The sequence below is a fragment of the Aotus nancymaae genome, unplaced genomic scaffold (genome assembly GCF_030222135.1).
Source record: "Aotus nancymaae isolate 86718 unplaced genomic scaffold, 86718_ANA_hifiasm-v0.15.2.pri h1tg000040l, whole genome shotgun sequence".
NCBI lineage: Eukaryota > Metazoa > Chordata > Mammalia > Primates > Aotidae > Aotus > Aotus nancymaae.
Window position 1 is genome coordinate 28,035,111 of NW_026988454.1, and position 72,089 is coordinate 28,107,199.

Here is a 72,089-nt window from a genome sequence, read left to right on the forward strand (position 1 = left end):
CTTCAGAGGCAACTTATTTCCATTTGTGAAACAGGAATGGGAAACAGCTGTAAACAGATCTGTCCATAAAGCTCAGAAATTACTTCAAATGAAGGAGTCACACAATCAGAAAGCCCCCCTAGTGGGGTTGTTTTTATTAGATGACCCCAGAGAAGCAGTTTTTATGACTACAATTCAATCTCTTGTTAGACACTGGGAGATAGTGTCAACACGAACGAGTATTGAACTCCACTCTGGGCAGGTCTATCTCATTTGTTGCCAGGTTATCAGAGCATTTCTCAGGGAAGTGCCCTGACTCTTTCAAGGGAAGTAATATATTGAATGGGAACTTAGTAACCCATGTGAGAAAGTACACTCTTTCAGGCACCTCAGCAAATAAGAAAAACACTGGGCCACTAAAGGGCAACTTGTGTCTGATCCTGTTTTCTTGCCTTTGACATCAAGCTACCTGCTGTGGTTCCTGAGCAGGCTTTTCACCAAAACTCTTCTGGCTTCTTCTCCGAGAATAGCTCAAAATGCTTAAATGTGTGAAGGCCGTTTATCTACCCCAGCCCCTCCTTCTGGAGTTTATTTTCCCCTACACTGAAAGTTGACAATCAAACTATCCAATTTGTAGATAAAATGGGTTTTCTTATTTGACAAATAAAGCTCATTCTGACTCATACATCCAATACATTATTGTGTTATTAGTATGTATGGATTTGCCACAGGTTAACAAATACTGATTGAGCATCTACCACATGCTAAGCATTTACCATCATAGAGTAAGGTTGTCTCCCTATGATGCCTCCATATAACACTTTATATCTTTCCAGTAGAATTTCTATTTTTCTGCCTTATCCATTGAGTGTTGTGGTAAACAGAATTCTAATATGACCCAGAGACCCTCACTGTCATATGATCTTTTCCCCTTGAGCGTGGAAAGAACCTATAAATACTATGGGATGTCACTCCCATGATGAGGTCACATTTTTTGGCATAGTAAACCTAACCTGACATAATCAGTGAGATCTTAAAAAGAACAGGGTTCTTCCTAGTAAAAGGATTCAAAGTTTCAGAGGGATTTGCCATTGCTGGTTTTGAACATGGAAGAAGAACATGGCAAAGACCTGAGTGGCTTCTAGGAGCTGAGAACAGCCCCAGTCGCCAGCAAGAAAATAGGGACTATAGTCCTACATTGCATAGAACTGAGTGAGCTTGGAAAACGACCCAAAACCCCCAGCTAAGAACCCAGCTCAGGCCAAGCACAGTGGCTCACACCCTGATATGGTTTAGCTGTGTCCCCACTCAAATCCCATTTTAAACTGTAGCTCCGATAATTCCCATGTGTCATGGGAGAGTCCAGGTGGGAGATAATTGAATCATGGGAACAGGTCTTTCCTATGCTGTTGTCATGATCGTAAATAAGCCTCACGAGTTCCCTTACACAGGATCTCTTGCCTGCCACCATGAAAAACATCCCTTTGTACACAAAAAAAACACCTTCATAAGAATCTAAAATCAAGTGAGCACTCAAAATAGCTTGATTTAACTTCATATAGCTGGAATAAACACTGGAAGAGTGTAGGAAAGACAGTCTTGAATTACCAGTGCTACCCCTTCCCCATTCCACAGTAGTGACTACATGGCACAAAGAAGGAATCTGTGCACTTAAAAAAGGGAGAGTGTAGCAACTGTGAAAAACTGCACTGAATTAAGTGCCACCCTGATACAGCAGAAAGCAAATCTTAGCTCAACTCAACTGATGCTTGCCCATCTAGGGTATCTATAAATCAGCCCTAGCCACAGTGGAATTGTTCATCCTAGAAGTCAGAACTTGAGTTCTGGCAAGTATTGCCACCACAGGCTAAAGTGTTCTGGGCTCTAAATAAACTTGAAGTCGAGGCCACAAGGACTACAACTCCTAAGCAAGTCCTAGTGCTAAAGTGAGCTCACAGACAGTGGGTTTGGGGGACACATGACCCACTGAGACATCAGCTGGGCTGCCTAAGGAAGTGCTTGAGCCATCTCTCTCCCAACCACAGGCAGTGCAGCTCACAGCAATGAAAGGGACTCCTTCCTTCTGCTTAAACAGAGGAGAGTGATGAGTAAGAAGACCTTTGTCTTGCATCTTGGATATCACCTTAGCCACATAATATAAAGCACCGTTCAGAACCATGAGGCCCTCTTTCCAGGCCCTCGCTCCAAGATGACATTTCTAGATGCACTCTGAGCCAGAAGGAAATCCACTACCTTGAAGGGAAGGACCCAGTCCTGGTAGGACACATCACCTACTGACTAAAAAGTCCTTGGGCCCTGAATAACCAGCAGTGACACCCAGGTAGTATGCTGTGGGCCTTGGGTGAGACTCTGAAGCTTGCTGGCTTCAGGTGACACTCAGCACATTCCCAGCTGTGATAGCTACAGGAAGAGTCTCCTTCTGCTTAAGAAAAGTGGAGGGGAAAGTAAGGGGAGTTTGTCTTGCACCTTAGGTACCAACTCAGCAACAGAGGGTTCAAGCAACTTGCAGGCTCTTGGAGCCCCCATTTCCAGGCCTTGGCTCTTGGACAGCATTTCTGGACCTGCCCTGGGCCAGAGAGGAGCCCACTGCCCAAAAGGGTGATTCCCAGACCAGGCAACATTCACCACAAGCTGATTGGAGAATCCTGGGGCCTGAAGGGAATATTGGCAATAGTCTGGCAGTACTTCCTGTGGGCCTGCGGCGGTTGTGACCACAGGGTGAGCCTCCTCTACCTGTGGAAAGGGGAGAAAAAGTGAGGACTGCATCTTGTGGTCTGAGTGCCAGTTCAGTTGCAGTACAAAAGAACACCAGGTAGACTTCTGTGGACTCCAGTCCCTCGCTCCAACCAGCACCTCTGGAACCACCTGGGCTCTGGAAGAACTTGCCTCCCTGAAGGGAAGGAAACAGGCCTGACTGGATTTGCCACCTGCTGACTGTAGGGCCTCAGGGCCTTGAGTGAACATGGGCAGTAGGCACGTAGTGGTTACAGCAGACCTGGAGCAAGACCCAGTCCTATGCTGGCTTCAGATCTGACCCAGTACAGTCCCAGTGCTGGTGGCCACAGGGTTGCTTGTGTCACCCCACCCCTAGCTCCATATAGATCAGAAGAGAATGAGAGAGAGATTCCATTTGTTTAGGGGAAGTAAGGGAAGAGAACAAGAGTCATTGTCTGGTAATACAGAGGTTTCTTCCAGATCTTATTCAAGATCATCAAAATGGTACCTCTGCAAATCTGCCAGAACCACAACATTGCTGGGTTTGAAGTGTCCCCTAATGCAGATATGGCTTAGATCACAACACCCAAGTCCTTTCGAATACCTGAAAAGTCTTCCAAGGAAGGATAGGTACAAATAAGCCTAGACTGCAAAGACTACAATAAATACCCCACTCTTCAATGCCCAGACACAGATGAACATCTACAAGTACCAAGATGATCCACGATAAAATGGTCTCACCAAATAAACTAAATAAGGCACCAGGGCCCAATCCTGGAAAAAAGAGAGATATGTGACCTTTCAAACAGAGAACTCAAAGTAGTTCTTTTGATGAAACTCAAAGAAATTCAAGATAACACAGAGAAGGAGTTCAGAATTCTAGGAGATAATTTTTTTTTTTTTTTTTTGAGACAGAGTCTTGCTCTGTCACCAGGCTGGAGTGCAGTGATGCAATCTTGGCTCACTGCAATCTCCACCTCCCGTGTTCAAGCAATTCCCCTGCCTCAGCCTCCTGAGTAGCTTGAATTACAGGCGCTCACCACCACATCCAACTAATTTTTTGTATTTTTAGTAGAGACAGGGTTTCACGATGTTGGCCAGGATGGTCTCGATCTCTTGACCTCGTGATCTGCCCACCTCAGCTTCCCAAAGTGCTGGGGTTACAGGCATGAGCCACCACGCCCAGCCTGTAGGAGATAAACAAATAAAACACTTAAAAAGAATCAAGCAAAAACTCTGAAGTTGAAAAATGCAACTTACATATGAAGAATGCAGCAAAGTCTTTTAACAGCATAGTTGATCAAGCAGAATAAAGAATTAGTGAGCTTGAAGACAAGATATTTAAAAATACACAGAGGAGACAAAAGAAAAATAATAAACAAACAATGAAGTATGCCTACAAGATATAGAAAATATCCTCAACAGGGCAAGTTTAAGAGTTGTTTGCCTTAGCAGGGTGTAGTGGCTCATGCCTGTAATTCCAGCTACTTGGGGGCTGAGGCAGGAGAATCGCTTGAACTCAGGAGGTGGAGGCTGCAATGAGTCAAGATTGTGCCACTGCACTCCAGCCTGGGTGACAGAGAGACTCTTTCTAATTAAAAAAAAAAGTTATTGGCCTTAAAAGAGATGGAGTAAAATGTTATTCACAGAGAAAATAACAAAGAATGTCCCAAACTTAGAGAAAGATATCAATATCCAAGCATGAGAAGGTTACAGAACACCAGCCAGATTTAACCGAAAGAAGACTACCTTAGGCATTTAATAATCAAAGTCCCAAAGATGAAGGATAAAGAAATGATCCTAAAAGGAGCAAGAGAAAACCAACAAATAAGCTCATAAAAAGGAGCTCCATTACATCTGATAGCAGACTTCTCAGTGGAAACCTTACAGGCTAGGAGTGAGTGGCATGACATATCTAAACATGCCTGAAGGAAAAAACTTTTTTTTTTTTTTTTTTTTTTTTTTTTTTTTTTTTTTGAGACGGAGTTTTGCTCTTGATACCCAGGCTGGAGCGCAATGGCGCGATCTCGGCTCACCGCAATCTCCGCCTCCTGGGTTCAGGCAATTCTCCTGCCTCAGCCTCCTGAGTAGCTGGGATTACAGGCACGCGCCACCGTGCCCAGCTAATTTTTTGTATTAGTAGAGACGGGGTTTCACCATGTTGACCAGGATGGTCTCGATCTCTTGACCTCGTGATCCACCCGCCTCGGCCTCCCAAAGTGCTGGGATTACAGGCTTGAGCCACCGCGCCCGGCCAGGAAAAAACTTTTACCCTAGAATAGTATATCCAGAAAAAATATCCTTCAAACATGAAGGAGAAATAAAAACTTTCCCAGACAAACAAAAGGTGAAGGATTTGATAAACACCAGACCTGTCCTAGAAGAAATACTAAAGAGAGTTCTTGAATTTGAAAGAAAAGACATTAATGATCAGTAACAAATCATCGGAAAGTGCAACACCCACTGGTAATAGTAAGTGCGCAAACAGAGTATTATAACACTGTAACTATGGTGTGTAAACTACTCATCTTGAATAGAAAGATTAAACAATGAGTCAATCAAAAATAACTTCTAAAGACATAGACAGTACTATAAAATATAAAAGAAACAAAAAGGTAAAAAGGGAGGGTGAAGTCAAGGTGTAGAGTTTTGTGTATTAGTTTTCTTCTGCCTGTTTATGCAAACAGTATTAAGTTGCCATCAGCTTAAAATAATGAGCTATAAAATATTATTCACAAGCCTCATGATAACCTCAAATCAAAAAGCATACTATCGATACACAGAAAATAAAAAGCAAGAAATTAAATCATATCACCAGAGAAAACCATCATCACTGAAAGAAAGACAGGAAGGAAGGAAGGAAGGAAAGGAGAGAAGATCAAAAAACACCCAGAAAACAAATTTAAACTGGGAGGAATAAGTCCTTATTTATCAATAATAACACTGAATGTAAATGAACTAAACTCTCCAATCAAAAGAAATGGAGTAACTGAAAGAATTAAAAAAAAAAAAAAAAGGCTGGGCGCGGTGGCTCAAGCCTGTAATCCCAGCACTTTGGGAGGCCGAGGCGGGTGGATCACGAGGTCAGGAGATCGAGACCATCCTGGTCAACATGGTGAAACCCCGTCTCTACTAATACAAAAAATTAGCTGGGCATGGTGGCGCGTGCCTGTAATCCCAGCTACTCGGGAGGCTGAGGCAGGAGAATTGCCTGAACCCAGGAGGCGGAGGTTGCAGTGAGCCGAGATCACGCCATTGCACTCCAGCCTGGGTATCAAGAGCGAAACTCCGTCTCAAAAAAAAAAAAAAGTACACTGAAAATAAAGGCATGAAAAAAGATATCCCATGGCAATGGAAACCAAAAAAGAGCAGGCATAGCTATACTTATATTTGACAAAATAGACTGCAAGACAAAAATTATAAGAAGTGATGAAGCTCCTTATATAATGATAAAGGAGTCAATTTAGCAAAAGGATACAACAAAAATTTTAAACATATATGCAACCCAAAACTGGAGCTCCCAGTTTGCTATAGCTCTAATAGCAAATACTGTTAGAGCTAAAGAGACAGAGAGGCCCCAATACAATGATGACTAACAACTTCAGCACTCCACTATAATCCAGACAGAAAATTAACAAATAAACATTGGACTTAATCTGCACTATAGACCAAATGGACCTCAGAGATATTTACAGAACATTTCATCCAGTGGTTGCAGCATATACATTCTTTTTCTCAGCACATGATCTTTCTCCAGGACAGACCACATGTTAGGTCACAAACAAGTCTTCAAATGCTCAATAAAACTGAAATGGTATCAAGCACTGACCAAAATGTAACAAAATTAAAAATAAATGAGAAGAGAAATTTTGGAAACTGTATAAACACACAGAAACTAAATAATACACTCCTGAATGACCAGTGGGTCGATTAAGATTGAAAGTGAAAAATTTCTTGAAATAAATGATAATAGAAATGCAACACACCAAAACCTATGTGATACAGCAAATGCAGTACAAAGAGGGAGCTTTATAGCTATAAGTGCATACATCAAAAAAAGAAGAAAAACTACTGAACCACCTAGTGATGCATCTTAAAGAACTAGAAAAGCCAGAGCAAACCAAACCAAAATTAATCAAACAGAAATAATAAAGATTAGAGCAGAAATAAAGTTGAAATGAACAAAAAAAGATCAATGAAACAAAAAGTTGGTTTTTCAAAAAGATAAATAAAATTGGCGAGTCTTTATCCTGACTATGAAAGAGAGAAGAACCAAATAAATAAAATCAGAGATGAAAAAGGAGACATTACAATTGATACTGCAGAAATTCAAAGGATCTTATCAAATTCAAAGTAGTTATCATGAGCAACCGTAAGCCAATAAATTGGAAAATCTAGAAGAAATGGATAAATTTCTAGATACATACAACCAACACTGAACCATTAAGAAATCCAAAACCATTAAGACTCCATGTTTGGGTCCCCTTCCACGAACACTCCCTTCATGGAAGCCATCTTTCTCTCTCCTGGATTTTCCCTCTGGCTTCCCCTTCCCATGAACACTCCCTTCGTGGAAGCCTGTCTTCCCCTCCTAAACTCCATCTGTCTCTATTCCCTTCCACTCAGTGTGGAAGCTGCTTTTCTCTCCTGGATTCCATCTTTCTGGATTCTCTCACACAGTGAGTTAGCTGTTTCTCTCTCCTCCTGTTTCTCTCTCTAAATAAATCACTTTCTACAAACACTTTTGAGTCTGGCATTTACTGAACACTGTGCTGTGGTCCCCTCTCTCATTCTTGAGAGGGCAGGAGACCAAGAACCTGGAGAAACGTCCTCTCAGGGGAGCTGAGGGCACCCTGAACCCCTGAACCCCAATATTACATTTTGGTGAGCCAGCCAGGAGAGGGGTACACCAGAAGAGGGGAGAGGAGTACAGCCAGGAAAGGGGTACAGATGGAGAAGAAGACCAAAATCATGAGTAAAACTGGTCCCATTCTGTCCTGTCTCTTTAAGAACACCTGAAATGGCCACAGCTGGAGACCCAGAGCAGCAGCATGGCCCAGCCCATCTTAAGTGGGGCGGCCCAGCTAGAATTAAAAGCACAGTTTTTTTACCTTCAAGCTATCTCTCTGCTTTCCGTCTCCTTCTCTACCCTTCAGATATTATCTCGGGGACAAAAACCTGAGGGAGCCTGTGGGGCAGAGCGGGTGAGCACTGCCCCTCCAGCCTTTTGCTCCTTGCCAGCCAGGAACAGCCCAGCCCCACAGGCGGAACCCAGTGCGCAGCCGTGGGCTGGAGGAAACAGCGGGGAGGGGCAAGGTACAACTGGAGCCTGCGGGGGACCAGGGAGCACAGCAGCTTGGGGCATGGCTCTTGCAGGCCTCTTGGCATTCCCCAGTCCCAGGCAGCAGGGTAAAAAGTCTCCCGAGGACGATCTCCTACCTGCCGCGGGTCCCTATGTGGGCAGCGGCTCGGGGAGTGGCCCAACCGCACACATGGTTCTGGCAGGGTCAACAAGGCAACCGAAAGCCGAGCGGGCTGAGGAACTCACCGTCAGCCCAGTAATGGCTGCAAATGCCGCTTTTAAACTGACGCGGCAAGCGGCTTTTTTCCTCTGCAGGTGAGGCTGAGGAAAAGGAAGCGGCTGCTGGCTGTCAGCCCCGCCCGGCTTTTAGGCCAGCCACACCGCTTCAGGGCGCAGCATTCTCATTCAAAATACGGCTTAAGAAAGTTTTCTGCCTTCTCTTAATGCAAGTTACCTGTTTGCACAGTTGGTTAAGGTGTAGGGTCTGCAACTGCAAGGTTGCTGGTTTAAATCCCTGATGAAGCCAGTCTTGACTTTGTGAAATCTTTTGGGGAAATTCAGAAGCTGAAGGCTATGGGACTTTGTGTTTGGTGTATAATTTGTCTTGCTTAGGATTGGCTCTCTCTGGCAGAACTTTTCCATCTAGAAGATCATAGTTAAATCAGTTCCAGGCCCAAATAGTCAATGGCAGGTCTCATAACCTTAAGAGCATTTTCCTACAAGGGAAGATGGGTTAGGGGAGAGGAGGCTGGGGTGATTGACTCTTAGTTTCTTCCCACGCCACGAAATTTAAACATAGACCGTTAAGTCTCCCAGATGGAGAGAGATGGGAGGGGGGCATGGTGCTAGGAAGTTCTTGCCCTTAAAATTATGCCCCCTTGTGGACCTGGAGAAAGAACACCTTCCCGCGACCCCCGCCGAACAGGACAGCCCAACTTCTGTTGGAATTATGGACGTAGATCCTCTTTAACTACTTCCAGCCTCAGCCACGTGGCCTGCCTTCTTTGAACTGTGTGCTCTAATGGCCCCTCCCTAGAAATTTACCCTTCTGGGGCAGTTTTATAAATTGGCCTGTGTAAATTGGGATTTTGATAGGAAATATTGGTACCCATTTCCTGAGCCTCAACAGCCTGGTCAGGGCTCGTTGGTACATGAATACCCAACCCAATAGCTCCTCTCATTCCACGCCACTATGGTAGTCACTGGAGGTCATGCAGGCAGTGAGAATGGTCCTATGATGATGGTAGGTCGTGATTCAAATCCAGGAGGCCCTCTGACAGATGGATCACACATCTTGGGCACACGAAATTTCAGGGTACTGACTGAAAGTCGTTTCATTTTAGTACCCATTTTACCTGGGGGATGCCTTAGGTCAAAGTGGCTGTAATTTCTTTAACCGGGAATACTGGCATTCCTTGTGTTCAATTTCAGATGGGTGCCAATCTTCCCAAGCTCAAGTCCCCATTAAAGTGTATGCTGGAAAATTGGGACCAATTTAGCACACAGTCTTTAAGGAGGAAGCGGCTTATTCTTTTCTGCCAAACAGCATGGCCAAATTTCCCTCTGCAGAGTGGAAAACTGAACCCCCAAAGGGAAGGGAAGAAAACCCAACAGCTTTCCTTGAGTGATTGCAAGAGGCTTTAAGGAAGTATACCCCCCTGTCACCAGACTCCACAGAGGGTCAGTTAATACTAAAGGACAAGTCTATTATTCAGTCAGCAGCATATATCAGGAGGAAGCTTTGGAAGCTGACTTTGGGACCAAAACAGAGACTAGAATCATTACCGAATCAGGCAACCTTGGTGTTTTATAAGAGAGACCAGAAGGAACAGGCTGAAAGGAGCAGGAGAGATCAGAGTAAGGCTACTGCCTCAATCATCGCTTTTGGGCAAGCAGATCCTAGGGGCTTGAATGAGGGAAAGGCTTGGGTTAGCCACCAGTCTGGCAGAACTTGTTACCAGTGCAGTCTGAAGGGACATTTTGTAGGAATTTGTCCCCAGAGGAATGGACCACCATCTCTTCCATGCCCACTGTGCCAAGGGAATCACTAGAAAGCACACTGTCCCAGGGGGTGAAGGTCCCCAGAGCCTGAGGTATCTGACCAGATGACCCAACGGCAGGACTGAGGGTGCCTGGAACAAGTGCCAGCAGGAGACGTCACCCTCACAGAGCCCTGGGTAAAGCTGACCGTAGAAGTCCAGGAAGTTAATCTTCTCCTGGACACTGCATGGCCTTCTCAGTATTTCTCTCCTGCCTGGAGACTTGGTGCTTATTAATTCTCTCCCCTCAGACTCTCCCTCTCTAGGCCCATCCTGAGAAGGACCATTTTCGGTCATTCTGTCCACTCCAACGGCAGTTAAGGTAGTGGAAATTAACTCATGGATTCATCACACTTGGCTGAAGCCTTGGATGCCTCCTGAGGAAAGTCATAGACCCTCCACTCCGCAGCCTGAAGTTCCAGGGAACAACCCTTCATATCCCTGCGATCTTTTGGAGGATCTACATCTGCTCTTCCAACAAGATACTCAGAGAAGTAACCACACATAAGTCTAATTTATATCCTGGCATTAATAGGACTATAACCCTCAACTTTGATATCTCTCAAACTCCGATTATCCTTTTCATAGTGGGAAGGGAACCTATCTTTTCCTAGGAAAAATGCTACTATTTTGTAAACCAGTTAAGTATTATGAAACTCATTTAACAACTGGCTGTCCTGGCTCTGCTCTCCTAGTCTTGTTTATAACCAGTCTATATTTGTTGGCCTCTGGGCCTCTCATCTTTAGCCACCTTGTCACATTCATTTCTTATAGAACCGTAAGGTCACAAATCCTGCTGCTGGAGCCCTGGATGTCCTTCGCTTGCGGGCTCTATCATGGACCTCAGGATCAACCTGCACCCCTGAAAGGCTCCCCTCTGGAGGAAACCTCAACTGCAGGGCCCTTTCTATGCCCCATTTCAGCAGGAAGTAGTTAAAGAGGATCGATGTCCATAATTCCAACAGAAGTTGGGCTGTCCTGTTCGGCGGGGGTCGCGGGAAGGTGTTCTTTCTCCAGGTCCACAAGGGGGCATAATTTTAAGGGCAAGAACTTCCTAGCACCATGCCCCCCTCCCATCTCTCTCCATCTGGGAGACTTAACGGTCTATGTTTAAATTTCGTGGTGTGGGAAGAAACTAAGAGTCAATCACCCCAGCGGAAGTTCTAAGGAACTCCTTTCATTGGCTTGGGGTCTTAGACAAGGTGGGGTTCCCAGGTTAAAAGTCCCCTTCTTCAACACCCCTTTGGACTCCATGTTTGGATCCCCTTCCACGAACACTCCCTTCATGGAAGCCATCTTTCTCTCTCCTGGATTTTCCCTCTGGAGTCCCCTTCCATGAACACTCCCTTCGTGGAAGCCTGTCTTCCCCTCCTAAACTCCATCTGTCTCTATTCCCTTCCACTCAGTGTGGAAGCTGCTTTTCTCTCCTGGATTCCATCTTTCTGGATTCTCTCACTCAGTGTGAGAGTTAGCTGTTTCTTTCTCTCTCCTTCTCCTGTTTCTCTCTCTAAATAAATCACTTTCTACAAATAAAAAGAAAGAAAGAAATCCAAAACCTGAACAGACCAATCACAAATAATAAGATTGAAGCCATTAAAAAAATGTCCCCAAGCAAGGAAAAGCCAAGACCCAATGGCTTCATTGCTCTATTCTATCAAATATTTAAAGAACTAATGCCAATGCTACTCAAAATATTATGAAAAATAGAGGAGAAGGGAACACTTCCAAACTTAATCTATGAAGCTAGTATTACCCTGATAACAAAACCAAAGACACATCAAAAAAAGAAAACTACAAGTCAATATCCCTGATGAACAGTAATGCAAAAATCCACAACAAAATACTAGAAAACTGAATTCTACAACATATTAAAGTGATCATTCATTATGACCAAGTGGGATATATCCCTAGGATGCAAAGACAGTTACACATATGCAAATCAATCAATGCAATACATTATATCTACAGAATTAAGGGCAAAAAACATACGATCATTTCAATTGATACTGAAAAAAAATTGACAATATTCAACATCCCTCATGATAAAAATTCCCCAAAAAACTTGGTATAGAAGGCATATACCTCAATATAATAAAAAGCCATTTATGACAAAGCCATAGCTAGTATCATACTAAATGGAGAAAATCTGAAAGTCTTTCCTCTAAGATCTGGAACATGACAAGAATGCCCACTTTCACCACTGTTATTCATCATAGTACTGGAAATCCTAGCTAGAGCAATCAGACACAAGAAACCAATAAAGGGCATCCAACCTGGACAGGAAAAATTCAAATTGTCTTTGTTTGCAGATGATATCATCTTATGCTTGGGAAAACCTAAAGATTCTACCAAAAACCTATTCGAACTGATAAACAAATTCAGTAAAATTGCAGGATACAAAATCAACATATGAAAATCAGTAGCACTTCTATATTCCAAGAGCAAATAAACTTAAAAAGAAATCAAGAAAGGAATCCCATTTACAATACGCACAAATAAAATAAAATCCCAAAGAAGTGAAAGATCTGTCCAATGAAAGCAATAAAACATTGATGCAAGAAACAAAGGAGACACACACAAAAAAATGGAAAGATATTCTATGTGTATGGATTGGAAGAATCAATATTGTTAAAATATCCACATTACACAAAGTAATTTATAAATTTAATGCAATTTGCTATCAAAATACCAATGACATTCTTCACGTAAATAGAAAAAAAAAATCTAAGATTTATATAGAACCACAAAAGATCAAGAATAGCCAAAGCTATCCTAAGCAAAAAGAACAAAATTGGAGAAATCATATTACCTGACTTCAAATTATACTACAGAGCTATAGTAACCAAAAACAGTACAGTACTTACATAAAAACAGACACACAGATCAGTGGAACAGAATAGAGAACTCAGAGATATATCCATACATCTGCAGTGAACTCATTTTTGACAAAGGTGCTGAGAGCACACATTGGAGAAAGGACAGTCTTCAATAAATGGTGCTGCGGAAATTAGATATCTATATGCAGAAGAATGAAACTAGTTCCCTACCTCTCTCCATATACAAAAATCAAATCAGAGTGGATTAGACTTAAATCTAAGACCTAAAACTATGAAACTACTACAAGAAAACATCAGAGAAAACCTCTAAGACATTAGATTGGGTAAAGATTTCTTGAGCAATACTCCATTAGCACAAGCAACCAAAGCAAAAATGGACAAATGGGATCACATCAAGTTAAAAAATTTCTTCACATCAAAGTATACAATCAACAAAGTGAAGAGAAAACCCCTAGAATGGGAGAAAATATATACAAATTACCCATCTGGCAAGGAATTAATAACCAGAATATATAAGGAGCTCAAACAACTCTATAGGAAAAGAAATCTAGTGATCCAATTAAAAATGGGCAAAAGATCTGAATAGTCATTGCTCGAAAGAACACATACAAATGATAAACAAGTATATGAAAAGGTGCTCGACATCATTGATCATCGGAGAAACATGAACCAAACTACAAGGAGATATCATCTCACCCCAGTTCAAATGGTTTTTATCAAAAACACAGGCAATAATGAATGCTAGCTAGGTTGTGGAGAAAAGGGAAGCCTGGTACTGTTCATGGGAGTGTTTAATAGTACAACCACAATGGAGAACAACTCAGAGGTTCCTCAAAAGACTAATAGAGCTATCGTATGATCCAGCAATCCCACTCCTCAGTGTATACCCAAAAGAAAAGAAATCAGTGTATCAAAGAGATATATGCACTCCCGTGTTTTTGCAGCACTGTTCACGTTAGCCAAGATTTGGAAACAACCTAAGTGTCCATCAACAGATGAATGGATGAATAAAATGTGGTACATAGTCACAATGGACCACTACTCCAGCCATAAAAAAGAATGAGATCCTGTTATTTGCAACAACACAGATGGAAGTGGAGGTTACTATGTCAAATGAAATAAGCCAAACACAGAAAGACAAACTTCACATGTTCTCACTTATTTGTGTGAGCTAAAAATTTAAATGATTTAACCCAGGGAGATAGAAAGTCAGATGGTTACTAGAGTCTGGGGAGGGTAGGGAGGAACTGGGGAGAGTTCATGGGTACAAAAGTATAGTTATAAAGAATGAATAAGACCTAGTATTTTCTAGCACAACAGGGTGACTATAGTCAAAAATAATTTAATTGTACATTTTAAAATAACTGAAAGAGTGTAATTGGATTTTTTGTAACACAAAGGATAAATGCTTGAGGGGATGGATATACCATTTACCCTATGGTTATTACACATTGAATGCCTATATCAAAATATCTCATGTAACCCATAAATATATACACCTCCTATGCACCACCAAAAATTAAAAATTAAAATAATAAAGAAAGAAAAAAGAACTCAGCTCAACCAATACTTGAATGTGAGACCCTGAGCAGGGAACAAAGTTGCACCATGCCCAAACCTCTGAATTACAGAACTATGAGCTAATACATCTGTGTTGTTTTAAACCACTAAAGTTGTGGTAATTTGTTACAACAATAGAAAATTAATATTAGTGCCTTATCCGAGTACTTGATGGTAAGTAAGCCATCTGAAAAACCAAAGTTATGTCTATTTCTGTATAATCTTTAGGTAACTTTGGAAATAAATGTTCCAGGTTGACCTCTCCAGTGAAAATACTTTCTCTGTTTCCTCAATTGGCATATATAAAAGATATTTAAATGAGTCCTGCTAGCATAGACTCATTACTTTTAGAAATGTATTCTTTTTCTGGTTTCAAAGAGAGACATAGGCAACATTTTCAAGAATAAAAGAGAAGAGGTCATTAGTGCTCCCAAGTACCACATAAAAAAAGAGGTAAGGGGCAAGGAATTGGAGGGTTTTGTGAAGCTTTTATTTCTTCCCCGTGATTGTTTTATTTGTTCATTCTGCCAGTTGTGACATTATATAGGAAGAACATCTAACAGAGTTTTGGAAGACTTCAGAGTTAATTGGATGTAAGAGTCAGCCAAGTGGAAGTCAGCCAAGATCAAAGAGGAGAAGAGCATTGCAAACTAAAGGAATATTTTGTGAACTATCTAGGGAAACAAGAAAGTAGGCTTTTTGTCCAAGAACTTCCAGTGTCTCCGTATGACTCAAGCAAGTCTAGTATAGGAGTGGGGCAAGCCCTGGGACATGAGAAATAAATAGGAACCAGGAGACTTTGATTTTCTTCTGGTTCTAAGACTACCTTTTACAGTGGGGAGCCCCGAGGGCTGTCATCCAAAGACCAATGGGGTATGCATTCTGGTACCAGATAAGAGCTAATAAGCTTGAGTTCCTTACGAATGGGTGGTTAGTGCAGAAGATTTCTTGGGCTTTTGATGGCTTGAGGAAAATGCCTTAGTGGGGTCCAAATGGCATTTAGCAAAACCACCAAAACCCACTCCCAAATGAAGCCCTTTCATGACTGCTTTTCAATTTTGGCACAATTTATAGGGAATAAATGGATTTGAGTTCCTAAGATCTTCCCAAAGTACAAGAGTAGGAATAAGGTCCAAGGTTCTCCAACCCTAGAAGAACAGGAACATGGAATAAAAGAGCCTTCTTCGTGTCCACTTGAATTACCCATTCATTCAGTTGGATGAGTATATCAGGAGACTGTCTATAGATAGAAGACAAGTTCAACTATGCTCACTGCCCCTATAGAAATTCTTCTATTAGCCTGTCATGAATGTACCTAGCTGTGTGTAGCGGTCTCAGAATTTCCATTTTTCCTAAGGAAAATCTACAGTTTCACCAAAGAAGAATTCTTATTTCTATGTTTACAGCAAGAGATAGCAGTCACTCCTTACAACAAGTTGAGATTTTCAAGGGCAAATTTTTTTTTTTTTGAGACAGTTTTGCTCCATCACCAGGCGCCAGGCTGGAATGCAGTGGGTGGCGGGATTCTGGCTCACTGCAACCTCTGCCTCTCGGGTTCAAGCAATTCTCCTGCCTCAGCCTCCCGAGTAGCTGGGACTACAGGCGTGTGCCACCATGCTCAGCTAATTTTTGTATTTTTAGTAGAGATGGGGTTTCACCATGTTGGCCAGGATGATCTTGATCTCTTGATCTCGTGATCCACCCGCCTCAGCCTCCCAATTTCGAGGACAATTTACTGCTCTTATCCCTCACAGAATAGAGCTGGCTTTTTCTGGGGTTTCGATTTCTAAATCAGATTCTGTTCCTTGCCGTGGTTATTGTGGAACAGGGCTGGGAAGGATGGAGTTAAGGTGATTGGGGCACAAACAAGGCAGAGGGTGGAAGAAAAAGAGGCTTTCTCTCCAGAGAGGTCTTTGACATGGAAATATGCCTCCTGAAGAGAATGGGAGGGGAGGAACCCTGCTGGTACAGGAGCTGAGGAAGATGAGACCAAAAACCAAATACCACATACCTCCTGAAAAACAAACAGTAAGAATGAAAGAATCAACTGTTGTGCTCATCAGCACCTCCTCAAAGGAGAGAGAAGGTGACAGGGCATGTGCTCTGCACCAAGTCCTTCAGAAAAGAGATTTGAGGCTATACTCTCAAATGACAGCCTCTCACACACAATTAGCACAGTGTAAAGCTTAGGTAAGTTGGATATCTTACTTTTCACATTCAGCATGTGAATAAAGGGGGCCCTGAGAGGGGAAAAATAGACTTCTGTTATTTTATCAATGGTTAATCAGTGAAATTCTAGAAAGAGTTTCCCACAGTTCATTCCACCCCAGTTAGGATTTTCTTGCTTTGACCAGCACCTTGTCTCTCTCGTTCAAATTACACTGTGGCCTGCTGTTTCTTTCCTTCTTCAGAAGGCGCCCAAATGTCAGTTGATGAACAAACACAGTCACCAGCCCGAGGTTTCTTCATCATCTCTTGTGTAACTGTTAACTGCTACTTTTGTTGTCAGTTTTCAAGTCAGCTTTATGAAGAGAAAGTTATCAGGGACAGTACACAGGTCGCTGGACATAGACAGCCAGGGAGAGGGAGAACTTGGAACCTGACCAACACGGTGGCACTATTGATTGAAAGTGCATAGGATAGAACAGGATACATACTGAGGACAGATTCTCCCAGCACCCCCACCTCCACCCAACACTTTCAGGAAAGGGAATGTTTTGCCAAGTGTTGGGAGTTCAGCCCATCTTTCTCTTCTTGCCAAAGGGATGTTGGCAGGAAGCTGGGGGAGGAGTGGTTTCTGCAGGAAGCTGATTGACACATGGAAATGTGGGGAAGAAGCCTCCTCAACCTCTTCTTTTTTGCACTGTTCCCTCACCCACACTCCAGGATCCTTGTTAGGAAGGTAGGAGGATGCTACTCCATGCTTTCTGTGCAAAAAAAAAATAAGAGACTACAATAGAAAGAGAAAGGGAACAGGTACTGCATTATTTCCCAGAGATCTCCGTGGAAGCTGCACCACTTAGCTGCTGTCATGGGTTGATACATTTCTTATTATGAAAATTAAAAATGATTTTCATTGATAGAAAAAAAAAAATGCACACACACACACACGAAGCATAACTCACATTCCCTTCCCATCAGAGGTGGCCCTGATTAGACTTTGGGAAGCCTCCCTGTAAGCACATGTGTGATGTTTATGGTTAATTTGGTTTGGCTCACAAGGAAAGCTCATACTGTACATAATGTTTACTGTATGCTTTCAACAGCATTTCATGAACACATTTTCAGGCCAGGAAATATTCGTTAATACTTGTTTTTAAAAGACAGCATGTGAGTTCATCCCTTTTTGATGCTGGATAACTTCTCCTCACCAGGGCTGAGACAGTGGCATGTCTTAAACTCCATCATTGCTTTTGCCTCTGCTGTTGACTTACCGGAGTCAAAAGTCTATGGAGGGTGAGAACTAAGGCAGGTCTCTGCTCCTTCAGTCAGCCTAGTGTCTGTTGCTGAAGAGAGGGCGCTGAAGCAGGAAGGTCAAGGGTGCACCAAGAAAGAGGTAGTAAGCTATGAGCCACAGGAACACCCACACTCCGCTCTTCCCTTAACTGTGCTTTGGCTATTCACAGGTGGTCTTCGCCATCACATTGACACTTAAGTATGGCTTCTTTCCTAGGTCTTAGATTATTACTAAAGCCCAAAGTAGATCAAGATAAATATTCTGCAGTTAGCTGTGGACTACTGATGTCTGTTATCGTGACCTTCACATTTTCAATGTGGTCTAGACCATAGATAAGTCCACATCAAACTCAGACTGCACAGGAAACAGTAAAGGAGAATCACTCACCACCCCTTGTTTTTCTCTTTGCCTTGACCCTAATAATGAGAGCTGTCTCTCTGTTTTCTCTTGTTCAGCCTTATTCTGCCTCATACCTTTCTCCCAAGGTCTCCAGGGAGAGAATTTATCAAGGAATACACAGGGCAACTGGACGAGGCCCTCCCAGTCCCCTGGCTGCTTCTGGGTGACAGCTCTTGGAGGGGAGCTCCCTCTGTTCTACAGCGATGGTTTAAGTAGTAGGGGTAGAGCAGAGGGAGGAAAGAAAACCCAGAGGCAAGGATTGGTGGAACTATGGTTCTAAATCTCAGTTAATATGGCTTTTCCTGCCTCTCAAGGGTTAAGAAAGTTACATGATTGTATCTGCAAAGAATATTTAAGTTCCCACAAGGTAGGTGCTATGCAAAAAAGTAGAAACAAACAAACAAGAAGTATACATATTTATTAGACAGATACATAAATACATGATGGATAGATTGATATAGAGATATAGAGATAGTAGCTATAGATAGACAGATGATAGATATTATAGATAAAACTCAGTTACAACTAAGTCTGATCACATAGCTCAAATAGCCCTCTTATATTTTCAAGCTCCTTTCCAAAACTAATTTATATTGGGGCAACCTAATATATCATCTCAAAGTCTGAGACAGGTTCCAGCAGAAATCACAAGAAATACACAAAATGTAATATGTATTGTGGTAACAAGTTGATTTCTTGCCTTGCTTACTAAATGACAGAATTATGTTTAATAGACAAATAGCTGAAAATAACTCCATAATAAATGACACAATTATATAAAATAACTTTCAGACTGACTCCTTATTGTCTTTTGTTATCACTGCCTTACTAATAATATGTATTATTGAGTGATTACTATCTGTTGGGTGTAGATCTAATTCCCTTATACCTGTTAACTAATTTAATCCTTACAATTCTGTGAAGTAACTCCCATTCTGATCCTTGAATTACAAAGGAGGAAGCCAAACCATGGAAAAAAATTAAGTAAATTCTCCCAAGGTCATGGCTCATCCAAGGATTCTTTTTTTCTTTTTTCTTTTCTTTTTTTTTTTTTTTGTGATGGAGTCTTGCTCTGTCACCCAGGCTGGAATGTAGTGGCACGATCTTGGCTCACTGCAACCTCCGCCTCCCAGGTTCAAGCAATTCTCTGCCTCAGCCTCCTGAGTAGCTGGGATTACAGGTGCCCACCACCACCCCCAGCTAATTTTTGTATTTTTAGTAGAGACAGGATTTCACCATTTTGGCCAGGCTGGTTTTGAACTCCTGACCTCATGATCCACCCACCTTGTCCTCCCAAAGTACTGGGATTACAGGCATGAGCCACCTCGCCCAGCCAAGGATTCTATTAATGCATGAGGTTATCTAGCTTCTATGGCTTCACTTGTAACCCCTACGCTTAACCCTAAGATTTGGCTCTTCCTTTTTTCTCCTCTTTTCTGATAGGTCTCCCAGCCTGCTGACTTCCTTCTCCATCATCATACATCTGCTAATGCAATTATTTACATGCATAATAATTCACATTATCACCCCTACTGAAGTCCGTCAATGATTGCCTTTTGCCTACAGAATAAAATCCAACCTGCTTAGTATGGATCCCAGCGTGTCACATATTCTCATCTGAAATGTCCATTCAATTCCATTGTTCTTCCATCATTTTCTTTCCAAGTGTCCTCCGTATTATCTTATCTCTATGCTTTTTTTTAAGACGGAGTTTTTCTCTCGTTGCCCAGGCTGGAGTGCAATAGTTAGGTCTCGGCTCACTGCAACCTCTGCCTCCCAGGTTCAGGTGATTCTCCTGCCTCAGCCTCCCGAGTAGCTGCCATTATAGGCATGCACCACCACACCCAGCTAATTTTGTATTTTTAGTAGAGACGGGGTTTCTCCATGTTGGTCAGTCTGGTCTCAACCTCCCGAACTCAGGTGATCCGCCCTCGTTGGCCTCCCAAAGTGTTGGGATTACAGGCATGAGCCACCGCTCCTGGCCATCTCTATGCTTTTACATGACATTTCCTGCCTCAATCTTTCTCATTGTTGAGAACCAAGATGAAATTCCAGGCTTCATGAAGCTCCTCTTAACCTCATAGCACGAAATCATTTTTCATTCGTCTGAGGTCCCCCCTTATTTTGTGCTCCTCTTCTGACCCTTACTCTTTTTTTGCCACCTCCAGTATGGCTTTTTATGCGTTTCTCTACATTATGGCTGCTAAAAATCAAATATCATGTCTTGTGCAATTTTAAACTCAACCATTCCTTACAGTTCTTGGTGTGCGGTCATTGTTCAAAAGGTGTTTGTTGAATTGAATCGAAAATCTGTTCAGTTCTGTATTTGGATGAGAATATCATGTGTTTGCAAATTGTGTCTCTGTCAGCCCACAGAGAAGGGTGGGAGGAGGTTGCTGTGGACATGTGGAAAGGAATATTCCCAAAGGTGGAGGAGACCATGACTCAAAACATAAGGCCACCGGGTTATCACTTGTGGTCTCATATTTCTGCTATATGAGCAAGGAGGGAGCCTACACTGCAGCAGGCACAGCTTTTTTCTTCCAGCTCCTGTTTACTGTTCTTTCCAATGGACCCATCATGACTAGGCCTAACTGACCACAACAGACATCTCTCCCGATTCCATGCAGTGCACGTTGGTCGCTGGAGGGAAAGCAGGTTAGTTCATGACCTGTTATGCCTTCTTCTTCTCCCTGTACGAAACCCTCTTTGTTCCCACAATGGTACTGTCTGCAAAGGCAGCAAGCAAAACATGATTAGAAGGAAATGAATACTCAGGGAAACATTAAAATTAAAAGAAAAGACAAAGAAAAAAAGACATAAAGCATTCGAAATATTGGGCAAGGAAACGAAGAAACAAGAATTATACAAAGTGGTTTTTAACAAGCAAAAATAAAGAAGAATGGGACATACCTCAGGGGACAAAGAAGACCATTTACTTTTCTTAGAGTAGTACTTCCAGCCTTTGCTATGATCAAGAGCACCACATCCATCTGTACTCCCTAAATCAGGCTTTCTCAGATATAGCTGTAATAAAAACTGATAGCCGTCTCCCAAAGAGGTAAAATTCTTGCCTCCAAATGACCAAGCAACCTCAATAAAGACGCTGATCTAACATTTAGTTAAGTCCCTACTTTATTCTGCTTGTTCATGGTCAACTTTGCACAGACATTATCCAGACTAATGTAAAGAATGGCACTGCTTGCATTACGATGATATACCTGGGTCTTACCCTTTTTTCACTCTGTCTCCACAGGCGTAACACATGCTGCCAACCATCACAAACAGTAGTTTCAAATATACACATATATGTAAGTTCAGTTGAATAACACTGAAATAATCATCACAGATAGAATGTAGAAAATCCTAACTGCATCCTTCACAGGTATGCAATCATCTTGTCACAGGTTCAAAACATCAACAACTCTTTCTAGAAATTCTTTTTCATGATTTCAGTATTAGTTCAGGGAGTTTCTGGGTCCTTGTTCCAGATTCTGCAGACTAGTACATTCCATTCAGAGGCTTTTATCTCACTTTTTTTTGCTTCCTGATTACAACCACCATATGTTCCCTCTAGATCATCAACTTGATTAATCTTTCCTGAGCCCTGTTCCTAACAATCTGATTTTCTCTGTACACCTTCCTCTAGCCTTTGATTCTAGGTACTTCCTAAAATCTGTTCTTCTATGGTGAATTAGCAAGTTCTAGTTGAAATCTAACCAAATGAAATTCAGTTTTAAAAAAAAATTAAAAATATAGCCAGGCGCAGTAGCTCACACCTGTAATCCCAGTACTTTGGGAGGCCAAGGTGGGTGGATCACTTGAAGTCAGGAGTTTGAGACCAGCCCAGCCAACACAGTGAAATCCCATCTCTATTAAAAATACAAAAATTAGCTGGGCGTGGTGGCATGTGCCTGTAAACCCAGCTGCTCTGGAGGCTAAGGCAGGAGAACGGCTTGAACCCAGGAGGTAGAGATTGCAAGATCATGCCACTGCATTCCAGCCTGGGTAACAGAGTGAGACTCCATCTCAAAAAAAAAAAAAAAAAAAAAATTAAAAATCTTGTGTCACGTCTATAATCCCAGCACTTTGGGAGGCTGAGGCGGGCTGATCATGAGGTCAGGAGTTCAAGACCAGCCTGACCAACATGGCAAAACCCCATCTCTACTAAGAATACAAAAATTAGAGGTGGTGGCATGGTGGCATGTGCCTGTAATCCCAGCTACTCAGGAGGCTGAGGCAGGAGAATCTCTTGAACCCAGGAGGCAGAGGCTGCAGTGAGCAGAGATCATGCTACTGCACTGCAGCCTGGGTGACAAAGCGAAACTCCATCTCAAAAAAAAAAAAAATCTTGTAACTAGAAAGAAAAAAATATAAACAGTTGTACAAACACAAGATAGGGAAAACACCTTGTAGTTATACAAGTTAGGAATATTCGGATGTTCTGCTTGTTTACATGTACATTGACAGGATACAATATAATGAGACTGAATTTTATAATGTGTTCTTATGCTGTACACATGGGAGGATCAAGTATAGATTATAATGAAGAATGTTCTGCTTTCCTCTGCATTTCTCAGAATTTACCCAGAATTCTGAGAGGTGTAAGAAACACACTTGAAAGACAAACTAGAAAATTTCCGGAGCAGAGAAGTAATGAATAAGAAAAAATGCTGCTGGCCAGGCACAGTGGCTCATGCCTATAATCCCAGCACTTTGGGAGGCCGAGGTGGGTGGAATACAAGGTCAAGAGATCAAGGCCATCCTGGCCAACATGGTGAAACCCTGCCTCTACTAAAAATTACAAAAATTAGCTGGGTGTGGCGGTGAGCTCTGGTAATCCCAGCTATGAGGGAGGCTGAGGCAGGAGAATTGCTTGAACCCAGCAGGCGGAGGTTGCAGTGAGCCAAGATCATGCCACTGCACTCCAGCCTGGCACCTGGCAACAGAGCAAGACTCTGTCTCAAAAAAAAAAAAAGCTGCTAAACTTCTGTCCTGACTAAGATGAAATGATAAGGAACAGAATTATCATCCCTATCTAAAATCAAACAAACACACAAAAACCTAAACAAAATATATGAAACAACAACTTTCAAGATGTGAGACACCAGGCAAGAAAGACGTAATTCCTGCGAGATGGAAGCCAGGTAGATTCTATGATTACTCTGGGTTACTGTCTTCAGAGAGATCCTAGGTTGTGATGAAGGGAGGAAAAAGCCAGCTGGAAAGTGTGAATTTCCTGAGTTGGGATAACAGAACTGAGAATCCAGTGAGACCAAGGCAGCCACAGTTTACAGAACAAAGTACTGGAGAGGAAAGTAATGAATAGAGAAAACACCCTGGAGATCTCAGAGCATCTCCTTCAAATACTCAGCAGAGTTCTGATCAGAGTATACATGTGATGAGACTAGTTGATGTCAGAAAAAGAACCACCTAAAAGGGTTAGAGAAAACAGAACCTGGTGCTCACACTGGGCTGGGAATAGTGCCTGTTCCCACAAGTCAGACTACAAAACCTTATGATTCACTGGGCATGGGTAAATTCAGAGGGTCTTGACTCAGTAGCAGGGAATAATTAGACCAAGAGAAAACACTGTGCTAGTTATGAATAACATCTTAAAAGAAAGTCTAGAAAAATGCTATCTTTTTAAGCTACTTAGCTGCATCCCAAAAGAAAGCTCAAGAATATTTTTAGGAACACAAAAACGTCTAGCACCCAATGAGTGAAATTCACGACGTCAAAGACTAACAAATATTACCAAAGATTAACAGGCATAAAATAAAGGAAAATAGGAAACAAAATGAGGGAAAGAACTAATTGAAACAGGCCCAGAACTGATAGAGAAGTTGGAATTAAAAGAGAACATTGAAACAGTCATTATAACTGCATTTATTTATAGATTTTTAAAAATTATGTGGAGGCATAATCAAACTTTGAGAGGAGAACATTATACATTATAATGTCTTTGATAAAAGTACAATAGATGAGATTAATGATGAATTATATATTTTAAAAAGAAAAGATTGGCAAACTTGTAGAAATAGCAATAGGCACTGTAAAAGAAGGCACAGAGGCTGGGCCGGTGGCTCACATCTGTAATTCCAGCACTTTGAGAGGCCAAGGCAGGTGGATCACCTGAGGTCAGGAGTTTGAGACCAACCTAACCAACATGGTGAAATGCCATTTCTACTAAAAATACAAAATTAGCAGGGCATGGCGGCCCATGCCTGTAATCCCAGATACTCCAGAGGCTGAGGCAAGAGATTCCCTTGAATTCAAGAGGTAGAAGTTGCAGTAAGTCAAGATTGTGCCATTACACTCCAGCCTGGTCAACAAGAGCAAAACTCCATCTTAAAAAAAAAAAAAAAAAAAAAAAAAGAAGGCACAGAGAGAAAAACTTTTGAAAAACAAAAAGAGCATCAGTGAGAAAAAAAGCATGTTGTATCTAGAGGAACAAAGGTAAGGCTGCGAGATTCTCATCAAAAGCAATATAATAACACTAGAGCAACATATTTAAAATATTGCATGGGGGGGACCTTTAATCTAGAATTCTATACCTAGCAAAAGAAATATAGAAATAATAAATAGTTTTTTAGACATACAAATACTGAAATAATTCATCACCAGCCAACTCACAATACAAAAATAAGTTATAGGAAATCCTTTCGGCAGAAAAAAAGAATGATATGACATAGAAATGTGGATCTATACAAAAAAATAAAGAACACCAAAAATGGCAACTACATGGATAAATATCCATGATATTTATTTATTATTTAAATTTATTTAAAAGACAATTTAATAAACAAAAATAATAACAATGTACAATGAGGTAAAAACACATGTAAAATAAAATATATGACAACAACAGCACAAAGTCTCAAGAGAAATGGAAACATACTATTTTAAAGTCTTTATACTATTTGTTAAATGGCATAAAATTACTTAAAGGTACACTGAAATAAATTAACTTGTATTCTATAAATCATTAGGCAACTAGTTAAATAACAAAACATTTATAACTAATAAAGCAACAAAGGAAATAAAATAGAATCCTGAAAAATACTAAATACAAAAGAAGGTAAAACAGAGAAAAAGAAAACATGGGATCAATGCCAAAATAGAAAACAAATAACTGAAACCCAGTAATATTAATAGTTATATTAAATGTAAATGGCATAATCACCCCATTTTAAAGGTAGAGATTGTCAGATTATCCAAAATAATATCTACTTATATGCTACCTACAAGAAATGCCCATTAAATATAAAGACACAAATAGATTATAAATATGAGGAAGATTGTATGGTTTGGCTATGTCCCCACTGAAATCTCATCTTGAACTGTAACTCCCATAATTCCCACATGTCATGGGAAGGACCCAGTGAGAGGTAACTGAATCATCAGGGTGAGTCTTTCTCATACTTTTTTTTACAATAGTGAATAAGTCTCATGAAATCTGATGGTTTTATAAAGAGAATTTCCCCTCCACAAGCTCTTCTCTCTTTCCCTGCTGCCATCTATGTAAGACATGACTTGCTCCTCTTTGCCTTCCACCATGATTGTGAGGCCTCCCCACCCATGCAGCACTGCAGTCCATTAAACCTCTTTTTCTTCCCAGTCTCAGGTATGTATTTATCAGCAGCATGAAAATGGACTAATACAGTAAATTGGTGCCAGTAGAGTGAGACATTGCTGAAAAGATACCTGAAAACGTGGAAGTGAGTTTGGAACTGGGTAACAGGTAGAGGTTGGAACAGTTTGGAGAGCTCAGAAGAAAACAGAAAAATATGGGAAAGTTTGGAGCTTCCTAGAGACTTGTTGTATGGCTTTGCCCAAGATGCTAATAGCAATATAAACAATAAAGTCCGGGCTGAGGTGGTCTCAGATGGAAATGAGGGACTTGTTGGGACCTGGAGCAAAGATGACTCATTAAATTTTAGCAAAGAGACTGGTGGCATTTTGCCCCAGCCCTAGATATTTGCAAAACTTTGAACTGGAGAGAGATGATTTAGGGTATCTGACAGAAGAAATTTCTAAGCAGCAAAGCATTCAAGATGTGACTTGGGTGCAGTTAAAGGTATTCAGTTTTATGAGGGAAGAAGAGCATAAAAATTTGGAAATTTTGCAGTCTGACAATGAGATAGAAAAGAAAATCCTATTTTCTGAAGAGAAATTCAAGCCGGCTGCAGAAATTTGCGTAAGTAACAAGGAGCTGAATGTTAATCCCCAAGACAATAGGGAAAATGTCTCCAGGGCATGTCAGAGGTCTTTACCGCAGCTCCTATCGCAGGCCCAGAGGCTAGGAGGAAAAATGGTTTCATGGGCTGGGTTCGGGGTCCCCATGCTGTGTGTGGTCTAGGGACTTAGTATCCTGTGTCCCAGCCACTCCAGCCATGACTAAAAGAGGCCAAGGTACAGCTCAGTCCATGGCTTCAGAGGGTGCAAGCCCCAAGCCTTAGCAGCTTCCATGTGGTGGTGTTAAGCCTATGGATGTACAGAAGTCAAGAATTGAGATTTGGGAATTTTCTCCTAGATTTCAGAGGATGTATGAAAATGCCTGGATATCCAGGCAGAAGTTTGTTGCAGGCGAGGGCCACTCATGCTGAACTTCTGCTAGGCCAGTGCAGAAGGAAAATGTGGGGTCAGAGACCCCATACAGAGTCCCTACTGGGGCACCACCTAGTGGAGCTGTGAGAAAAGGGCCACCATCCTCCAAATCCCAGAATGGTAGATCCACCTACAGCTTACATCATATGCCTGGAAAAGCCGCTGACACTCAATACCAGCCCATGAAAGCAGCTGGGAGGGAGGCTATACCCTGAAAAGCCACAGGGTTGAAGCTGTCCAAGACCACGGGAACCTACCTCTTGCATCAGCATGACCTGGATGTGAGACATGGAGTCAGAGGAGATCATTTTGGAGCTTTAATATTTCACTGCCTCACTGGATTTCAGACTTGCAGGGGACCTGCAGCCCCTCTGTTTTGGCCAATTTCTCCCATTTGGAATGGCTATATTTACCCAATGCCAGTACCCCCATTGTATCTATGAAGTAACTAACTTGCTTTTGATTTTACAGGTTCATAGGTGGAAGGGACTTGCCTTGTCTCAGATGAGACTTTGAACTGTGGACTTTAAGCAAATGCTGAAATGAGTTAAGATTTGGGGGACTGTTGAGAAGGGATTAGTTTTGAAATGTGAGGACATGAGATTTGGGAGAGACCAGGGGTAGAATGATATGGTTTGGCTGTTTCCTCACCCAAATCTCATCTTGAATTATAATGCCCACAGTTCCCGTGTGTCGTGGGAGGGACCCAGTGGGAGATAATCAAATCATGGGTGTGGGTCTTTCCCATGCTTTTGTTATGATAGTGAATAAGTCTCACAAGATCTGATGGTTTTATAAAGAGGAGTTCCCCTCCACAAGCTCTCTATCTCTTTGCCTGCCACCATCCATATAAGATGTGACTTGCTCCTCCTTGCCTTCCACCATGATTGTGAGGCCTCCCCGCCATGTAGAATTGAAAGTTCAATAAACCTCTTTTTCTTCCCAGTCTTAGGCATGTTTCTATCAGCAGCATGAAAATGGACTAATAGGCCAGGTATGGTGGCTCACACCTGTAATCCCAGCACTTTGGGAGGCTGAGGTGGGCAGACCACAAGGTTAGGAGTTCAAGACCAGCCTGATCAACATGGTGAAACCCTGTCTCTACTAAAAATACAAAGAATTAGCCAGGCATGGTGGTGGCCACCTATAATCCTAGCTACTTGGGAGGCTGAGGTAGGAGAATCACTTGAACTCAGGAGGTGGAGGTTGCAGTGAGCCAAGATCGTGCCACTGCAGTCCAGCCTGAGCAACAGAATGAGACTCTGTCTCAAAAAAAAAAAGAAAAGAAAAAGAAAATGGACTAATATAGAAGGTAAAAAGCATAATATGATAACACCAGTCAAAAAGAAAAGTGAAGTGGCTACATTAATGTCAGAAAAAGTAGGTATCAATCCAAACAATATTTCTAGAAATAAAAATGTTCATCTTATAATGACATAGAAGTCAATTCATCCAGAGGATATAATAGTGCTAAACATTTATGCATCTAATAACAGAGCTTTAAAATACAGGAACCAATAGGGGATGAAGATGGCAGAGAGAAGACAGGACTAGCTTGCAGCTCCTGCTCAGATGGACAGAACAGCATGTGGAGAGTCAAATCACTAAGTTTTGCTCCAAGAACTGCTGTAGGAACATACCAGGAAAGCTGAGAGCATCCACGGACCCTTTGAAGGAACTGGATCACCACTGCAGCCTCTCTGAGATGTTGAAAAACTGTGAGTTGGCTTGCTTTTTCAACACAGAACCTTGTGTAATGGGGCAAGTTCTCAGCCCTGGTCACCGGCTGCTTGAAAATAGACTCAGTGCTATTGAGGGAGCACAGTGGGAGTGAGACTGGATTTTAGGACTGTGGGCTGCATGGGAGTGGGGTGAGGCCTGTGACTGCCAATTTTCTCCCACTTCCCTGGTGACCTGTATGACTCAGCAGAGGCAGCCATAATCCTCCTGGGAATATAACTCCATTGGACTGGGAATCATATTCCCGTTCTCCACAGCTGCCACAGCAAGCTCTGCCCAAGGAGAGGCCGAGCTCAAACACACCTAACCCTGCCTCAACTTGGTGGTCTTTCTTCACCTGCTCTGGTAGCTGAAGACAAAGGTCATAATCTTGGGAGCTCTATGGCTCTGCCCACCACCTGAGATACCTGAATGCTTAACTTTAACCAGGTGTCCCTAGTGCAAGTTTAAATCCTCCTTATAGGATGGCAGCTGATGCACTCTTGAAGGCACCACCTCCTGCCTGGAGGCCAACCAACACAAAACCAGCGCGCTAAACAAAAACACAACCAAGGACCCTCACAGATTCCACTTCAGTCCCCTGGTACCTCCACTGGAGCAGGTGCTGGTATCCACAGCTGTAAGACCTGAAAACAGATCCCATCACAGGACTCTTTGCAAACACTCACCAGTACCAGCCCAGAGCCTGGTAGCTCCACTGGGTGGCTAAATATAGAAGAGCAAAAAAAAAAATCACTACTGTTTGGCTCTCAAGATGCCCCATTCCTAGGAGAAGGAAGAGAGCACCACATCAAGAGAGCACCCCATGGGACAAAAGAATCTGAATGGCAACCCTTGAATCCCAGAATCTCCCCTTTGACATAATCTACCCAATTGCGAAGGAAACAGAAAAACAACTCTAATAATATAACAAAACTAGTTTCTTTAACACCCCCAAAACTTCTTACCAGTTCACCAACAAGGGATCCAAATCAGGACAAAATCTCTTAATTGCCAGAAAAAGAATTCAGAAGATCACTTATTAAGCTAATCAAGGAGATACCAGAGAAAGGTAAAGTCCAACTTAAAGAAATCAAAAACATGATACAGGATATGAAAGAAAAATTCTTCAGTGAAATGGAAAGCATAAATTAAAAACAATACAACTTCTGGAAATCAAGGACACACTTAGAGAAATACAAAATGCACCGGAAAGTCTCAGCAATAGAACCAGACAAGCAGAAGAAACAACTTTAGAACTTGAAGACAAGGCTTTTAAATTAGCCCAATCCATCAAAGACAAATAAAAAAGAATTTTAGAAATGAATAAGCCTCCAAGAAGTTTGGGACTATGTTAAATGTCCAAACCTAAAAGTAGTTGGCATTCCTAAGAAAGGAGAGAAATCTAAAATTTGGAAAATATATTTGAGGGAATAATCAAGGAAAACTTTCCTAGCCCTGCTAGAGATCCTGACAGCCAAATACAAGAAGCTCAAAGAACACCTGGGAAATTCATCACAAAAGGATCATCACCTAGGCACATAATCATCAGGTTATCTAAACTCAAGACCAAAGAAAGAATCTTAAGAGCTATGAGGCAGAAGCATCGGGCAAACTATAAAGGAAAACCTAGGCCAAGCGCTGTGATTCAGGCCTGTAATCCCAGCACTTTGGGAGGCCAAGGCAGGCAGATCATGAGGTCAGGAGATCAAGACCATCCTGGCTAACACAGTGAAACCCTGTCTCTACTAAAAAAAAAAATACAAAAAATAGCCGGGTGTGATGACACACACCTGTAGTCCCAGCTTCTCAAGAAGCTGAGGCAGGAGAATCACTTAAAACTGGGAGGCGGAGGTTGCAGTGAACCAAGATCATGTCACTACACTCCAGCCTGGGCAACAGAGCAAAACTCTGTCTCAAAAAAGAAAAAAGGAAAACCTATCAGATTAACAGCAAATTCCTCCACAGGAAATCATACAAGCTGGAAGGGTTTGGGGTCCTCTTTTTAGCCTCCTTAAACAAAATAATTATCAGCCAAGAATTTTGTACCCAGCAAAAGTAAGCTTCACAAATAAAATAGACAGTGTTTTCCAGACAAATAAATGCTGAGAGAATTCACCACTACCACCAAGTCAGCACTACAAGAAACTGCTAAAAAGAGTTCTATATCCTGAAATTAAACCTCAAAATACACCAACATAGAACCTCCTTAAAGCATAAATCTCACAGGACCTATATAACAGTAACACAGGAAAAAATCCAAGGTATTCAGGCAAAAATAGCATGATGAATAGAATAGTACCTAACATCTCAATACTAACATTGAATGTAAATGGCCTAAATGCTCCACTTAAAAGATACAGAATGGCAGAATAGATAAGAATTCACCAACCAAGTTTCTGCTATCTTCAGACAACTCACCTAACACATAAGGACTCACATAAACTTAAAGTAAAGAGGTGGAAAATTATTTCCCATGCAAATGGAAACCAAAAGTGAGTAGGAGTAGCTATTCTTTTATCAGACAAAACAAACTTTAAAGCAACAGCAGTTGAAACAGACAAGGAGAGACATTATATAATAATAAAAAGACTAATCCAACAGGAAAATATCACAATTCTAAATATATATGTACCTAACACTGGAGCTCCCAAATTTATAAGACAATTACTACTAGACTTAAGAAATGAGATAGACAGCAACACAGTAATAGTAAGGGACTTGAATACTCCACTGACAGCAGTAGACAGGTCATCAAGACAGACAGTCAACAATGAAACAATGGACTCAAACTGTACCCTAACACAAATGGACTTAATAGATATTTACAGAACAGTCTAACCAACAACTGCAGGATAGCATTCTATTCATCAGCACACGGAACATTCTCCAAGATAGACCATACGATGGGCCACAAAACAAGTCTTGGTAAATTTAAGAAAACTAAAATCATATCAAGTACTCTTTCAGATCACAGTGGAAAAAAAAATGGAAATCAACCCCAAAAGGAACCTTCAAAACCATGCAAATATGTGGAAATTGAATAACCTGCTCCTCAAAGATTGTTGGGTCAATAACAACATCAAGATGGAAATTTAAAAATTCTTTGAACTGAATAATAATAGTGACACAACCTATCAAAACTTCTGGGATACAGCAAAAGTGATGCTAAGAGGAAAGTTCATAGCATTAAATGTCTACGTCAAAAAGTCTAAAGAGCACAAACAGACAATGTAAGATTGTACCTCACAGAACTGGAGAAACAAGAACAATCCAAACCCAAACTCAGCAGAAGAAAAGAAATAATGAAGATCAGAGCAAAACTAAATGAAACTGAAACAAACAGACAAACAAAAAAATACAAAAGATGAATGAAACAAAAAGCAATTTCTTTGAAAGGATAAATAAAATTGATTGACCATTAGAAAGATTAAGCAAGAAAAGAAGAGAGATGATCAAAATAAGCTCAATTAAAAATGAAATGGGAGCTATTACAACTGATACTACAAAAATATAAAATATTATTCAAGGCTACCATGAACACCTTTATGCACATAAACTAGAAAACATGATGGAGGAGATGGATAAATTCCTGGAAATATACAACCCTCTTAGATTAAACCAGGAAGATATAGAATTTCTGAACAGAATAATAACAAGCAGCAAGATTTAAATGGTAATGAAAAAAATTACCAAAAACAACAAAAACAAAAATACAGGACCAGATAGACTCACAATTGAATTCTATTAGACATTCAAAGAATTGTTACCAATACTATTGACACTATTCCAAAAGATAGACAAAAAGGGAGTCCTCCCTACATCATCCTATGAAGCCAGTATCACCCTAGTATCAAAACCTAGGGTGTCCTAGTGTCCTAGTGTCTAGTGTCCTAGAAAGGACACAACAAAAAAAGAAAACTACAGATCAATATGCCTGATGAACACAGATAGAAAAATCTTCAACAAAATATTAGGTAACTGAATCCAACAGCATAACAAAAAGATAATCCACCATGATCAAGTGGGTTTTATACCAGGGATGCAGGGATCGTTTAACATACAGAAGTCAGTAAATGTGATATACCACATAAACAGATAAAGACAACAAATCACATGATCATCTCAATAGAGGCAGAAAAAAGCATTTGACAAAAATCCAGCATCCATTTATGGTCAAAACCATCAGCAAAACTGGCATAGAAGGGATATACCTTAAGGTAATTAAAGTCATCTACGACAAACCCAGAGCCAACATTGTACTGAAGGGGGAAAAGTTGAAAGCATTCCTCCTGAGAAATGGAACAAGACAAGGATGCCCACTTTCACCACTTCTATTCAACAGAGTACTGGAAGTCCTAGCCAGAGCAATCAGACAAGAGAAAGAAATAAAGGGCATCCAAATCAGTAAAGAGGAACTCAAACTGTCACTGTTTGCTGGTGATATGGTCGTATACTTAGAAAACCCTAAAGACGCATCCAAAAAGCTCCTAGAACTGGCAAATGAATTCAGCAAAGTTTCAGGATACAAAATTAATGTACACGAATCAGTAGCTCTGCTATACACCAATGGCAGCCAAGATGAGAATTAAATCAGTAGCTCAATCCCTTTCACGATAGCTGCAAAAAATAAAAATAAAATACTTACAAAAATACCTAACCAAGGAGGTGAAAGACCTCTACAAGGAAAACACTGCTGAAAGAAATCATAGACAACGCAAAAAGAAGGAAACGTATCCCATGCTCTTGGATGGGTGGAATCAATATTGTGAAAAAGACCATACTGCCAAAAACAATCTACAAATTCAATACAATTCCCATCAAAATGCCATCATCATTCTTCACAGAAATAGAAAAAAAAATCCTAAAATTCATATGTAACCAAAAAAGAGCCTACGTAGCCAAAGCAAGACTAAGCAAAAAGAACAAATCTAGAGGCATCACATTACGTGACTTCAAACTATACTATATAAGGCCATAGTCACCAAAACAGCATGGTACTGGTATAAAAATAGGCACATAGACCAATGGAACAGAATAGAGAACACATTAATAAATATTTACAGCTAACTAACCTTCCACAAGGCAAACAAAAACATAAAGTGGAGAAAGGTCACCCTATTCAACAAATAGTGCTGGGATAATTGGCTAGCCACATGTAGAAGGATGAAACTGGATCCTCATCTCTCACCTTATACAGAAATCAACTCAGGATGGATCAAAGACTTAAATCTAGGACCTGAAACCATAAAGATTCTAGAAGATAACATCGGAAAAACCCTCCTAGACTTTGGCTTAGGCAAAGACTTCATGACCAACAACCAAAAAGGAAATGCAACAAAAACAAAGATATATAGGTAGGACTTAATTAAACTAAAAAGCTTCTGCACAGCAAAAGAAATAATCATCAGAGTTAATAGACAAGCCACAGAGTGGGAGAAAAAGCTTCACAATCTGTACATCTGACAAAGGACAAATATACAGAGCCTACAAAGAACTCAAATCAGCAAGAAAAAGAAACACAGCCGCGTGCAGTGGTTCAGGCCTGTAATTCCAGTACTTTGGGAGGCCAAGGCAGGTGGATCACCTGAGGCCAGGAGTTTGAGATCAGCCTGACCAACGTGGAGAAACCCTGTCTCTACTAAAAATACAAAATTAGCCAGGAGTGGTAGCACATGCCTGTAATTCCAGCTAGCTACTCAGGAGAATTGCTTGAACCTGGGAGGCGGAGGTTGCGGTGAGCAAAGATCATGCCATTGCACTGTAGCCTTGGCAACAAAAGCAGAAAAAGAAAAGAAAGAAAGAAAGAAAACAGACAATCCCATCAAAAAGTGGGCTAAGGACATAAATAGACAGTTTTCAAAAGAAGATACACAAAAGGCCAACAAGTATTAATATATGGAAAAATGCTCAACATCACGAATTATCAGGGAAAGGCAAATTTAAACCACAGTGCAATACCCACATTACTTCTTTAAGACTGGCCATAATCAAAAAATCAAAAAATAATAGATGTTGGCATGGATGTGGTGAAAAGGAAACAGTTTTACACTGTTGGTGGGAACATAAACTAGTACAACCACTGTGGAAAAGAGTGTGAAGATTCCCCAAAGAACTAAAAGTAGATCTACCATTTGATTTAGTAATCCCATTACTATATATCTACCAAGAGAAAAAGAAGTCATTATACAAAAAAACATACTTGCACACGCATGTTTATAGCAGCGCAATTGCAAAAAATATAAAACCAGCCCAAATGCCCATCAATCAATGAGTGTTTAAAGAAAATATGATAGATCTAGATATAGATATAGATACACAATGGAATACTACTCAGCCACAAAAAGAACTGAAATAATGGCATTCACAGCAACCTGGATGGAATTGGAGACTTATTCTAAGTGAAGTAACTCGGGAATGGAAAACCAAACATCGTATGTTCTCACTCATATGTGGAAGCTAAGCAATGAGGACCCAAAAGCATAAGAATGATACACTGGACTTTAGGGACTCGGGGGAAAGATGGGGAGTGGCAAGAGGTAAAAGACTACACATTGGGTACACTGTACACTGTTTGGGTGATAGGTGCACCATAATTTCAGAAATTATCACTAAAGAACTTATTCATGTAACCAAACACCACCCGTTCCCTTTCATTTGAGGCTGATCTCTGAGGACTTCTTCCAGTTTCTTTATCCTAAAACTGGTGTAACAGGACGGTATGTGCCCAGAACTGGGCTTAACTTTGTATGCTTTATCCAAAGAAATATATATGATTATCCCAGAGACCTTCCTCTACCACGTCAATAGTACGGTTTCTTGTCTATATAATTTAAAAATATGGTGCCTCTATGGGAGATTTTGCTGAAAAATTTGATGAGCAAAAAATTGTCCAACTGGAAGAGGGGAAGCAGGCTTCTGTCAAACAAATCCAGGATGCAATTGATTTGGAGAAGTCACAGCAGGCACTCATTCAGAAGCGCCATTACCTTTTTGACGTGCAGAAAATAACATTGCTATGGCTTTGGAGGTTACTGGGAACAACTGCATAGAGTATACAAGGAAGTAAAGAATCACACGGACTATTATATATCTGTGCAGAACATAATGCTTTAAAAGAAACAAGAACACGTGATAAATTGGGTGAAGAAGCACGTGGTGCAGAGCATCTCTGCACAGCAGGAAAAGGAGACGATTGCCAAGTGTATGGCCGACCTAAAGCTGCTGGCAAAGAAGGCTCCAGCACAGCCAGTTATGTAATGTATCTAGCCCAATTGAGACAGCTAGAAACAATTGATTGACTAAACGAAAACTAGTCTATGTGACGAAATCTTTCTGTATTGCTGTATTTTTTTATTCTGTATTCTGTATTTTTAGGAGAGGTAAACTATAACTTCAATAGAAGTTCCTCTCCTAAAAACAAAAAGATTGTTTCATATAGTAAGAGAACTAAATCTATTGGCCAGTCAAATGTTTCTCATCCTTCTTACTCTGCATTTCAGTTATTCCATGATCACTTTTGAATAAGCAGTTTGCTTTTATTAAAATGTGCTGGCCAAGAGCAGTGACTCATGTTCGTAATCCCAGCACTTTGGGAGGCCAAGGAGGCGGGCAGCTCACTAGGTCAAGAGATCAAGACCATCCTGGCCAACATGGTGGAACCCCATCTCTACTAAAAATACAAAAATTAGCTGGGCTTGTTGGTATGTGCCTGTAGTCCCAGCTAATCAGGAGGCTGGGGCAGGAGAATCACTTGAACCCAGGAGGCAGAGGTTGCAGTGAGCAAAGATCACACCACTGCACTCCAGTCTGGTGACAGAGCACAACTCCATCTCAAACAACAACAACAACAGACAACAACAAAAAACTTGCTGCCTGACTCAGGATTGCCAAGTTATAGTTTAAACTTGTAATTAATTCTACCCTCTTGTAACATAGTGATAATTAAATGAAAAAAGGCGAATTGAATTGGAAAGTATAATAAACCGAATGAAAATGAGAAGGCAACATACCTAAATTTGTAGACTACCCCAAAAATAGTTTTAAATGGGAAGACTTATAGCACTACATGACTATATTAGAAAATAAGGTCTCAAATCAATTAACTTAGCTTCAACTATAAGAAAACAGAACAGGGCTTGGCAAACTACAGCCCTTGGATCAAACCAAGACCATTACTCATTTTTATAGATAAAATATTATTGGAACAGTCTTGCTCATTCTTTTACATCCTATAGTGGCATACATACTTCAATGGCAGAGTTGAGTTGTTGTACAGAGATTGCATAGCTCACAAAGCTAAAATATTGCCATGTCATCTTTTGCATGAGAAGTTTACTCACCCCTGAACTGGAAAAAGAAGAGCAAATTAAACCCAAAGTCTATGGAAGAAAAAAAATAGATTACAACAGAGTTCAGTGTAATTTAGAAAATACAGAATGAATACAGAAAGGCTATGGTTCACTGAGAAAAATCCATAAAAGTGATACTAATCAGAAAAATACAGATGATCAATATGAGAAATGATAGAGCAGACCTACCCACAGAAACTACATATAAAAGAAAAATATGAAAATAATATGAACTTCTTGCTAATAAATTCAACTTAGATAAAATAAATTTCTTGAAAGACATAAATGACCAAAACTCACTGAAGAAGTAAATAATCTGAACAATTTTATATTTATTAAAGAAAATGAATGTGTAACTAAAAGCTCTTTTTACAAAGAAAATCTCATGCCAGCATGTCTTTCCAAAATTTAAGGAAGAAATAACATGTATTATTATGTAAACTCTTCCAAAAAATTGAAGAGTTTGGATTCCCCTCATCTCAACTTATAAGGTTAGCATTACCCTGATATCAAAACCAGACAAAGACATAACATTAGAAAACTCTATACCCATATTTGCTGGGTGTGGTGGCTCGCGCCTGGAATCCCAGCACTTTGGGAGGCCAAGGCGGGTGGATCACAAGGTCAAGAAATGAGATCATCCTGGCCAACATGGTGAAACCCTGTCTATACTAAAATACAAAAATTAGCTGGGCTTGGTGGTGGGTGCCTGTAGTTCCTGCTACTTGGGAGGCTGAGGCAGGAGAATTGCTTGAACCTGGGAGGCAGAGGTTGCAGGGAGGCGGAGGTTGCAGTGAGCCAAGATTGCACCACTGTACTCCAGCCTGGTGCCTGGCAACAGAGCAAGACTCTGTCTCAAAAAAAAGAAAGAAAGAAAAGAAAAATCTATACCCATATTCCTCGTGGACAAAAATGCAATTTTTAAAATTTAACAAATCCAATCCAACAGTATATTAAAGTGATAATACACCATGAAAGAGTGGGATTTATCTCATGAAAACAGTGTTGGTAAACAATTTTGGCTTAACATTTGATAATCAATCAACTTAATTTATCTTATTAATTAACTAGAAAATAAAATCCAAATGATCATCTCAGTAGAAGCATGAAAGCATCTGACAAAAATCTAACATAAATTTCGGATTAAAAAAACTCTCAGTAAAATAGGAATAGAAGAAAACTTTATCAACTTCATAAAAGGCATCTATGAAAAACTACAGCTAACATCGTACTTAATAAGGAAAGTGGATATTTTCCCCTTAAGACCAGAAAAAATACAAATATATCTGAACTTATATCTAGTTAACATTGTAGTGAAGGTTCCAGCTAGTGAAATAAGAAAAGAAAAAGGAATAAAAGGCATCCAGATTTGAATAGAAGTAGTAAAACTCTATTGTGAAACAACATTGTGTAAAAATATGCCAGGAAAACTACAAAAAAACCTGCTAGACCTAATAGTGAATTTATGAAGTATCTAGTTTGTTCAGCATGCTGTAACAAAATACCATAAACTGGGTAGCTTATAAACAATAAAAATTTATTTTCACAGATCTGGATGTTGGGAAGTCCAAGATCAAGGAAGCAACAGATTCTTACAGAAATGTACATAACCAAGCTAAATCCATGATCTATGTTGTCCAGTGTTAGATTGGTGATGTAACCAAGGGACAGGCTAGCTAACCATAAGTACTTAATAATAGTTCAATTTCCTCCCTTGAGTTTCCTGAATGCCATGAATTGTATAGTCTCCAGAAAGGCTTGTCAAAATTTCCATTTTCCTTCCAACACTTTTCTCAAACTATGTTGGTTTTGTGCCACCTTGTACAGAAATGTCTTCCCCTGGCCCATCTGCTTGTTACTCTTTCCCTTGTCATTCCTGATTCGGCATCACAAAAGACTAACCAAATAGTCTGGCAACAGCAGATCTGTCCATGGGAATCAAAGAAAGGGGTAAACCTGAGTGGGCAACACCAGAATCCTTTGACCAATTAAAGGATGAGGAAAATCTGGAACACTAATGTATTGAAAGGAAGAACACTGATGTGGTTAAAACCATAGGCTTTAGAGCTAGAATTCTAGGGTCCTGTGTCAGGCTCCATTATTTACCAGCTGTGTGACATTGATAAGTTTATCTAACCTTTCTGAGCTTCATTTGTCTTATCTGTAAAATGGAGATAATAATAATTACTTCCTAAGATGACTCTTGAGCATGAAATATTGAATACATGTGAGGTACTTAGAATTACACTGGCACAGAGAAAGCTCTCTAAGCTAGTACTTAATATTCATATGTATATTAATAACTTTGACCCTTCCATACATAAATACTTTTTGAGACTCAAAATGGAATGGGTAGCCTCGAGATAATGATCTTCCTATCTCTAGAAGTGATCAAACTGATACTAGAGGAATGCTCCATCAAGAAAGTGCACATCACATTCATTCATTTGATATTGATTGAACCAGGAGTGCATAAAGTCGCTTTCATATGTGAGAGTCTATATTTCTATGCATCTTTTCTGTCTTGGTTATTTTCTTACTGTTTCTGCCATTCATCCACTCCAGATCAGAGAATCTTGAATTCTCTTGATCGTAGGCATTTTTTTTTCCTTTAGCTTGAAGGTGTTTCATAAAAAAAGCTTTCTTTCAGATGACAAAACTGACAATTCACAAAATAGGGAAATAAAAATATGTTAACCTCACAGGAAATCAAATATTTGATAATACAAAGAATGTCCCTGCCTTGTGTACATTCAAGATTTTAAGCACTGAGAATTTTGTAAAAAGTATAAAATGAATGTTTTTAGCCAACTGACATCCACACAAAACAAGTCTTTCTACAAGATGGATAACAGAGAAAAACTAATTTGAAGTTAGTATTTTTGAAGTAGAGAACTAACAGGTATTCCACTATAAAATATGTTTCTCTGTTTTCTTCTTTCTCTACTTCTTTTGCATTCAGGAAAATTATAATAAACAGTTTTTCACCCTAGTGTTCAAAGGAAAATTCATTTTCTAATCAAAGGAAAATCAATGACAATTACCAGAGCTTGTCCCCACATCTAACCTCATCTCCTTTACTCTACATCCCCAAACGGTAGGGTATTCTTTCAGTTAACAGCCACCACAACCTTCTTTGAGAATTTGCCCTCTCCCAATACCTTTAACCTTCCTCGCCTTTCTGACTTTACCACTTCAACCTGCAAATATTGCAACATGCTTCACATTCACTACAAACCCTCCTTTGACCTTGAATCCAACTCCTGCTACCAACCAGTTTCTCACTTCTGCATCTCTATTCTTACAGAATATCTCTCTCCTCTTCCCTTTCACTCTGTAGACATTTACTCCTCCTTTTAGAATTGCTTCCTAATTGTGACACCATCCACCTCCCCAGCCCCAATAAGGGTAGTAAATATCCCTTGTCTCACAGAATTACCCCGAATACTCTATTGGTATTATCAGTTTACCTCAACAGGCTTGAGAGTAGGCCTACAAAGCTGGGCCTACAGAAGAGAAAGAGATACACATTGATTCCTTAGGGAATGAATGGATGCCCCAATTCTAGACAAATGCATATGAAAAAGAACTAATGTGATTATATGTTCTAACCTTGATAGGTACATTTTGTTGTTGGAATTTAAAATTTTTCAGATGAATAAGGCCAACAGTCAGTAATCTCTTTGGCCCTGAATTCTGTGTAGGCAAAAATGTGTAACCTCCCACATGGAAATGCTAGCCATAGTCTTGGTGCTCTCCAATCAGTAATACAATTGAGAACACATATTTTTCCCTGGGCCATTTGGTCTCATCTCTCTATGACCTATATAATTTCTCTTGCCTTTTTCTCTCTAGAGTCTATACTCTAGATATTCCGTGCATAGACCAGCACACTGCCATGGGTGTCCCTGGACTGTCACTTAGTCTTTTCTGTCTATGCATACTTTCTTATCCACTATCACAAAATTGGAAACACAGAATGATCTGGAGAAATAAATAAGCTCAATTTATCCAAGTTCATATATATATTTTGGTGATTTTTTTTTTTTTTTTTTTTTTTAGTGGCATGATCTTGGCTCACTGCAATCTCTGCCTCCCAGATTCAAGTAATTCCCCTGCCTTAGCCTCCCGAGTAGCTGGGACTACAGGCACACACCACCATGCCCAACTAATTTTTTTGTATTTTAGCAGAGGCAGGGTTTCACTATGTTGATCAGGCTGGTCTCGAACTCCTGACTTCTGGTGATCCGCCCACCTCGGCCTCACAAAGTGCTGGGGTTACAGGCATGAGCCACTTATTTTTTTTAAGCCACCCTTCATTGAGACTTATTGTGGGGTAGAACTATAATAACTGTAATATGAGATTGGCTTACATTTCTTCATTCAAACTTTACAACAATCCTATCAAGTTCACACTACAATTATAAATTTTATCCACATTTTACAACTGAGAAAACCAAGGTGGAAATTAAGAATGTTAATCTAAACCATATAGCTGGTAAGGTCTTGAGTCAGGACAGCTGTTTCCAAAGCCCACACTCTTAACCAATATTCTACACTGTCTCATGGAAAATCCAGGAATAGACATTCAGAGGAAAAACTGATGATAGATACTCAAGTGTATATTTAAAAAGAGAATGAGGCCTGGGAATATATTTCCTTATTATTTATAGAGTGTGTAAGTTTTTAAAAATGTAGAATAATAACATAGGGAACAGAAGAATTAAAAACACCCTAAAGATTTCTAAAAAAACACTTTGACCTGAAGAGGCTCTTCTAAGCAAGTAGTTCACTTCTGAGCCATTAGTCATGCATTTAGAGTTTCTTTGGTGCTATTGACAAGCAAGTGAAATGGCAATTTACAGATTTTGTTAATCATTGTTCTCTTGGTGAGCAAATTTTCAATCTGTTTTAAAAACAGTCAAGTAATAGAACTAAAAAACCCCAAGCCAATTTGGATGGGAGAGAAGAGTACTCAAACATTTGCACTGACATCATTGTTTACCTAGCAGAGACCCTCCTAGCCATCTAGGAAGAATAACTCTTTGAGGAAGGGTTTCTGTTCTCAGAAAAACATTCCACAAACCTTTATAATTAAGAAGAAAATGCAAGGCCCAAGAGACTTTTTCTTATCAGCAAAGTCATCCTAAATGTATATAAACTTATTATCTAAAATAATCAAGAAAGGGAATATTTTAAATATAAATAAATGGAGGATTTTTTGTTTGTTTTCCTATTTCATGAACCCATCTCCATCCTGTCTTTGAGTTAATCTTCATCAAATTGCACTAAATCAGAGATGGCAGGGGCTGTGCCTGGCTGGATACCAGTGTTTCTTGGTATTTGGTTATACTGGAAATGGCTTTGCAATGAGCCTAATCTGAAAGATTTTTGACCAGCAATTCTCTTAGAATTCTAAACAGCAGAGGTTTTTTTGGTGGGGGGAGGGGAAATGAAGGGATCTCTCAGTGTGATACATATTTTCTTCTTAAATCAAAAATAAGGTATCAAGACTTTCCAATTTTTGTCTATCTCACGCACGCGTGAGCGCGTGCGCGCGCGCGCACACACACACACACACACACACTCCCTCCTCCCCTCACAACACTTCTGTTGGGAAGTCAAGAGAATTGGGGCGAGGAGGAAGGAGTGGTGAGGAGAGGGAGACATTTACTTTCTGCACTGTTTGCTTTTTTAACCATGTTTACGTCAGTCTTTTTGGGTAAAATAACTTTTCTGAGCCCTGAACAAAATGAAAAGGCAAAAAGACACACAGCTACACACTCAGCTGCATAATAAAGAAGATAGAAGGGAAGTACAAGCAAAATATTCCAGGTTGGCAGCGTCGTCTGTATTTTTCTTTGGCTAAAAGGCGAAGTTTCTCCTGAGGGTTAGGTTGTTTGCCCAACTAAAGGGTGGGGTGAGGGATAAGGAAGGCAGATTTGCGTCTGCAGCTGATTGGCAGTTTCTGTGAGAAATCATCCACTCCAGTAAGTTTTGTTATTGTGGCAGTTTCTTTCTCAGAGTTGATGGTACTCTTTACTCTTGGGTGGAGGGTGGTGTAGGGAATGGGATGTTGTTTCTGGTGACTGCTGGGAGAAGAGAGTAGGGGGCAGCTGTTTGAGAGACTGAAAAGGTTCTGGGAGAATGGAATGTTGTTGTTCCTTCATTTTTGAAACCACTCTTCTTTTTGATCATGTTTATACTTTAAAATTTCACACTGTGGTCAAACTAGGCAAGGTATAATTTAACATGTCCCTTATAAACACCGGACAACTGCACTTGCCTGTAGGCACACAGGCACACAATTTTTATGTAGACATCTGGAAAAAAAATCACATTTTAATTAACAACCAGAACGTGAAAGAGCAAATATTTTCAATGCCACTTTTTTTTTTTTTTTTGCTTTTCCAACAGTTTTTCTATTTAATGGAGATAACATATAAACCCAAGGGCTGTCTTTCTCTCCTTCTCAACCGTAATTTAGAATCACACTGAAGAAGAAAGTTGTAAATAAGAAAAAGTTAAAATACATATTTCACATCAAGCATTCTACTGTAATATAAAAAAAGCAAACTTTAAGTTTACTGAAAAGGAATATTCCAGCAATTACCAAAAGATTCCACAGCTGTTCAACTAGAGAAACTATTTTTTCTTTCTTGGATTCCAACTCATCATCTCTCACAATTACCTCATAACTAATCAAAGCTTTTATGAAAACGTTAGTAGCCAAAAGAGCCACTTTGATTGCCGTCATTCCATTGACACACTATTTGCAGGCGTGTTTACCACCACTAATAACTTTCTTTTTTAATTTTAAAATTGGTTCACTTGAAATCTGCTTTAACGACAACAATAAAATATATTCTAAAATATTCACATAGTATTTAGATAGAACATCCATTTTCTTGAACATTTCTTTACAACATGTAAGGAAAATGTACTCAGGGAAGGGGATGCAGTTGTTGATCTTGCAGACTGCAGCATCAAGGTTTCTTAAAACATCTTATGTTTTGAGGACGCATTGCTTGGAAGAGCTATTATAAGAATATATGTATGTGACTTATAGACATCTATGATAAACAGCCATGCCTAAATTAGACAGTGCACATGCATGCTTTCATACATTCACCAAGTATTTAACCAAGTCTTTATGCTAGGTTTTGCCACTACAACCATGTATCGGACATAAATACTGCTCTTAATTTGCATGCAATCTAATAAGAACTTTAAAAAATACTGTTTCTTGGTCAGGTGTGGTGGCTCATGCCTGTAATCCCAGCACTTTGGCCAAGGTGGGTGGATCATTTGAGGTCAAGAGTTCGAGACCAATCTGGACAACATGGCGAAACCCCGCCTCTACTAAAAATACAAAAATTAGCTTGGGGTGGTGGTACGCACCTGTAGTCCCAGCTACTTGGGAGGCTGGGGCGGGGCAGGAGAATCACTTGAACCCAGGAAGTGGAGGTTGCAATGAGCCAAGATCACACCACTATACTACAGCCTGGGCAACAGAGTGAGACTCTGTCTCAGGAAAAAAAAAAAAAAAAAGAATACTGCTTCTTGCCACTAGATCCTAGGCCTTTGCATCAGTTGGCTGTTACCACAATGCTGCATAACAATAACAAAAGCTTGACATTTTAGTGCCTTACAAAAGTAAGCATTTATCTCTTGCTCAATATCTGTGGATCAGGTTCAGCTGATGTAGGCTTGAGTCAGCTGTACTTGGCTCCAAACTTTGAATTGAGTCCAGGTGTGCTAATTCCTCCATGAACCAGTGGCTATCCAAGGCATGTTCTTTGCGAAGCAAAAGCAAAGAGCACAAAAGGGAAAGTTCCACTGCACAATTCAAACATCTGCTTCTGTCACATCTGCTAACATCTCACTGGCCAAAACGAGTCACATGGCCAAGACCAGCACCAATGGGATAGGGAAATATACTCCATAGGAAATGAAGACAATAATAAAGACAGAAGAGAATGACTACTTGCTGGAAAAATTCCAATCTCCCCAAAACACTCTTCTGTTTTCACATCATTCTTTCTCTAAGAGATCTCATCAAATCCAGAGATTTCCTTCCTAGCTATGTATGAATAATTAACCAATTTATATCTCCAGCTGAGAACACTGGGTTTTTTGTTTTGGTTTGGTTTTTGTTTGTTTTTTTGAGATGGAGTTTCACCTTTTTTTTTTTTTTTTTTTTGAGACAGAGTCTCACTCTGTCACCAGGCTGGAGTGTGGTGGCGCAATCTCGGCTCACTGCAACCTCCGCCTCCCGGGTTCAAGTGATTCTTCTGCCTCAGCCTCCCGAGTAGCTGAGATTATAGACATGTGCCAGCACACCCAGCTAATTTTTGTATTTTTAGTAGAGACAAGGTTTCCCCACGTTGGCCAGGCTGGTCTCGAACTCCTGACCTCAGGTGACGCGCCCGCCTTGGTCTCCCAAAGTGCTGGGATTACAGGTATGAGCCACCTCACCCAGCCCTAGTTACTTATTTTTAACAAATAGATGTGATGGAAGTGCAATGTGACTTCTGAGGCCAAGTTTTTAAAAGGATAACTTTTCCCCTCTCTCTCTCTCTCCGTCTCTTTCTCTCTCTCTCACATTACTTACTCTCAGAGAAGACAGCTACCATGCATAGAAACTCAAGCAGCCCTATGGAGAAGGGGTTCAAGCTTCTCCCCAACAGTGAAAACTAATTTTCCAAAGATCTGAGTCACCTTATAAGCAGATCCTTTGCCCTAGTCAAGACTTCAGATGACTTCAGCCCTGCAAGATATCTTGTCAGCAACTTCATGAGAGACCTGGAGCCAGAGCTGCCTGGCTAAGCTGCTCCTGGACTCCTGACTACAGAAACTGAGATACTAAATGTTTATCATTGTTTTAAGCCACCAAGTGCGAGGATAAATTGTTATGCAATATAGATAACTTCCCATTCCTCTCAGGAGAAAGAGCAGAATGCTTAACCCCCTTCTCCAGCCACACACCCCGTAACATTTCCTACCACTCTCTGCCTCCCAGACACGCAGACCTTCTTTAGGTCCTTTGCACACACCATGTTCCTTTCTACCACAGAACTTTTGCTCATTATCTTCTGATTTCACAATAAAGTATTTCTTTCTGTCTTCACCACACTAGAGTCTGTATTTCCACTAAATCTCCACCTTGTCACTTTTCCAGGGATATTTTTTCAGATATTAGTGAACTGTATGAACTCATCTATTATAACCTTTCTCTGCCTCATGTAACTCCTCCACTCTATTTACATTGATCATGTGATCATTTGGTTTCTATTTCTTCCTCCGTGGATGTCATGAGAGTTCCATTTGCCCACCACTGAATCCCTAGTACCTGTAATAATGACTGGCAGGGAGATGGCAGCCAACAAAAATTTGTTGAATGGATGAATAAAATTAATAAACGTAAGATGTACACAGGAACCACAATAACATAAGGCAAAAATCGCCATGTCTGGAGTGACCAGAGCCGGAAGGCCGTACAAATAAGTATCAAGACAGATTGTCAAGTTCACCATTAATGTCCCACAATTCCTGGTGCCTCTTGCCCTTTCACCTCTCCTTCAAAAGTAGCCTTCCTCTTTCTCCCTGCTTCCCCTTAAAAGTTTCCAAATCCCTTATCTCTGTTTTCCTGGCTTGTCAATATTCACTGGCAACAAAGGGTCAAATAAAGTAATTCACACTGAGGTGCTTATTGTCGGCAGAAAGTCCCACTGTGTAGGATCGCCCTGGAGGGAAATGGAGGTAGAGGAAATGAGCCGGTTAAGCGGACAAAAACCCAGGACAGAAGAGAGGCCGGGTGAGAGCTGCCTATGCTGGAGTCAAACAGTAATGAGGGGGCGGGAGGCAAAGGATAAGGGAGAGGGCAGTGGGGCTAGTTCAGACCCTGCCCAGCAGCCCTCCTAATCCAAAGAAATGAGAAACAGACACCACTTCCAAGCCATAGGGTGCAATCAGAAGTGTCTGTTGCAAAGCTAGACTGTGAGAATGCCTGTCTGAGGTGAATGAGATAAGGAATAGGAGGCATGGTCTGGCATTGAAAAAAAGAAGCCTGCAGGAATAGGGCAAGATAAAAAGCCCCCAAATAGTAAGTTTCAGTGAAGAGTAGGCCCGCCTCTGGATGCCAGAAAATTAGAGGAAATAGAGAAACTCCAGATGAAGGAAGAAGGGCCCTTTTATCTAGGGCTCAATAGATTCACCCTCTCCATGGGCTTCCTCCCACTCTAAGAGCATAGAAGCCTGTTCTCAGCACCGCATGGCCAGGGGAAGCTCTGGTGGTCTTGTCCATATGTCCTTACTATGGTTCCATTGGGACAGCTATAGATGGTCAAGTATTTATATCATCAGTTAGCGGGCTAAGGCTTGGGACTGGCTCGGAGATACATACCCTGAAATGACTGAGAAACTTCAGTTTATTGGTTGTTGTGTGGTGGTTCACGCCTGTAATCCCAGCACTTTGGGAGGCCAAGGCGGGTGTATCACTAGGTAAGGAGTTCAAGACCAGCCTGGCCAAGATGGTGAAACCCTGCCTCTACTAAAAATACAAAAATTAGCCAGGCGCGGTAACAGATGCCTGTAATCCCAGCTACCCGGGAGGCTGAGGCAGGAGAATCACTTGAATCCGGGGTTGGCGGGGGGCGGAGGTTGCAGTGAGCCGAGATTACACCATTGCACGCCAGCCTGAGCAACAGAATGAGACTCTGTCTCACAAAAAGAAAGTTCAATGAATGATTATGGACTCCTGAACAAAGTAGCCAAGAAGAGCATTGCAGCATGCATTAGGAACACACGTGGGTTCCTGAACACTTGCTGGCACTCCCAGGGAAGCTGCTCCCTTTCTTCAGCAGCTCCAAGTGTGGGTCTGCACCAAGTCGCTGAGCACTCCTTCACAACCTGAGTCAGATGAAAGGGCCCACATCAAACAATACTCAGTGCAAAGTTTAAGATAGATGACAAATAAATGCAGAGAATCAAATTTTTGAGATATGCACAATGAATTCATTCCCCGCCTTTTATGTACTAAGCTATAAAGCCTCTCAGTGGCTTTAGTATACTTTATTTGTTTAGCAGAAATATCAGTGGCATCTCAATCACTAAAATAAGCGGATTAAATGGATCTAGTCTTAGTGACTGAAAAAGATCAGCAAACTGTGTCCCCAAACAATTGTTACTGAATGGACTGTGCAAAGATAAAAATGAAAAATTCTGAATTATCAGTTGGTTTTATAACAGCATAGTCTATGGTGTGACCAGACACAGTCCTTTCAACCTACAGAGCAAAGGGAATATTGCCTAGTCTAGCACATCCTCTAATCTTATCACCCAGGCCTACAGACTCCAAAATAAGCAATACTCCACCCCCACCGCCACCACCTCTTAATTACTCAGCTACATCCTCTTGACACGTTCTGTTGGAACTCAAAAGCCTTCAGAAGAATTGCTGTAAGGCCATCAGGCTTCCCTTCTAAAGTCACCTCTGGGGCTCTATTAAAGCGCTGTGTGACAGAGAGGGTACTTCCCCAGCCATAAATAAATGTTGAGTCCAACCATGCTTTCTCATTCTTAATATTGGAAAAGTAGGAGGGCAGTTGTGGGTGTTAACCTGCATGTGGCTGGTGACACCTAGAGTCACTAAGAATAATATTATAAAATTAAATTCATTGCCAGGCGCGGTGGCTCATGCCTGTAATCCTAGCACTTCGGGAGGCCGAGGCAGGTGGATCACAAGGTCAAGAGATCGAGACCATCTTGGCCAACATGGTGAAACCCCATCTCTACTAAAAATACAAAAATTATCTGGGCTTGGTGGCACGCGCCTGTAGTCCCAGCTACTCGGGAGGCTGAGGCAGGAGAATTGCTTGAATCCGGGAGGCAGAAGTTGCAGTGAGCCGAGATCGCGCCACTGCACTCCAGCCTGGCATCTAGCGACCAAGCAAGACTTTGTCTCAAAAAAAAATAAATTAAATTCATTTTCTATAGTTTTTTTTGAAGTGATGTGTCAAAATGCCAACAATCTTACCTTGGGAGAATGTAAACACCCTACGGATGCCTTTGCAAGCTTTCTCAGCAAGTCACGGTCAACCGCGGTGAATCAACACAACCATCAATATCTACGAAATCTGTCACTTATCAGGTGTAACTCAGCATAAAGGTTTCAAAATATCTGTTTTTTAAGTAAATTATGTCAAATTTGGATTATCCCATACAATGTCACGCTCACTTATTTGCATTCTTAAATGTTTCCTCAAGAGAGAAGAAGGATGCGTCATTACAGCTAGTGGGAGGGCAACCTACCAATCAACAGCTGCCAAATATCTTCCACTCTTCCTTCACCCTCTCCAGGAAATCTTCCTCCTCTGAAAAATATGCGTTCAAACACCTTACTTGGGTATCTCCATGATGGTATATACCTTGTGACAGTGTCATCAATCACGTGCATCTCAAAAGAAAAAAATAAAGTGATCTCAGACATTAAATCTTCCATTAATTTTAGAGTACCTGAAAAGAACGGTCTGTCTTCAGCTGAGCTCCTAGAGAATCCTGAACTAATGCAGTATCACAGCAATCATTTCCCTTATGCTGTCATGGCCTGTCCCCTGCGGTGGTCATTTTACTTGATTATAATAATTTATCACATCTATCTCTTCATTAGGATACCAGCTTTGAGTCTATAACTGTGTCTTTTTATCTTTGTATTCAGGGTCCAGCACATTGCCTGGCACATAGGAAAAATGTGGCGCCACGTGTTGAAACTGAATGAAATGATTAGATGAATGGATGGACAGACAGACAGATGGATAACTCAATGGATGTTATGTAGAATAAATATAGAGGATTAATGTCACCTAAACCACAAATTCTGGCCCCTGTTGTTGAACTGTAGAAGTTCTGACAATGTTTTGAGAACCAAGGTTATGTTTTGACAAAACTAATTTACCGTTTTGCAAAGCATAATTTTAGAGCCCAAATGACTACATTTGACGGAATTTCGTTAAGCAGGGCTGTATTTTGTTTAGGCCAGGGCCTCGTGACTGACAGGTTCTATATTTTTTGTTTGTTTGAAGGTCTTTGCAGAAATGTATGACTGCACCAGCTCTGGGTTCTTTCTGGTTTCTGCTGCTCTGTAACCTCCAACAGAAAGATCCTGCTTCCAGAAGGTGCAATGTCTTAGTGGGTTTCCCAGAATCTTTTAAATGTCATAGGAAGGCAATAGATTTTTTCTTTTGTATTTTTTCAGATAAAGTCTTGCTCTGTCGCCAGGCTGGAGTGCAGTGGTGTGTCTTGGCTCACTGTAAACCCTGCCTCCCGGATATAAGTGATTCTCCTGCCTCAGCCTCCTGAGCAGCTGGGACTACAGGCGTGCCACCATGCCCAGCTAATTTTTTGTATTTTTAGTAGAGACAGCGTTTCTCCACACTGGCCGGGATAGTCTCAATCTCTTGACCTCATGATTCGCCCACCTTGGCCTCCCAAAGTGCTGGGATTACAGGCGTGAGCCACCACGCCCGGCCAGAGGGGCAATAGATTTCTAAGCAACACCTGAATTCTGTGAAAATGGCTTTGAACAATGAGTTTCTTAAAATTTGTTTCTTTAAGGGATCAGGCTGGAAGCAACGTCATGGAGATACTGATTTGCTTCACTGAGAGGGAAGTAGATATGCTGCTTTGAGGAAGGGGCTTAATTCATAAGGTATTTCACTAAACTCAATGCAGATCCTCAAACCATATGACTTTGTAAATTTGTCTAAGAATCAAATGATTTGTTCCAATTTAGTGTTTCTGACTATCTGAGAATAGTATTTCCAGGAACATCCAGGAGAATGCAAAGTAGGAATAATCCCATCTCTGTCTCTCCTTTAAAAAAAAAAATTAGATAATGAAAGACAAATTAAAACATTTATATTTTATGATTTAACTTAAGCTTACAGATCGATTCATTTGTGGCAAATTATGACTTGAAACATTTAAAAAGAAATCAACCCCAACTTTAAAGAAGATGGTGCCAGTAAATGGAAGGCAGAATTTAACTCACTCTCTGGCTTTAGTCTTTTTCCTGTGCTATCTTTATAAAGGCTGTAAGTAGCAGCTTAGAAATGCTGGAGAGGGTTTTTCATTTTTTCGTTCTTTTTCTAAAAGAAGGATTTGGCCAGAAACTTAGTTATTTGCATATAGTAGGATCTTGACATATCCTGTGCTTTATCTTGTTCACATTGTGAAATACTGCATATGAACTCTAGGATTTAAGACACATGAGCAGTTGCCGAACACTGCATTGAAAATGTATTCATTCCAAACTGAATTATCATTGTTGGTGACGTTCTCTTTTCTAAACCTTAAAAAGCTGAAAAATGGTAATACAAACCACATGCTTGCTTCATTCCACCACCATTCTTGGCAGGGCGAGAGCTGCCTGGCAACCTTGCCGTCAGCTGGGCCTGCGGTAATCGGCAGTGTTGCCCTGTAGTTAAATCTAATGCTTTCTTTCTGAGAACCCATCAGTGGATGTTTTTTCTTCTTATCAGACTTCTTAGTAATGTTTGAAAAGGGCTTCTGTGGATGAGGAGAATATGTCCTCATAGAGGGAGCTGCTGAAATACTAAAAAAAAAAAAAAGACAATAAAGTATTCTAATGACTCTGCAGAGAAAAAGCCTGCAAGAACAGCCTGCCTGTTGCTTTGGACTTTGGCCCTACAGAGGCGTGGGACCCAGCTTGACTCAGCCGGCTGGGCTCCATTTCTTTCAGAGGCCTTGGGGAGCCTCATTCCCTACGGAAACTCCAACAGCAAAGAGCCACTGTATGGAGTTCAGGGACCAAGGTCTAAAGGCTTAAAACACCAGCATGGCCTTATGTGTTCAGCCCTTGAATATTGACAATATTTTAATTCCAACATACTTAGGGGGAAAACATGTATTTGGAGCAACACCAATGATGAAAACATCCCTTTAAGTAAGCCTAATTATAACTGAGATGACACAAATTTGTTATGAAAATTGAGCCTGTAAAAACTGAAACTTCCAGGAAAGAAAGATTACTGGAGCAGTCATAGCCACAGGGACAGTCTCTAATGTGACACAAAAGTCAACAGGCAGTGGATCACGAGGTCAAGAGATTGAGACTATCCTGGTCAACATGGTGAAACCTCGTCTCTACTAAAAATACAAAAAATTAGCTGGGCGTGGTGGCGCATGCCTGTAATCCCAGCTACTCAGGAGGCTGAGGCAGGAGAATTGCCTGAACCCAGGAGGCGGAGGCTGGGTGAGCCGAGATCGTGCCATTGCACTCCAGCCTGGGTAACAAGAGCGAAACTCTGTCTCAAAAAAAAAAAAAAAAAAAGAATCTCAGCCTGGCTCGATGGTTCACGCCTGTAATCCCAGCACTTTGGGAGGCCAAGGCAGGCGGGTCACAAGGTCAAGAGATGGAGACCATACTGGCCAACATGGTAAAACCCTGTCCCTACTAAAAATACAAAAAAAAAAAAAAAAAATTAGGTGAGCATGGTGGTGCGCCCTTGTAGTCCCAGCTACTCAGGAGGCTGAGGCAGAAGAATCACTTGAACCACAGGCGGAGGTTGCAGTGAGCCGAGATTGCGCCACGGCACTCCAGCCTGGTGACAGAGTGAGACTTCATCTCAAAAAAAGAAAAGAAAAAAAAAAAGAATCTCAGAAGGAGTCAATGAATCCAGCCGGTGGCTCCAGTGAGCCCTAAGAAAATAAGATCTTTCTGTGATACTTAACCTCAGGATCCTAGCCCCCAAGACCTTAGATGAATTTTATTCTAAAACTGAGAATATGATGCCCCAGAAGGAGTAAGTGAATTATTCAAAGTCACATAACCAAAGCCTCATTCTAATCTTATGATTTAAACAGCAGTGGCCCTCTATGCTTTTAGTTAGTTAGTTAGTTAGTTAGTTATACTTTCCACAGTAGTTAGAGGTGCTTTGTGAACAGACAAGAAATTATATACATGTCTGGAATTAACTGGATGCACACATTGGAAGTTGTACCATAATGAAAACACGCACATATTTTTAATTTCCATTATAATGGGCAGAAAAGAATTTAGACTTTACTGGATGCTCTCATTCCAGCCCTTCCTCTCACAAACGCTGAAATACTTCGAAGTTCAGATACTGAGCAAACTGGCAGGATGGACACATTCTTTGTCTTCCCCCTTGTACTTCCCTCCAGCTAACCAGTAGGAAGAGTAAGCCTTGTCTCAATACTAGTTGTAATAATTCCCTGTGTTTCAGTTTATAGATTTAACTTTTAGGAACATCATTTGCCACTCAAATAAGAAATAAAATTGCTTGTATTTGCATATGTTCAAGAGTTTTATACCTGTTTTCTTGTTTGTCACTTCTGTGAAAGGTGCTGAGATAAATATAGCTATTATTGACTTTATTCTAATGATAAGGGGGCTGTGATAGAAGTGTGAAACGTCTCAGGGAAACACATTTCAAGTAGACTGTCATCAAGTGATGGAAGGCAGCTAGATGACATGCTCCTTTTTAACTGAGATTCCTACATGGCTATAAATGGGCCAAGGTTAATGCAATTTAAAATCTATATCTCATTATTTCAGTTACAGTGAATTTTGAACCAGCTTTAAAGAGCACAAATTTGAATTTATCTTCGAATTTATCTTTTGAATTTACCTTTCTCAGAAATCTGTATTTATTTATCACTATTTAACCTTGGTCTTCCATCTAAAGATTTAGGCTGTTTTTTTGTTTGTTTGTTTTTGAGATGGAGTTTCAGTCTTGTTGCCCAAGCTGGAGTGCAATGGCGCAATCTCACCTCACTGCAACCTCCGTCTCCCGGGTTCAAGTGATTCTTCTGCCTCAGCCTCCTAAGTAGCTGGGATTAGAAGCGGCTGCCACCATGCCTAGATAACTTTTTTGAATTTTTAGTAGAAATGGGGTTTTAGCACGTTATCTAGGTTGGTCTCAAACTCCTGACCTCAGGTGATCCACCCACCTCAGCCTCCCAGAGTGCTGGGATTACAGGTGTGAGCCACCGCGTCTGGCCTAGGCTGGTTTGTTGTTGTTGTTGTTCTTTTCCTGGGTTTTTTGTTTTTGTTTTTGAGACGGAGTCTCATTCTGTCGCTCAGGCTGGAGTGTACTGGTGCAATTTCTGCTCACTCTAACCTCCGCCTCCCGGGTTCAAGTGATTTTCCTGCCTCAGTCTCCCTTGTAGCTGGGACTACAGGCATGCACCACCACATCCAGCTAATTTTTGTATTTTTAGTAGAGACCGGTTTTCACCATGTTGGCCAGGATGGTCTCAATTTCTTGACCTCGTGATCCACCCACCTTGGCCTCCCAAAGTGCTGGGATTGTAGGCGTGAGCCACCGTGCCTGGCCCCTAGGCTGCTTTTTCAATCCACACTGTATCCACTGCCTTGAAGCTAAATTCCTCCTAGGCTTAGCTCTAGCTGCACCTCTCTTTATCCGTATGTGGTCTCTTTATTATTAGCTCTCTATTAGCTTTATAGAAACAATCAAATACACAGCTTTAATTTCCTTCGTAGCCCTTGTGCATTAGCTGCAAGGGCTCTGTTCTCTCTTGAACTGTGTCTCCCAGGAAGGATGGAGCACAGATTGATCGCTGCCATTTAGAGCATGCCTCTATTCGGAAAGCCCCGCCCCATTACCAACTCTTCCCAACTAAGAATGTTTCCTTGGCATTGTTCTTTTTGAAATATAAGGGAAAGTTTTTCCTCCTTTTCTTAATTCCTTCTTTGATTAGCAGCTGCAAGTTAGGTATGATGACTTTTAACCACAAACCATCTCAGAAGCCTGTTGCTAACAGTAACACAACATACAACTTTTAAACAACTCTGTCTGATACAAGCTGTTCCAGCCAAAGAGCTCCTCTGAACTGATTTCTAAAATAGGTGATATTCTTCCAGAACAAAACATTTTATGCAAGATTTTTTTTCGATGGTGATTTAAATCATCGCATGACCTATTTATCTTTAAAAGCTCAACTTCTTTCCTGTGGTGCAGTCAATTAAATAATGATTTCTGGCACAATTAAATAATGTAGGGGTCTCTTGTTACTTCCAAAAAGCTGAACGTACTTGTGTATTTGATATTGGAAGTCATCACAGGATCCTTTATAAGGAAAAGGTATAGGAAGATGTATCTGTATAATTTTGGAGAGAAGCCAGTAGAGAGTTAAACATTCTTTTTCACGGATTTTAACTTTGTTAAAACTTTTAAATTTATCTTTCTAGAAGATTGTGTGTTTACCCTACATTTTCCCTGTGTTAAAATTGCATTTGTCTGAGACTCAGTGAAGTGACTTCTTCCTTTAGTTCCAAAATGTGTTAGTTAATTGTTTTCCCAAGCTCCACCTATTTACCTTCTTTATATCTCACTAGGCCCATCTCTTCTGGCCTCCTAGAGCTGTACTATGCAATTATGTGACCACATGTAGCTATTTAAATTTAAGTTGGCTGGGCACAGTGGCTCATGCCTGTGATCCCAACATTTTGGAGGCTGAGACCAGTGGATCATTTGAGCTCAGGAGTTCAAGACCAGCCTGGATGATGTGGCAAAATCTCATATCTACAAGAAAATACGAAAATTAGCCCAGCACAGTAGCGCAGGCCTGTTGTCCCAGCTCCTTGGGAGGCTGAGGTGGGAACATAGGAGGCTAAGGTGGGAGGATCACTTAAACCCAGGTGATAGAGGTTGCAGTAAGCCGAGATGGTGCATGGCACTCTGGCCTGAGCAACAGAGTGCAACCTTGACCCAAAAACATTTTGCCGGGCATGGTGGCTCATGCCTATAATCCCAACACTTTGGGAGGCTGAGGCAGGTGGATCACCAGGCCAGGAGTTCAAGACCAGTGTGACCAGTATAATGAAACCCCATCTCTACTAAAAATACAAAAAAAGAGATCCAAGATGGCCGAATAAGAACAGCTCTGGAGTGCAGTTCCCAGTGAGAATGCAGAGGGTGAGTGATTACCGTGTTACCAAATGAGTTCTTACTGCCCACAGACTAGGAGCTTCCCAGGCGGAAAAGTGCCACGAGTATCCAGTAATGCTGTTTCAGCTGGCGCAGTGGGTCTCCACACAAAAACTCACACAAATCCGGGTGGCCATTTCAACTGGTGCCTGGAACTCCTGGGAGACAGAGTCACCCATTCAACTGGAAAAAAGGGGGCTGAAACAGGGAGCCAGATAATCTGGCTCAGCGGATCCCACCCCCACAAAGATCAGCAATCTGAAATGCTCTGGATTGAGAGTTTCACAGAAAAAACAGTTGGACCCGGGATGGTCAAGCTCTGTGGGGGGATGGGCATCTTCAATTACTGAGGCAGTCCACCACTACCGAAGAAGTCCACCATTACTCAGGCAGTCCGCCATTACCGAGGCAGTCCGCCATTACCGAAACAGTCTGCCATTACCAAGGCAGTCCACCATTACAGAAATAGTCCGCCACTACTGCGGCAGACCACCATTACCAAGGCAGTTCTAACTATACCTCTATAAACAAAACCACAAGGAAGTTCACACAGCTGCTGGACAGAGCCCACAGCAGCTCAGCAACGCCTCTGCTGGCAGACTGTGACTAGGCTACCTCCTCGCTGGATACGGTATCTCTGAAAAAAAGGCAGCAGCATATCAGGAATTTATAAATAAAACCCCACATTCCCAGGATAGAGCACCAGGGGGAAAAAAGGCGGTTATGAGTTCTGCTGCAGCAGACTTAAACATAACTGCCCAGCAGCTCTGAATGGAACAACAGAGCTCACAGCTCACCACTTAAGCTCCTATAAAGGACAGACTGTCTCCTCAAGCAGCTCCCTGACCCCTGTATATCAAAAGAGACACCTCATAAAGGAGAGCTCATGCTGACATCTGGTGGGTATCGTTCTGGGACAAAGGTGACAGAAGAAGAAACTGGCAGCAACTTACTGTTCTGTAGCCATGCAGGTGATCCCCAGGCAAGCAGGGTCTGGAGTGGACCTCCAGCAATCCTACAGCAGAGGGGCCTGTTAGAAGGAAAACTAAAAAACAGAAAGAAATAACTTCATCATCAACAAAAAGGACATCCTTTCAGAGACTCCATCCAAAAGTCACCAACTACAAAGACCACAGGTAGATAAATCCACAAAGATGGGAAGAAACCAGTGCAAAAAGGATGAAAACACCTAAAACCAGAACACCTCTCTTCCTCCAAGGGATCGCAACTCCTCACCAGCAAGGGAACAAGGCTGGATGGAGAATGAGTCTGATGAATTGACAGAAACAGGGTTCAGAAAGTGGGTAATAACAAACTTCTCTGAGCTAAAAGAACATGTTCTAACCCAATGCAAAGAAATTAAGAACCTCAAAAAAAGGTTCGACAAAATGCTAATGAGAAAAAACAGCTTAGAGAAGAATATCAATGAAGTGATGGAGCTGAAAAACACATGAGAACTTCGCGAAGCATACACAAGTTTCAATAGCCAAATCGACCAAGCAGAAGAAAGGATATCAGAGATTGAAGATCAACTCAATGAAATAAAACAAGAAGGCAAGATTAGAGAAAAAAGAGTGAAAAGAAATGAACAAAGCCTCCAAGAAATATGGGATTATGTGAAAAGACCTAATCTATGTTTGATAGGTGAACCTGAATGTGACGGAGAGAATGAATCCAAGCTGGAAAACACTCTTCAGGTTATTATCCAGGAGAACTTCCCCAACCTAGCAAGGCAGGCCAATATTTGAGTCCAGGAAATACAGAGAACACCACAAAGGTATTCCTCAAGAAGAGCAACCCCAAGGCACATAATCATCAGATTCACCAGGGTTGAAATGAAGAAAAAAATGCTAAGGGAAGCCAGAGAGAAAGGTTGGGTTACCCCCAAAGGGAAGCCCATCAGACTCACAGTGGATCTCTTGGCAGAAACCCTACAAGCCAGAAGAGAGTGGGGGCCAATATTCAACATCCTTAAAGAAAAGAACTTTTAACCTAGAATTTCATATCCAGCCAAACTATGCTTCATAAACAAAGGAGAAATAAAATCCTTTACAAACAAGCAATTGCTCAGAGACTTCATCACCACCAGACCTGCCTTACAAGAGCTCCTGAAAGAAGCACTAAATATAAGAAGGAACAACCAGTACCAGCCACTCCAAAAATGTACCAAATGGTAAAGAGCATCAAAACAATGAAGAAATTGCATCAACTAATGGGCAAAACAACCAGCTAGCATCAAAATGGCAGGATTAAATTCACACATAATAATATTAACCTTAAATGTAAATGGACTAAATGCCCCAATCAAAAGACACAGACTGGTAAATTGGATAGAAAGTCAAAACTTATCGATGTCCTGTATTCAGGAAATCCATCTCACGTGCAAGGATACACATAGGCTCAAAATAAAGGGATGGAGGAAGATTTACCAAGCAAATGGAAAGAAAAAAAAAAAAGCAGGAGTTGCAATCCTAGTCTCTGATAAAATAGATTTTAAACCAACAAAGATCAAAAGAGACAAAGAAGGGCATTACATAATGGTAAAAGGATCAATGCAACAAGAAGAACTAACGATCCTAAATATGTACGCACCCAGTACAGGAGCACCCAGATACATAAAGCAAGTTCTTAAGGACCTACAAAGAGACTTAGACTCCCACACAATAATAGTAGGAGACTTTAACACTCCACTGTCAACATTAGACAGATCAACGAGACAGAAAATTAACAAGTTGCCGGGCGCGGTGGCTCAAGCCTGTAATCCCAGCACTTTGGGAGGCCGAGGCGGGTGGATCACGAGGTCAAGAGATCGAGACCATCCTGGTCAACATGGTGAAACCCCGTCTCTACCAATACAAAAAATTAGCTGGGCACGGTGGCGCGTGCCTGTAATCCCAGCTACTCAGGAGGCTGAGGCAGGAGAATTGCCTGAACCCAGGAGGTGGAGGTTGCGGTGAGCCAAGATCGCGCCATTGCACTCCAGCCTGGGTAACAAGAGCAAAACTTCGTCTCAAAAAAAAAAAAAGAAAATTAACAAGTTTATCCAGGACTTGAACTCAGATCTGGACCAAGCAAACCTAATAGACATTTACAGAACTCTCCACCCCAAATCCACAGAATATACATTCTTCTCAGCACCACATCACACCTACTCTAAAACCGACCACATAATTGGAAGTAAATCACTCCTCAGCAAATGCAAAAGAACAGAAATCATAACAGTCTCTCAGACCACAGTGTAATCAACACTTGCGCTCTCCCAAGCCTAAACTAGGAAGAAGTTGAAACCCTGAATAGACCAATAACAAGGGCTGAAGTTGAGGCAGCAATTAATAGCCTACCAACCAAAAAAAGCCCAAGTCCAGATGGGTTCACATCTGAGTTCTACCAGACATACAGAGAGGAGGTGGTACCATTCCTTCTGAAACTATTCCAAATAATCGAAAAAGAGGGAATCCTTCCCAGATCATTTTATGAGACCAACATCATCCTGATACCAAAACCCGGCAGAGACTCAACAAGAAAATAAAACTACAGGCCAATATACATGATGAATATAGATGCAAAAATCTTCAATAAAATATTGGCAAGCCGATTCAACAGCACATCAAAAAGCTTATCCACCATGATCAAGTAGGATTCATCCCGGGAATGCAAGGCTGGTTCAACATATGCAAGTCTGTAAACGTAATGCACCACATAAACAGAACCAACGACAAAAACCACATGATTATTTCAATAGATGCAGAGAAGGCCTTCAACAAAATTCAACCGTGCTTTATGCTAAAAACTCTCAATAAACTAGGTATTGACGGAACGTATCTCAAAACAATAAAACCTATTTATGACAAACCCACAGCCAATATCATACTGAATGGGCAAAAACTAGAAGTATTCCCTTTGAAATCTGGCACTAGACAAGGATGCCCTCTCGCACCACTCCTATTCAATATAGTATTGGAAGTTCTAGCCAGAGCAATCAGGCAAGAAAAAGAAATAAAGGATATTTAATCAGGAAAGGAAGAAGTCAAATTGTCTCTATTTGCAGATGACATGATTGTATATCTAGAAGACCCCATCATCTCAGCCCAAAATCTCCTGAAACTGATAAGCAACTTCAGCAAAGTCTCAGGATACAAAATCAATGTGCAGGAATCACAAGCATTCCTATACACCAATAGGAGACTTAAAGAGAGCCAAATCAAGAATGAACTGCCATTCACAATTGCTACAAAGAGAATAAAATACCTAGGAATACAACTAACAAAGAACATAAAGGACCTCTTCAAGGAGAACTACAAACCACTGCTCAAGGAAATAAAAGAAGACACAAACAGTTGGAGAAACATTCCATGCTCATGGTTAGGAAGAATCAATATTGTGAAAATAGCCATACTGCCCAAAGTTAATTATAGATTCAATGCTATCCCCATCAAGCTACCATTGACCCTCTTCACAGAACTGGAAAAAACCATCTTAAACTTCATATGGAACCAAAAGAAAGCCCGCATAACCAAGTCAATTCTAAAGCAAAAAGCTGGAGGCATCACACTACCTGACTTCAAACTATACTATAAGGCAACAGTAATCAAAACAGCATGGTACTGGTACCAAAACAGAGATATAGACCAATGTAACAGAACAGAGTCCTCGGAGGCAATGCCACACATCTACAACCATCGGATCTTTGACAAACCTGACAAAAACAAGCAATGGGGAAAGGATTTCCTGTTTAATAAATCATGTTGGGAAAACTGGCAAGCCATGTGCAGAAAGCAGAAACTGGACCCCTTCCTGACACCTTACACTAAAATTGACTCCAGATGGATTAAAGACTTAAACATAAGACCTAACACCATAAAAACCCTAGAAGAAAACCTAGGCAAAACCATTCAGGACATAGGCGTAGGCAAGGACTTCATGACCAAAACACCAAAAGCATTGGCAACAAAAGCCAAAATAGACAAATGGGACCTAATCAAACTCCACAGCTTCTGCACAGCAAAATAAACAGTCTTTAGAGTGAACTGGCCACCAACAGAATGGGAAAAAAATTTTACAATCTACTCGTCTGACAAAGGGCTAATATCCAGAATCTACAAAGAAGCAAAACAGATTTACAAGAAACAAACAAACACATTCAAAAGTGGGCCAAGGATATGAACAGACATTTTCCAAAAGAAGACATATATGAGGCCAACAAACATATTAAAAAATGCTCATCATCACTGGTCACTAAAGAAATGCAAATCAAAACTACATTGAGATACCATCTTACGCCAGTTAGAATGGCGATCATTAAAAAATCTGGAGACAACAGATGCTGTAGAGGATGTGGAGAAATAGGAACATTTTTACACTGTTGGTGGGAGCGTAAATTAGTTTAACCATTGTGGAAGACAGTGTGGCAATTTCTCAAGGACCTAGAAATAGAAATTCCACTAGACCCAGCAATCCCATTACTGGGTATATATTCAAAGGATTATAAATTGTTCTATTATACAGACACATGAACATGTATGTTCACTGTGGCACTGTTTACAATAGCAAAGACCTGGAACCAATCCAAATGCCCATCAATGACAGACTGGACAAGGAAAATGTGGCACATATACATCATGGAATACTATGCAGCCATAAAAAAGGATGAGTTCGTGTCCTTTGTAGGGACATGGATGAATCTGGAAACCATCATTCTTAGCAAACTGACACAAGAACAGAAAATCAAACACCACATGTTCTCACTGATAGGCGGGTGTTGAACAATGAGAACACATGGACACAGGGAGGGGAGCATCACACACTGGGGTCTGTTGGGGGGGACTAGGAGAGGGACAGTGGGGGTTAGGGATTTGGGGGGGATAACATGGGGAGGATGGAGGCAGCAAACCACATTGCCACGTATGTACCTGTGCAACAATCCTGCATGTTCTGCACATGTACCCCAGAACCTAAAGTGCAATAAAATATATTTTTTAAAAAATACAAGAAAAGCTAGCCAGGCAAGGTGGCGTGCACCCGTAATCCCAGCTACTCAGGAGGCTGAGGCAGGAGAATTACTTGAACCTGGGAGGCAGAGGTTGCAGTGAGCTGAGAGTGTGCCACTCCACTCCAGTCTGGGTGACAGAGCAAGACTCCATCTCAAAAATATTTTTTTTATTAATTAATTATGAATGAATTTGAATTAATTAAAATTAAACTAAAATTTCAGATTTTCAGTTCGCTGGTCACATCGTTAGTGCTCAGAGCCACATGTGGCTAGTGACTAGTACACTGGACAGTGCAGACATAGGACATTACCATAACTGTACTACTGTTGACTGTATGATGCGTAAGTTTCCCGTATGTGTCTTTCCTGTGGTATCACAGGGCCCTGAGTGTTGGGTATATAGTAAGCACACTACAATATTTGTTGAATAAATAATCTATCTAGGAAGACATCTCACTGTTCACAATATGGGAAGACAGAGAATGGGACTTTAAAAAGAATCCCTCATTGGAAGCAAAGAACAAAAAGGTGAAAGTCTGAAGTAAAATGTGGGCAAGAATAATGAACATAACATAAACCTAAGCTTGTGCCTGTTCAGTAACTACAAAGAGATTCATGGTTCACAATGAGTTAGATTTCCATTTGACACTGAAGTTTACAAAATTTTTACATGTGTCTATTTTACCAAAGCCAGCAATTCGAATCACTGTTCTAACCATCACCGTGCCAGAGGTGAAACAAAACAACATATCATTGGGGCTAAAGAAGTTAGTTCTTCTGTCATGGCCGAGTGCAGCGGCTCACACCTGTAATCCCAGCGCTTTGGGAGACCGAGGTGGATGGATCATGAGTTCAAGAGTTCAAGACCAGCTTGGCCAAGATGGTGAAACCCCGTCTCTAAGAAAAATACAAAAATTAGCCAGGCATGGTGGTGGGTGCCTATAATCTCAGCCACTTGGAGGCTGAGGCAGAGAATTGCTTCAACCCAGGAAGCAGAAGTTGCAGTGAGCTGAGATCGCACCACTGCACTCCAGCCTGGGCGTCGATGTGAGACTGTCTCAAAAAAAAAAAAAAAATTCTCCAATCATTTCTTTATTAATTCAACATTTGCTTGAGTTCAGTATGCAAAAGATGAAAGAAAAGAAAATGAGAAAGATATTAAGTCACCCACCACACAAAAATGTATTTATATAAAGGCAGTTCCTAATAAGAAATTCCATTTGGCTTAGAAGTTTGTTAAAATAATGATTCCCATAGAAACAAAACGCATCCTATGATGTGAGGCTCAAGGACAGCCTTCTAAAGCCAATGTCAACCACCCCATAGATGAGTTAGAATCTTAAGGCTGTGTGTACTCCTGATTTGATGGGCAAATACATTCAAAATTCTAATTCATGGTGCCTGGATCCTTTCGCAAGAATGCCCAACCTTTCTATCCCTGCCTGCCTTAACTCTGAATTAGTGATGGGGGTTTTGTGGCCTTGGGCCAAGAGAGCAAGAAGCCCAAGGAAGTAGAAACTGAGATAACGGGAAGCAGGGAGCCAAGGTGAAAAGGTGGCAGGAGTTCTGGATGAGCAAAGGGTGAGGAGCAGAAATAGGGCATCTAGGAGATGCAGAGGTTAAGAGGCAGTGGTGGGAAAATGGGGAGTAATGGGAGAATTCCACTTGAATTCTGCCTGTCCAAATGCTGCCCAGCACTGTGATAAAAGCCTAAGATAAAGAGTCCTACTATAACTTCAAGGCTCATGTGTCTGGCCCTCTCCTTCCTTAGCTGTCACCAAGCTGCGCTTGGCCTCTTCTCCTCCACTCCCCCGGCTCTCTTTCTGTCCTTCCCATGCCTTATCCCACCTCAGGTCTCCAAATCTGCTACTTAACCTGGAATTTTCTTCATTTCCTTCCTGAGTGATTTTGCTTCCCTTCAACCTTCACATTTCAGCATTTATCACTTCCTCAGGCAAATTCACCTTGAACCCTGGATTAAGTTCAATCTCTCCTATTATCTGTACTCATAGCATCATGTGCTTTTACCTCATTGCACTTATCAGAGCTGTGATTTTACATCTATTCATATAATTGTTTGATTAAAGGCTGTTTCTCCCTAAGTCTAGTGTGTAAACTCCAGGAGGCCTGTTCCAGGTTAATTTCTGCTCACAACTGGGTTCTTAATGCCCTGTCTAGTGAATCGCACATAATAGATATTCACTAAATAGATGTGAGTGAATGAATAAATGAATGAAATATGATGGGAAGTGGGTCTCTCGGGCTCCAGATAAGGTATTTTAGGGGTTAATCCTCCCTGAGTATGGGAGCGGTGATGTTTATGTGTACATCCAGCCATTCACAAATAAGAAATGACCACAAGTGAAGAATTCCCTGTATTCATTTGAAAACTAAAATATTTATGCAATTCAGTGTGTTTTTCCATCCTTTCTCTCCAGCTATCCTCCTTTCCTTTCACACGAGATTTATTCTAAGAGCCTTGGACTGAATTTTTTAGTGTAATTGAGAAGACAGGAGGTTCTGTCCTTCAATAGAACACATATTTCCTCTCCTTAAAACAGAAAAATACTTTAGAAAGCTAAACTGTTCACAGAAAATTCGATTTAGAATTGTCAGGAAGAAAAAAAAGAATCAAATCAGAAAGTAGCCTCTTTGCCTTACTTTCATGGTTACAATTAAATAACAGTAGATCAGGAAAATAAATACACCTAATTATAAAGTTTGTAGGACCTTGAGGGGTTTCATGACAGGGAGCACTTGTCTTCTTAAATGGGATTTACTCTAATAGGGTTAGCCTCCTAAGAATATACTTGTATTTGTGCTTTGTGCTTCTTACCCTAAGGGGTTAACACAGAATGTAGCAAACTTGTTCAGTACTCACTTCCTTGTGTCCTGCTAAAGTAAAAAAGAATTGCTTCTAAGGGCAGAAAATGTCATCATTTTTGCACTTGCCCTGACCCTAGCATCTAAAAATACAAAATGCTGGAGTTTCTATAGCAGGTGACTTTTTAAAAAAATGTAAAGACAGCTAATTGTTTAAGGTCTAAATGTAGTACATAGAAGAGAACAGAAATAGAGCGGTGTCTCTCTAAATGACCTAGCTTGTATAAAACCAGGCATACAATTCATTTAAAGGATTTTTTTGTCTCGGCATTTTTCCTCCAGATTTAAAAAGAAGCATTTCTTTTTCAGCACAATGGATAATAGTGTCATCTTGGCTACCTTCTGTCTACAAGTGGGGTTAATTTTAGCCTGATCCTCCTGTTGAGCACATGGAAGAATTTATATTATTCATCAACCTTTGCTAGAAGCCTAAGATAGTCTTTAAGTGTCAGAGAAAGTAGCTCCTGTTTGAAGAGATTCTCCTGTCACATGCTGAAGTCAGAGTGTAGCTGTGAACTTGGAAAAGGCTGCACCTGTTATTGTATATACCATTGCTGCTAACTTTGAGCTTTCCTTTCAGTTTATTTTTTTCCCCTTTGATATATACTCTTATTTCTTAGTTTAAATACACATTTCAAAACACTTCCTTTGAGTAATTGAAGTGAAATTGATCATTCTTCAATTGTAAGTTTTTAATTGACTTCCTCCTTCCTGACTAGGAAATTAACTTTCATTCCTCCCTTATTTGATCTGTTAAACAGGGTTTGTAACACCTTCCAGACAGGAAGCTTTAATGAGATCCTAAATGCCAAAGACTTCAACTTATAGAGGCTCAACATTCCCACCTAACTTTTAAAGATACAACAATCAAACTCATAATTGAATTCTAGCTGCAAAACGTATTGATTGACATCATTGTCCATAATATATTGAAACAGTCAGCCTTTGTCTTGCTCCTCTCTGCCAGTTGCAAGGCACTTTTTAAAAATCAATTGCCTTCTCCCTGTGCAGATTTGCCAGAAATGGATATCTGATGCCTGAACTGTAAGCATATTTATTCACTTTGTCTCATTTCTGTTGTTTTTAATGATTTCAATGAAAATTGAAATCTAATGTTTGAACTGAAAAAGATCAACAACATCTGAGAACAACTATGCCCAAGTATGTCACAGCCCATTCCTTACAAGAGGTTGTTGTTTTTCATGCTGGTTGTTTGCCAAACTGCCACCTGGACAACCAGGTTGGTGACCAAACAGGTGATAATACTCTCACAGTTTCACAGAAAATGCACCCAGAACTAACATTGCCACACTGCAGTTCCTTGACTTTAAGTGCTTTATGGATTTTCCTGTTGCTCATGTGGTTATAGTCCAACACTGTGAAAAACAAGCTCTAGAATCCCAGGTTTCAGTCTACAAAAGTAGATTTCACTTCTCAGAAGGAAACAGAGCTCCAAATCCCAGAATGTAGTACAGTTGTGACCTTCACGGAATTCTACTACCTACAACAGCTTATTTTCCTAGGAAAGAAACTTCTAGAGATATTCCTCACCATGGGGAAAATTTTCTGGCTCTGCCCCCTGAATGCCTCCATAAAGTTGTCTCAATCAATGACATAAATATATTTGGTGACATTGTACACACACACACCCAGTGTGCACATACACTATGACCGCCATCAAAGGTAGAATTTTTCATGGAAATAAGATTTTTCTTAGTGATTGTTTTTCCTGGAATGAATTAAATTAATTAGCATTCTCTTCTTCCAATGTTTGTTTGATTTGCTTTTCTTTCTCTTGTCAGCATTCTGTTCTATTACCTGTGTTTAAGACATAAAGATTTGTACTCCTGACTTTTTTCTACCTATTTTGTCATAATTTCATTATTGTTTTCATTTTCCATATCATGTATCTTAGAAATAAAGGGTCAGCTGGGCAATAGAAACAGGAGGAAATAGAGCCTTGTCATGTTTGTAAAAAGAAAAGATGAAGCCAAATGAAAATTACAAGATCTGTTACTTTATTACATCCGTAATTTTCCCCTGACCGAGTGTAATACTTCAAACTTTTTTCCTCCCTTGTTCTCATAGAACTGACACATTGCAGGTGCCACAGTTTAGATTTAACAATGAAAAAAAGTCCATTTCTTTTCTAGTTCAGCAGGAAAGACATCACAAAAGATAGAGTTATCGTGAGCTAATTACAGTCCTTGAAAATTACCTTTGTGCTTAGCAAATATGCATTTTTTTTCTTTGCTGGTGATGAAGAAGTTGGCAGTTTAAATAAAAAACACTATTTAAAGTAACAGAGTACAGTTATATAACCTTTTCACATAAATCACACAATAACTCTTTGTGCTTTGAAAAAAAAAAAAAGAACCGCAGTGCTTGTTAAGAAGATTTATTTATATAATAATCTATGCAAAAGATTTTTTTTCATCCTTTTATAAAAGTGGGATGTTCTTTTTTTTAACCTCTGGAAGTTGCAGAATAGAGGGCAGGAATACCCTCTAGTCACTGCTTTTAGTAGCATATACTCCAGCTACTAAAGACTTCAATTCAAGTAGTGTTTTGGCATTACCACACACATTTATTTCTAAACACACAGATAGAAAACTTAATAGAGAAAGCATCTCTGCTTATAAGTAAACAAAACTATAGGGTCAAATTCCAATTCATTATAAAGATTCTTTTGCATTCAGTCAGGCACGGTGGCTCACGCCTGTAATCCCAGCACTTTGGGAGGCCAAGGCGGGCGGATCACGAGGTCAAGAGATCAAGACCATCCTGGCCAACACGGTGAAACCCTGTCTCTACTAAAAATACAAAAATTAGCTGGGAGTAGTGGTGGGCATCTGTAGTCCCAGGTACTCAGGAGGCTGAGGCAGGAGAATCACTTGAACTTGGGAGGTGGAAGTGGCAGTGAGCCAAGATCGCACCACTGCACTCCAGCCTGGCAACAGAGGAGTGAGACTACATCTCAAAAACGAAAAAGATTCCTTTGCATCCAAAAATTACATCGTGGCGTGAGATCATTTTTCTCTGTTTTGTAGGAACACTACTCCTTCAAGTATGTTTGATCAGTCATAGGGGTGGAGAAATTCATGGGACCACTGAAGCCCTGTAGTTTCTCTACTGATTCTGGAATTCTTTTATCAAGTCTTTTTTCCCCTCACTCACCTTCCGACCCATCCCTCTTTTGTTCCTCTTCACCTTATTCCCTAATTTAAATCTAGAAGCAGTAGTCTTTCATTATTTACAACATTGTATCCACCTTTTAAAAACATCCCCCATATAAAATATCCTGACACCAGATCGATCTTATCACTGAGCAGTCCACCCTGAAGGGTTTCAGAATTGAAGAGCCAAGGAAATACGTAAGTTGCTAAATGCTAAGCTTGGCTCAAGCTTACGAACTTAATCCTCAGTCCACAAGATCACTCCAGGAAAAGTGATCTTTTCACAGAGATAAACCTAGTGGAAGCATTTTATTGGTCGCATATATCTATTCCGATCCTTGCTGACCAGTGGGGGTTCTCAAGACAGAGCAGCCCACAAGGGCTTTCTTGTGTGGCCTTATCTTTCACTGAGATGCTGGCCTAACTTTTAAAAGCTATCTCCATGGAAAATTCTGGGCTCCACTCCAAAACCAATCAGTAGGAGGTGGCCCTCCTAATCAGTGGCTGTGTTCCCTCTTTATATAAACAGGTTAAGCCAGCTGCCAGGGCCTCTGTGACCAATTCCAGCTCACATTACCTTTGGTTGGAAAGATGGGCCTGTACCAAAGTTACATTATGAAAGCAGAGAACTTTACCTCTCCCAGTTCATAGCAAAAGACCTGGCTGTTGTATGTGGTGATTAGAGAGTCACCACTAATCTTACTCTTGTTCCTGAAAAAAAGTAAATAAAATGTGGCACACCCTCATTGCCAGAATGGGTAAGATTTTACCAACCTGACAATTAGAGGTAACAACTCAAAAAGGAAAGAAGATATTTTTCAATTCTGATTGATACATAATGTCGAGCTACTCATTTTCCTGACACAGTGGAAAAATGATAGAAGTTGAGATAACTTCTTGGGTAGAGGTGGAACAGAGTGATTGTGGTGAGATTTGAATAACTGGAGAGACATCCTCCGACCAGCTAATCCACAGAGGGCTATCATTGCCCAGGATGGAGCTCAGAGTATGTATCAGTTTGAAGAATCAACAGGCATGACTAATACTGAAAAGACACTGCTGACAAAAATCTGTTGCATTTCTCAAATACCCATTCCTCTCCTTTGACCCTAAGAATGTTCCTCAGAATGATATTAGCCCAAAGTAGCAGCAAACCACAAGGAATACAACCTAAATAAATGGAACAATAAAACTAGGCTTCTGAGCTACACTTACAGATGCTGACCAAAAATAATCCAGGCAGAAGGGGTGACGGGTGACACCACCATGACCCCCGAAATTTTGAAACTTGCTTGTGGTTGAACCAATAAAGTAGGATCATTAAAACAAACAAAGCAAACAAATGAAAACCTCCCCATACAATGTGTTTTTGTTAGGTATTAGGGAAGAATATTCTGTTCTACATTAATCATTATAATAGTAATAATTAGGAAATCCAGACCTCACTTCCAAAAGAAATGCTTTCCCAGAGAAAGTATTTTAACATAATATCATATTGATTTAAAATCACTGAATTAAGGCCACTGGTTTATAGGTCAAGCCATATTTGAATGGCTTGAATAACTTTTTTCTTTTTTGCTACCAGAATTGAATGCAAAGTGGGGAGGACTCTGACGCTAATCTTATTTTTAAGCGCATGCAATAGCTACTGCAATTCCAGTAGGATTCTTCTGTTTTTTATTTTTGACAGCATAACCCTACACCCATGGGAGCTGAGCTTTTCAGGTGTTAAAGAGGATTTGTTGTAAGAAAATGATTATGATAGGATTTAATGTAATTGAAAGTCAAGGTACAGTAGCCATACAGTGTATTAGAGAGAGTGTCAAAACTTGCAGCAAGGGTGGAGTGTCTTTTGCTAAGTAAACAACAAAAGTGGAGAGAGAAAAAGATATTCTATGCACAACAGGATCTACAAGCTTGGTCAACCTGATAAGCCTGTCCCACCACAGTGGGTATCAAACCCATAAGTGCTAGAGTGCTTCCCTGGCAAGGGGGGCCAGAAACAGCTGCAACCTTCCTACTGCACAAGAATGTTTTGAAAACAAGTTATATAATAACCTGAATTCTTGTCTAGAACTTACTAAGCAACAACCATAGGCCCTCTCAGTCTCCAGGGGAGAAAGGCTCATCCCTCAGCCATCCGTGACCTAGAGTCACTCAGTCCTTTCACATCTTTGCTACGTTTGTCAATATGGTGGCCATGAACAAATGTGCATTGCACACACACATGCATAGACACATGCCAAGCAAGAAATGTGTGGTTCCCCAAGTTTCTCACCCCTGTTCTTGAAAGTGCCATTATCTCTCTAAAAGTTATAGGTCTATCAACCATGTGAATATTTTTCTATTAAGATATGGCTGTGAGGAGTGCAAGCAACATGACTTACTTCAGGCTCATAAAACAATTATAAGCCCCCAAGATTAGAACTTGGTGGTAGCAAGCAAAGGGGAGAGAATAACCAAAGGCCTTTTTCTCTAGAATGACAGTGTTTTCTTTTACTTCTCCTTTCTTCCCTATCATCCCAGGATGTTACTAGTCCATTTTGATCAGAATTAATATTACTAACTATATTTTGGTTGGCTTTTCACTAGTTATGGCCCATGAGATGGGCAGAAGCAGAACCTGAAGTCTAAGGCTATATTTATCTTAGACACGCAGCCGGAGAACATTTTTTCCAATCATTAATTCCAGTGCTTTAGTGCTGTGGAATCCCAGAACGGCCGTTGCAGCAGAGACACATGAGTGCAGGCAAGACCAGGAACTTACTATTGTTGCTATCTGCATCAATATTATGTATGTACATAATGCATTTCTCAAGCATGAAAGTGATTCACGAAATGACACTGGATGTCAAGTAACATGCATGGACTTGTGAGTAAGGTCTTTTGAGGTACTCTTTCTGCACACAAAGTTCATTTTTACCTGCATTACCAGTATCTGTTACAGATTTAAGCATCACTATATGATTTTTTTAAATATCAGGTGTTTTCTTTTTCCCAAATGTTGCTGCCCAAAAATCATGAACAGTTATTTCAGAAGATTTATATCACACATAAGGAATTTTTCTCCTTTCTCCTTTATTTGTGTGAGAGCCAATTTTCTCTCTAGATATATAATAGAAAGGACAATAGGGAAGAAATATTTTATTATTTTATTTTTTGAGACAAAGTCTTGTCCTGTTGCCCAGGCGCAGTCTCAGCTCAATGCAACCTCTGCCTCCCGGATTCAAGGGATTTCTTCTGCCTCAGCCTCCCAAGTAGCTGGGACTGCAGGCACCCGCCACCATGCCTGGCTAATTTTTGTAATTTTAGTAGACACATGTTGTCACCATATTGGCCTGGCTGCTCTCGAACTCATGACCTCAAGTGATTCGCCCACCTCGGCCTCCCAAAGTCCTGGGATTATAGGCGTGAGCCACCGTGCCCAGCAGAAAAAATATTTTAAAGTGGAGATAAATTCAAACATCACTAGTCAGCCATCACTGACCAGCTAATATATACACATACATATTTGACCCTTGAACAACATGGATTTGAACTGTGTAGGTCCACTTACATGAGGATGTTTTCAATAAAAGTTACATTGAGGGCCAGACACAGTGGCTCACGCCTGTAATCCCAGCACTTTGGGAGGCCAAGGCAGGCGGATCACAAGGTCAAGACATCAAGACCATCCTGGCCAACATGGTGAAACCCCGTCTCTACTAAAAAATACAAAAATTAGCTGGGTGCGGTGGCACGCACCTATAGTCCTGGCTACTCAGGAAGCTGAGGCAGGAGAATCTCTTGAACCCAGGAGGTGGAGGTTCAAAAACAAAAAAGTTAGATTCAGTGTCCTGCCTCCCCTTCTACCTCTTCCGCCTCTGCCACCCCTGAGGCAACAGAACCAACCTCACTACTTCCTCCTCCTCAGCCTACTCAATGTGAAGATGATTAGAATGAAGGCCTTTATGATGAGCCACTTCCACTTAGTAAACATATTGTCTCTTCCTTGTGTTTTTTTTTTTTTTAAGACAAAGTCTCGCTCTGTCACCAGGCTGGAGAGCAGTGGCCCAAT

General features: G+C 40.8%; 1 pseudogene; it reads left to right on the forward strand.

Annotated features, from left to right (window-relative positions):
* Positions 1-8,887: 8,887 nt before the first annotated feature.
* LOC105732314 (ATP synthase F(0) complex subunit B1, mitochondrial-like) lies at positions 8,888-35,898 on the forward strand (annotated as a pseudogene).
* The last annotated feature ends 36,191 nt before the right edge of the window (positions 35,899-72,089 follow it).